The sequence below is a fragment of the Colossoma macropomum genome, unplaced genomic scaffold, assembly GCF_904425465.1.
Source record: "Colossoma macropomum unplaced genomic scaffold, Colossoma_macropomum, whole genome shotgun sequence".
In the NCBI taxonomy this organism is placed as follows: Eukaryota; Metazoa; Chordata; class Actinopteri; order Characiformes; family Serrasalmidae; genus Colossoma; species Colossoma macropomum.
In genome coordinates, this window is record NW_023494785.1 from 22,000,978 (window position 1) to 22,073,066 (window position 72,089).

General features: G+C 38.2%; 3 protein-coding genes across 25 annotated transcripts in view; all 3 read right to left on the minus strand.

Annotated features, from left to right (window-relative positions):
* Positions 1-540: 540 nt before the first annotated feature.
* oprd1b (opioid receptor, delta 1b) lies at positions 541-5,322 on the minus strand. Its single transcript, XM_036579242.1, has 3 exons — positions 5,090-5,322; positions 1,823-2,178; positions 541-1,096 (listed from the first exon to the last, which is right to left on the minus strand). The coding sequence occupies exons 1-3, from the start codon at positions 5,320-5,322 to the stop codon at positions 567-569; spliced, it is 1,119 nt and encodes a 372-aa protein (XP_036435135.1). The 3' UTR covers positions 541-566.
* A 15,578-nt stretch (positions 5,323-20,900) lies between these two features.
* Positions 20,901-34,616, minus strand: tcea3 (transcription elongation factor A (SII), 3). 23 transcript variants are annotated; one of them, XM_036587168.1, is made up of 24 exons: positions 34,385-34,610; positions 33,993-34,273; positions 32,942-33,004; positions 32,706-32,811; positions 32,492-32,600; positions 31,723-31,866; positions 31,540-31,635; positions 30,745-30,834; positions 30,279-30,386; positions 30,021-30,125; positions 29,657-29,758; positions 27,563-27,676; positions 27,364-27,426; positions 27,032-27,091; positions 26,777-26,842; positions 26,127-26,189; positions 25,821-25,883; positions 25,573-25,650; positions 24,198-24,358; positions 24,040-24,096; positions 23,039-23,193; positions 22,048-22,194; positions 21,810-21,881; positions 20,901-21,400 (listed from the first exon to the last, which is right to left on the minus strand). In XM_036587168.1, the coding sequence occupies exons 2-24, from the start codon at positions 34,059-34,061 to the stop codon at positions 21,392-21,394; spliced, it is 2,100 nt and encodes a 699-aa protein (XP_036443061.1). In that variant the 5' UTR covers positions 34,062-34,273; positions 34,385-34,610; the 3' UTR covers positions 20,901-21,391. The 23 variants fall into 23 exon arrangements, 21 of the variants coding, with proteins under 21 accessions (XP_036443061.1, XP_036443069.1, XP_036443054.1 ...); XM_036587176.1 differs by having other exon boundaries at positions 27,032-27,088; positions 30,021-30,128; XM_036587161.1 differs by having other exon boundaries at positions 23,039-23,188; positions 24,035-24,096; positions 30,021-30,128.
* A 30,833-nt stretch (positions 34,617-65,449) lies between these two features.
* tent5ba (terminal nucleotidyltransferase 5ba) overlaps positions 65,450-72,089 on the minus strand; it is a 7,168-nt gene continuing 528 nt past the window's right edge. Inside the window, exon 2 of the mRNA XM_036587331.1 lies at positions 65,450-67,147. Within this exon, the coding sequence (XP_036443224.1) occupies positions 66,122-67,147 (1,026 nt within the window). The 3' untranslated portion in view covers positions 65,450-66,121. The remainder of the gene's footprint in view (positions 67,148-72,089) is intronic.

Below are 72,089 nucleotides of genomic sequence, written 5' to 3' on the forward strand. Positions count from 1 at the left end.
ATTACATATTTTATAACAGCAAGTCATACTTACAAACTGTTTTATACCAGATGTTGTTTTTTAATGTATGGATGTGTGAATTATATTGGTGTGTAGGAGTGAACAGGAGAAAATGCTTTACACTGTCTTAGATCTCCAGAAAATATAAAAGTTAAAGCCTAATGTAATTTTGGGAATGGATTGTTTTAAATATACCTAATACAACTGCAGTTTTGACACACTGTTTGTGACTGTTTTATGCAGATTGTTAAGGTCATGATGAATCTGCTGTATTTTTTGTGTAGGTCCATTTCATTTCAGCAGATCATCTCTTTAAAAACTTTTATTAGTATGTTTTTTCAGTACATCCATAAATCAAAGGTTTTGTTTGAAAGAAACTCGATTCCCACTGATAAATACATGGTGAGAGACTGAAAGAATTCTCAACCAGTGATAACTGGTTGTTAAGAAATTGAAGTTCTACATAAAGAGATTCAGAACTCAGTGGTTGAGATCTGAGTGCCCTCTGACTGTAGGTCCTGTTGCGTCCTGCTTGGTCCTCCAGGCAGCACCTGATCCAGCTCTAGTCATCTTGGCTTCTTCACTGAATGTGATGCGCCGCACACTGAGATGGGTTCTTGGGTGGCATTGCAGGCTCTGGAAAAGTTATTCCGCTCTGTGCAAAAACGAAAGGGCAAGCAAAATTCTCTGAAGCATCTCTTGAAGTTTTCATCAAGGAAAGCATACAACACTGGGTTTAGGCTGCTGTTCATGTAGCCCAGGGCTATACAAAAGTGCCAGCTGATGATCACAAGGGGGTTCTTCTGGTCAATCTCCACCAAGGTTTTTATTATTATAAAGATATGGATGGGTGTCCAGCAGATGATGAAGGCTGCCACTACCACCAGTACCATGCGGGTGATACGTCGTAGGTTCTTGTCCTTCTCTTTGGACCCAGACAGCAGACGCACACTTTTCAGACGCAGGATCATCAGTCCATAGCAGACTGTGATGACCAAAACAGGCACCACAAAGGCAAAGATGAATACGCAAATTTTTGTCACAGTGTCATAATACCAGTCCGGATCTGGAAATTTCAGCATGCAGACAGTTTTACCTAAGGAGAAAGATGGAAAGGTCTTTATATTATCCAGTAATGGGCAATATTAAGGATATCAAAGTCATTAGATCAGCAAATAATAAAGGCAATGTTTATAACTAGCTTACTTCCAAGGAAAAGCCTAGCCAGGAAATCACAAAACAAACCACAGCATTCTATTAGATAGGCCAGCTGTTGTGGTCAGGAAGCTGAAACTTACTTCCTCCTAACAGATTCACCACTACCAGTTTTTAAATGTAAACAAAGAATTCCCTGAACATATGAAAATAAAATTTGGAGTCCCACAAGGCTCTGTTTAAGGACTACTTCTGTTTTCCTTATACACACTGCCACTTATTTATAGGCATGGCATGGAATTACCTTCCACTGCAATGCTGATGACACACAACTGTTCATATCAACCAAGCAAAATGATGAACCCTAACTTAGTAAGACCAGGGACTAAGGAAAGAAAATCACAGACTGGGTGACAAGTAACTAAATAAAAAGAAAAGTAAAAAAACTACATTACTACTACTTGGTCCAAAGGTCTCTAGAAATAAGTTGACTGAATACATGCACATCTCAATGACTTGGCAGTTGTGTTATATGTAGATGGAAAACGTTGGTAGTGCTACTTATTCTGATTTCTCATTCAATGCACATATAGGTTACATAACATTACTAGTCCAATCATTGAAGATCAATTCTGGAAGTACATAGAAAAGTTCTGAAAGCACTTACCCTTGTCGGTCACTCTGGTCACTGCCATGACCATGATTGGAATACCAATGGCAGATGACAGAATCCATATGCAGACATTGATGATCTTTGCTTTGACAGGTGTCCGGAACTCAAGAGCTCTCACTGGGTGGCACACAGCAACGTAACGGTCTACACTCATCATCGTCAGAGTGAAGATGCTAGTGAACATGTTGTAGTAGTCAATGGCAATGACCACTTTGCACAATAGCTCCCCAAAAGGCCAGGTGCTCATCAGATACTTGGCACTCTGGAATGGCAAAGTGCTGGTGGCCAAAGCATCTGCCAGTGCCAAATTAAAGATGTAAATGTTGGTTGCAGTCTTCATCTTTGTGTACCTGTTGAAATACATTGAAATGTTGTACTACAGTGCTACAATACAGGACTGCAGTTTTTCAAATAATAATTTGTTAGCAACTATAATTTGCAGATATTAATTACTTTGGCTGTGGGAATAAAAACAAAATAGAATATTAATGGACAAATGACTTTGACTAATTACATCTGACCATTTTAAATAACAAAGGGCAGTTCAGTTGGTGACTATTTATTATCATGCTTCTTCATAGAAAACAAGAAGTTAAAACTGTGCTATTTACTTTATTTTGACTAAGAACTTAAATTATTTCAGCTGGTTTTTAAAATGGGACATTTATTCATCCTCTCATCCAGCAAGTCATGTCCATCTGGGATGTGTTTTAGAGTAAAAGGAATTCTTTCTATTCATGGATTTAACAGCTTTTTCAATTCTCATCTAATTAAGAGCTCAGAAACAGAAGAAAGTGACATTTTTGCTACAAGAAATGAAAATATAAACTATGTCTTACAAAAGGAATGAGATTTAAGCATATTTTATGATCTTCAAGAAATCTGAGGGGTTGTCAGTTTTAAATCAGCTGTTCATTGAGAGCAGCTGATAGTATCAGGCTTGTTGTGAACAGTAAACCAGTGTTTAGTTTGTAATGCAGTCCTACATAATGACAAGCTTTCATTGAATTAATTAGGCACTCTTCTCCTCTGTGAGTCATTGTGTAATGATCACTTCTTAATTATCTGGGAGAAATCCCTGAGCCTCAACCTGGCAACGACTGACAGTCAACAAGACTGAAAAATAGTTGTGTTTTAATGAACTGCAATGGGAAAAAAATATGTTTTTTTAAAGCACTGATATTTCTATGGGAAGGACATTTTAACCTGAAATATTTCATGAGCATCGTCTATTTCAGTTAATCTTAAATATATTTACAAAGCAGTACATAATTGTCTCTTCTGGTGGCAGGACCAGTGTCATATCCATTAGCATTTCATCCACTAGTCCTGGACTGTCTTTGATCTCAATGAAGCCGTACATAATAAGATATATCTTTATACTTGTTCATTAAAGGCGTTTGATCATTTTATTGCTTATTCTTGTAGTTTTCTGCATTATATTTATTGCTTTGTTTTTCACATTTTAAGGAATAACAGTGTTTTCACTCTTCTACAATATATCTGTCTCTTTATTAGTGACGTACAAGTGGACTTTTTACTTTCTTGGATCAGACCAATTGGGTGAGTTGGGATAAACTATACTAGTTCAGGCTAGTTTACTGCTGCTTCTTTATTATTTTTTGTCACTGTACAAAGAAAAACGTTTCTCCAAAATAGTAACTTAACAGGAGAAGGTAAAAATGTTCTTTACTTTTAATGTAAGTTATTGTAAAGAAGTTTTATTTCTATTGGTCCAGTCATCATGAAATTTTCACACAATGTAAAGGGCAGGTGCCAGGTTCAAATGATGTAGAAAAACAACAATCAACAAAAATGGAGATACATGTTTTTTTAGACAGCAACATTTTATTTCAGCTAAATTTCACTTAAACCTGAAGTAATGCACTCACTAAAGCACCGTATATTTCACATAAACTAACAAAGCTTCATAACTTATGTACAGTATGCCTTTGGTCTTTATTTTAGGAGTCAGTGGATGAAAAAAGCTCATAGTGATGTGGTGCAATAACATATGATGATAATTGCAATGTGAACAGATTTAATGCAATAAGTGGGTCAAAGAGTGCTGTAATATCTCTGCACTGAACTCCACAGAAACTATTATTCATTTTCATGAGCAGTTAATTTACAAAGCACGATCTGTCAAATCAGTGAATCAGACAGACCCCTTCATTTTTCTCTTTTGCAAAACTCTGTTTTTCCCTTGTCATATTTCATTATGTGCCAGGATTAAATTTGAGTTTGAAAGCCGCATCTCACAGTTTGAGATAATTGTGTCGGGCCTCGAGTGCCCTTGTGGATGCAAATGGGAACGTGCTCATCATGTTAGCAGAAAAAAGTGGGCTGGGGTGACGGTGTAGCACTGCACACAAAACAACTCCTGTAGTGCAAGTGCTTTGGTCACATGGCCTCCATCAGTGTTACATTTGCACTGCACAAGCACCTAGTGCACTTTACGTTTGACACGAAATGCCACTTTAAGTAGAATTTGCCATCACAATGTGAATGTTATTATTATTTAGTAGGTGTGGGATATTACGCAATGACAAGAAGGGCTCTAGAGTTGAAAAATGTTTTTGTTTCTTACAGGAGAGGATTCTTGACATTCAGTATTGTATTGATTGTCCATGTTCTGTTAGTATGTCTATTATGGGATGCTTTTAAAATGTGCTGATATGTGGAGAAAAGAGAGTGTTTGGACTGACTCCTACTGTGCCTGCTGAGTGGCAAGCTGTCACCACTCCCTTGAGGAAATCACAATCTCTCTCTCTTTCTCTCTCTCTCTCTCTCTCTCTCTCTCTCTCTTTGTATATATACAAACATATATGTATGTATATGTATGTATATGTGTACATGTGTATAGCTCCTTCTCTCTTCCTTTATCATCCTGCCACTCTTCTTCCCATCATTACTCCACTGAAATGTCACTGCACACATTGTTTGTCCACAGTGAAGCTCATCAGTGAGTTGTGGTTCAGAAAACCATTAGATTGCTCTTTGTAATGAAATCTCTCATTATCAGCAGCATGCAAATAACTTGGCTGTCACATCTAAACGCAGCAGTGGACATTAAAACAGTATAAAAGCTGCAGCACCTGACAATGACAGTCTTCTATTTAAACGCCAACTCCAGTGTGTTTTACTGGGTTAAATGCCAGATGATTCGTTGATAGAAATCGGCAGTGTCATTTACTTCAGAGGTACCCGCACCGGTCCTACACACTGAGTAAAACATGTAATGTGTGTGTCACTCCTTACCTGACCACGCCGTACATAACGAGCAGGTTTCCGAGGAGCCCCAGCACGCAGATGGCTGAGTACAACGCCGTTATGGAGATGGCCATCAGCAGGGCTGTGGATCCGCTCATAGCGCTCTGCTCTTCGCTCCTGTTGGTCAGAAGTCCGGCTGATTCTTCCGAAAAGTTGGAGTTGTAGGGCATCGCTGAATAGAAATCTTCAGCACCGCTTACAGTCACCGCTGGAAACTCCATTGCGCACCAAAGAATTTGAACGTTTTATTGAATGACTTCAGCAGACTCAGGACTCACGCTCCTGTGGTGGAGATGTGTGAGTGTGTGCTGTCTCTGCTGAGACTGTAGAAGAAATGACGAGTTTTCCGCTTTCCTCCAGTCCTCCCCTACATGTTTGGCTCTGCAGGCTGTTGTGGGTGTGCTGAGCACTAACGCGCAATTTAGAACCTCCCAGGAGACTCAGCTGGGTCTCTTTCTGATACTGTTTCGCTCAGCTGAAGCCAGTTTCACATTCACTTAAGAGTAGCTACTACACAGCAAGAGCTCAGCTCCCTATACTGAGGAATAAAGCTAAAAATCACAGCATGTTCCTGGTAAAAGCTAATATATAAATTGTGTTATTCTCCATATATATTCACAATTTTTTACCCATGGTAAAGACGAGTAAAAAGGGCTATAATAAATTCACCTTTTGGTGGATTAGCTTAATCTCACATTGAAAAATGAGAAAAATCCAAATTTAATTAAAGTAAATGCATTCTAGTTTAACAAAACCACAATTATTGGCACCCCTGCATTTAATACTTTGTAAAACACCACTTAGACTTCTCCTATAACATCTCATAAGGTTGAAGAATGCAGAGCAGGGAGTTTGAGATCCTTCCTCCACAGAATCTCTCCAGATCGTCCAGAGTCCTAGGTCCTCTCTTGTGCACTCTCCTCTTTAGCTCGCCCTACAAGTTTTCTATTGGGTTTAGATCAGGGGACAGACATGGCCATGGCAGAAGTTTGAGTTTGCGTTCAGTAAACCATTTTTGTTTTTATCTAGATGTATGTTTTGGATCACTGTCCCGCTGGAAGATCCAGTAGCAACCCATTTTTAGTTTCTTGGCAGAGGCAGACAGATTTTGATTTAAAATGTTCTGGTCTTTCATGGACTCCATGATACCATGTATCCTAACGAGGCCACAAGGGCCTTTGGAGGAAAAACAGCCCCACAACATCACTGACCCTGCTGGGGGACTTTATATCCCTCCAACCTACACTTGACATTGGGCATGGTAACCATGGGCTCATGTGTGGCTGCTTCAGAGTGTCCCATTCTATTGGCTCCACTTAGAAGGGATGTCTACAGACATTTGAACATATAGCGTATTTTGGTACTCCACCTGTTCTAGCAGTAAAAGCTAGTATCAGTGCTTCTTTATGTAACTTCATGCTGTTATTCATATTGGCCTATTATGACTTCTCTTTCTAGCATCATACTCCTGTCCTTGATGCTGAATAAGAGTGAGATCTTAGAGCCTGGGGCTGAGTGGACGGAAGGCAGTATTAGAGAAAGATAACCTTGTCCAAGGTGCTGAATTTTCCTCTTATGATCAAAACTCCATTAATAGAGTCCTATATGAGGACTTTAGCATGCATAGAGAGCTGGTGCTGTTGAGGCATGTGATTGGGCTCTAGAAAATCAGAACAAACTCAATGACTGATGAAAAATATGAGTGATGAAATATGATTAAATTCCTCATGCTGTTGCAAAATATGAAGGGCATCAAGTTATTGGTTCTGCTGTAGCATCTTAGTGAGAGTGAATTGACCTAAAGTTAGAAAAGCCTTTAAAGAGTTTTTATACTTTAACATTAGTCATCTAATCATGCTACTCTGCATCCATCTTATGGGAAATCTAACATCAACACCATCATAGCAAACACTGCTTGAAGCACAAATAGCAATTTTAAAATTTTAAGGCTGCGTTCATAAATGTATGTGCATGTTTGTGCTGACTGTGGGTCCCTAATGCATTTCCAGCTACAGAGTTAACCAGGTTCTAACATTAGACCTGGAAAACAATAAAGCCATGAAATTTGTCATCTTATAATATAAGACTATAATATGTCTGAAATCACCTCCCACTGGTACTGTGGTAATGTGATTCTGTGGAAAAGCCTGCGGAAACTGAGCTTTAACAAATTATTAAATGAGAAAATGACTGCATAATGGATAAACATGAGATCTGATTCATGAATGATAGACATTTTCCCTGTTCAGCACTTGCCCTTTATATACCCAACACACTTCATAGCACTTTGTCATCTACTTTCTAACATGTCGTAAAGGGGGATATCAATTTTCTGCCATGACTGAAGTAACTAAAAAGTAATTGTCATTCACTCACAGCATATTCCACTAATGTACAGTAGCAGTCAAAAGTTTGAATGCAGCTGACTGACTGTTTGTTTAGTCATTGTGATCTAAAGGACTAGGTGTAAATGCTTGAAAGTTACATGAAGCTGCTTGAATGCCCAAAGTGCTGCACCAAGACAAACAGTAATGTTATGAGGAATAGGAAACATAAAGTTATGATGTTTTTGTTCTTTGGTATTTTGTAGTTTTGATGTCTTTGTTACTATTCTAAAATGTGGAAATAGTAAAAGTGGCAGGGTCTGTAAAACTATGCCATGCCATGTTCCACCTGTCTGTAAAGCCCTTTAAGCTGCCACCAATGAAAAGTGCTCTTTAAATATTTATTATTATTATTATTATTATTATTATTATTATTATTATCCAACATAAAATACAATTTGGTCGCCAAGAAATATATATGAAATAATATTAATATATTAATGAAATAATTATTGTGTCTAGGACAATAAACAGTGTGTGTGTGTGTGTGTGTGTGTGTGTGTGTGTGTGTGTGTGTGTGCGTGTGTATTAAAATTTCTCATCTTCACCTTTCTTATCATATCTATTAGCTCAACAGCTCCTGAAGCTCCTGACTACTGAGAAGGAGTGCATTATCATTTTTATTTGTTTGTTTGTTTGTTTGTTTTGTTCTCTACCATCAACAAGTTAGGTGTTTCTCTTCTAAAGTGTCCTTCTGTACTACACAGGGAAAAGGAATGGCATCTATCAGGCAGTAAATGTGGTCTGATAGATTGCTGCTGTGTGAAACTGCACGCTGCCATATCTGGATGACAGTGAATGATGGATCTCCATTACACATCATTTAGAGTTACACAACATGCTTAGTCACTGTGGGAACTGTTGATGTCAAGCTGGCTTTCAGTTTCCTGCCAAACTGTAAAATAGATCCTCTTTTCTGTGCAGTGTTGTTGCTTTCTACCCCTATTTATCAGTTCAAACAAATGATGTATTTGTCTTTTTGTCTAACATTTCATCTTTATGTCAGTAACTATGTACAATATGGGAATTCAACACCAAATGATAGATATTAAAGATTTTAGGGAGTGGGAGATAATCCTTTTGGTCTTTATGCAAATATTCTCCAACAGGGAATAAATGTCTAATTACTTTTTAAGGCTCTTGATTACTTTAAGCTTTTATAAGACTTTCATGAGACTGCTGACCTTTTCTGTGGATTAGCATTTGCCTGGTGTTTACTAAGCTCTTTATTTTCACAAATCTCAAGAGAATAAATTACACATGGATATTTTTAGTAGAATTTAATAAATGATGAAAGAAAAGAAAAAGAAAAATTTTCATCCATCATAACATTCAGCAAATATTTCAAGATACTTATGCAAACATCATAAAAGTCACACAGTCTGATATAATACTACAAAAATTATCATTTCATTTCAAACAAGCAGGAGCACACCAGGTTCTATTTGTTTAATCAGTTGATCTCAGTCTTTGAACAGCTGATCATGTGTGCTTTTGCTTTGTTGGACTAAAAAACCTACAGCCACACTACAGCTTTGCAGATAAGACTGGACACCCAATCATAAGATGAGTTGTCATGGGAATCTATTAGTCAACACTTATGTGATACATGTTTTACTCTAACTCATAGCTTTTTTGGAGGGCACAGGATCACCTAATTTTTGATTCCATGCTATATCAGTAGCTGTCAGTAGCTCCCAAGATGCAAATGCAAACAACAGGTTCTAACCAGTTATTAATGTCACCCAACTAATAAGTGACTCAACACATATAAAGAGAAAGTAGCAGATCTCAAGAAACATTGGAGCCTGCTGCCTTAAAGCTGCACAAAAATAGCCTATCCAGACCATCCCACTTCCCGCATCCAATCAGGTTTCTAGCCATCTTTTCTCCATATTACTATAGGAAAACTACACTTGACCTTAAACGTGCAATCAGCAATTATGAAAGGAAAACCCTGACCTTTTCAATACTGCCCTGCAGAATCTGAAAAATAGCAAAGTAATACAGAGCTTATGAAACATCTGGGACCCAAAGCTCTGAAATGGCTGACCCGATTCTACACCAAAGTTATAATCACAAATGCAATTATGTAGATTTGATAAAGAGTTAAAATCATTGCTTTTTCCAAAGACTGAAAAGGATCTTTTCAGCTGGCATAAAGCTTTCCTGCTAAAGTAGTCTAACCTCAGGCAACAGACTTTATTGGAAATCTGCTCATCTGCTCACCATTTGCAGGTTAAGATAATCTAGAAGTAATTGGAAAAGACATATAAGTACTCTCCCACAAGGTTCTGCACTTTCCCCAGGTGATGATATCTGATAATCAGGTATACTGATGATATCCAGGAATATATTGTACAACATGGCACCTTAATCCAAGTTTGTTTTGTTTTGTTTTGTTGTGTTTTTTTTGTTTCATAATTTCATAATCAGTGGAACAGTACTGTGCCTAGCACCTATTTGGCTCAGACACATGCTTTACATGGACACTATTCTAAATAGAAACATAACTGTAATCATGAACTCTGATTCCCTGTACTGGCGAATATGAACCCTTTATCCATAAGGAGCAGAACATAAGTCACCAGCTCCTATACTGATTTGTGTACCATTCAGACAGCTAATCAGGAAGAAACTTCTGAGCACTTAAATTTCACAACCTCTTGGAAAAAAAGAACTCACATCATGCCATACCCCACCCAATAAGCCTCCCAAGTTTCCCCTGATTCAGCCTCCTAAGACGAAAATACTCAGTACTGATTTTGCACTGGCCGTGGCCTCATCTTAGCTCATGTTTACTGATGAGGTAGCAGCCTAAGTCCAAAGAGCACAGCATCCTTGGCCCTAACAGTAATTTGCAGAGAATTGCTAATAATTGAAAGTTCAAAGTCTTTCCTCTCCACAAATTAGGAGAAGGATTAGGAACACTGCACACCTGCACTCTGCTGATAAAAATGAGAAGATGGTGCTATTTAGTCCACATGCTACCTACTACATTGTTTGACTTATAAAAATAAAACAATACAGGGTCGTGTTTATTGCTGTGGATTATGGTGATGATATAATATGCACTAATGTTAAATACCTTCATGAATACATTCATGTCTTTGTGGTATTCTCAGAGCAGCCACAAAGTTTTTTTTAGCTTTTATTTCTTTCATCACATTCCCAGTGGCTCAGAAGTTTACATACACATGGTTAGTATTTGGTAGCATTGCCTTTAAATTGTTTGACTTGAGTCAAAAGTTTCGGGTAGCCTTCCACAAGCATCTCACAGTAAGTTGCTGAAATTTTGGGCCGTTCCTCCTGACAGAACTGGCATAACTGAGTCAGGTTTGTAGGTCTCCGTTCTCACACGTTTTTTCAGTTCTGCCCATAAATGTTCTATCTGTGATTGAGGTCAGGGCTTTGTGATGGCCACTCCACTACCTTCACTTTGTTGTCCTTAAACCATTTTGCTACAACTTTGAAAGTATGCTTGGGGTCAAATTGGAAGACCCATTTGTGCCAATGTCTTGGGATGTTGCTTCAATATGTCCACCTAATTTTCCTTCCTCTTAATGCTCTCTATTTTGTCACCTGCACCAGTCCCTCCTGCAGCAAAACACCCCCACAACATGATGCCGCCCCCATGCTTCATGAGTGGGATGATGTTCTGTGGCTTACAAGCCTCCTCCTTTTTCCCTCATGCATAATGATGGTCATTATGGACAAACAGTTCTTTTTTTGGTTTCATCAAAGCAAAGGACATTTCCCCAAAAAGTAAGATTTTTGTCCCCATATGGATTTGCAGACTGTAACCTGGCTTTTTTATGGCAGTTGTGGCTTCTTTCTTGCAGAGCAGCCTTTCAGGTCATGGTGATAAACAGATTTTACTGTTGATATAAATAATTTTATACCTGTTACTTCCAGCATCTTCACAACGTCATTTGCTGTTGTTCTTTTCGCAACAAAGCGTGTTCATCTCTAGGAGAAAGAACGTGTCTCCTTCCTGAATGTTATGACAGCTGCATGGTCACACAGTGTTTAAACTTGCATATTAATTACAAACCTTCTAGGCACTTTAGGTTCTGTACTGGTCATATGTAACTTCCACACATCACATCTGCAGTACATTGAAAGTTAAAGGTGCTGTGATGAAAATGCCCTTATTTGAGGGCTATACATGGTGAAACAGTGGCCAGGATTAATTGTCACTAATGTGAGGGACAGAACAAATCACGAATACTATTAGCATCTAATCAGTTTTCCCTGCTCTTGCCACAAACAGAGATAATGAATTCAGTCCTGGGGGAGCTCTATAGAAGAGAGGCCCTCAAGATCTCTCTGTTCAAATTGAAAGTCTTTGGAATCACTGCACTATATTTTGCGGTGATGAAACAAGTACATATACTGCAATGCAGTGTCAGCAGTATTGAGGTAGGCTGTTTGATATTTCTGTGTATTAGTGAGCCATAGAGGATCATGTTATAGCATTCATCGTCTACATGCTGCACATCCTATAAATAGATTTTTTCATCCACCAAACATAATGATTACCATGGTATTTAGTTTGTGCCACCATAAACGCTAAAAACTACAGAACCTAAAGTTTGACTACTAAGAAAGAAATAGTTCAGAGGTCTCAAGGACTGAGTTTATCTTAGTTATACAAGGTTTTTTTTTTGTTAAGCTACATTTCTATTTCATTCATATGTATTATTCTCAGATACACATCTAATTCTTCCAATGAGAATTTATGTTTTTAATTTATCCTAAATGCTTTTTTCTGTTCCCATTATTTCAATTCCCCTGGGGAAAGCGATTCTTTCTGTACATGATGCAGTAATGTATCTCTCTGTGACATCCTCAGAGCTTGGCTCTGATGGTGGTGTTAGCCTGAAGGGAACAGAGCAATAGATGTGCAGATGAATGAGACATGTCTGTGAGGACTGATTAGATCTCTGTGTTCTCCTATTAAAATGGTGCTATCAGCAACTCAGAGCACAAGAGGCACTCTGCTGTCTTCCTGACAAGAACATGTCCATGCTGACACTTTTCTCTCATTGGCTGTGTGGATGGGCTGTGGCTGCACAAATAGACTCAATCTGTCTTTATATCTTCAGCTTTTGTCCAATTTACTAAATGCAGACAGGGTTGTAAGAGATCTATTTTCCTCCACTCTTAAAACTAGAAGCCAAAAGGCTCTAAAGGTTCTTTGGTGCAAAGAAGAACCATGTTTGGTTTCCTAAAGAACATTTCAGCACATGATTGTTTGAAGGAACACTCCAGCGTTTTTCAGCTGAATCTCTATGTACCTCATTTGTAGAGTAAGGTCACTTATCACAGACAAAAATGCAGGCAATTTTCCCTGAACTGAAAGAACTGAACCCGCTGACTCCAAGCACTTTTATATTAGAAGCCAATGGGTAGTGTACTTCAAGTCAATGGATTTAAGCTCAGAGAAAAGCATCTAAATTGTTGTGTGTGTCAAGCGACCATATGCTACAAGTGCAGCGGAAAGATTAGGCTGAAAAACACTGGAGTGTTCCTTTCATGAACAAAATGCTCTTTACCTCTCTGCACCATTATTGGTAAGAGTGTAGTTCTCTTATACATCTGAATTTTGGGCTCCTGTATGTCCTCTGGGGGCAGCATGGTGGCACAGTGGGTAGCGCTGTCGCCTCACAGCAAGAATGGACTGGGTTCGATTCCCGGCCGGGTGACCAGGGTCATTTCTGTGTGGAGTTTGCCTGTTCTCCCCGTGTCTGCGTGGGTTTCCTCCCACAGTCCAAAAACATGCAGTCAGGCCAATTGTACATGCTGAATTGCCCCTAGGTGTGAGTGAATGGGTATGTCTGTCTGTCTGCTGCCCTGTGATGGACTGGCGACCTGTCCAGGGTGTATCCTGCCTTCCGCCCAATGACAGCTGGGATAGGCTCCAGCACGACCCAGAAGGATAAGCGGTTTTTATGTATGTCCTCTGTTTTCTCTTTGTTACAAGCTTTTCTCTTCTATTGATTGGTGTTTTCATTTCTACGGTGCTGTTATATTGTTGCAATTTTTTGCGCTTTCTGCCAGCAACCAATAAAATAAATGTCACTTCACAGTCATGGAGAAAACAGCATGCTCAGTTAAGGATAGGGGCCTATTTGAACTTCTAAAAATAAGTTTTATTTTCAGTACTTTTGTCACTTATGAAACAATAACAGTTTAAAATAAAAGTCCACAACCACATAAGGAAATAGTTGTGTCCTCTGGGGCTATAAGCACTGCCAAAAATCTCGAGGGAGTGAATAAAAAGCACAAGAAATGCAATTTTGCATAGATTTCTGCTCAGTCAAGCAAGAGTCTGTTCTGCTGTCCCACAGGGTCACTCCAGTCTGCTCTAATAATAAACATATAAAGCCAAGTAGAAGAACAGGATGTACTGACGCGTGTATACAATTCTTTTTCTTTTTTCCATTTTAAAGTCTCTATATAATGTATTTACAGTTCCTCAATCACTCACGCATCATACAAAATGCATGGCTTGTTAATATTCACCATGCTTTCCTTTTCACTCTCTCTCTCTCTCTAGTACTGTGCTTTTACTTTATAATTGCTCTAGGCATTCGTCCACTGTGCGAATGGTAATCGCCTCATCAGAGCGTCCTCACTGAGGTCAGTGCTGTGCCGCTGCAAATGCATGTCCACATTGCTGTAATGGATTTAGTGTCAGCGAGGTTTAGAGATGAGATGAATTTCTCAGAGCGAGCCAAATATGAACTTATCTGCCTGGCAACATATCTTCACACTGAGAGACATTACCCAGAACACAATTAAGCAACCTCACACAGGAGAGTTCACAAAAGATGGGATCACAGGTTCAGATTGCTTTAGATGCTTTAGTTTCCGCGATGCTTTGATAATTTCACCTACAGACACCTACATGGGATTTTTTTTGTCTGTGCTTTGTCTCAGTTTAAACCTTCTTCAAGGACACTTGGACACGGTTCAGTTTGACAGTATGGTTGAGTGAAAGTGAGTTTGACTGGGTTTGTTCACCAGAAATTGTTCTAGTAATTCACACAGTGAAACAGTTCTGTAGTTATTTAGTTTGCTAGAAAAAAAGCTCATGCTGAAGTAATTAAACACTGAAGTAATATACAGTCAGTACAATCTTACTATACAGAGAGTCTTTCCTGAACTTTGTATCAGTTAGTAGCAGGAAAAATAATTTTTATAAGGTGTTATTAAGGTGACTTCCCCTCACTGTTACCACCTGTCTGTGGAGGGAGTAATAGGAATATATATATATGTATACAGTTGCATGCAAAAGTTTTAACACCCTGATTAAATTACATGTTGATTTTATAAGTGAAAATAAGTTAACACATCTACAGGGAACAAACTTAAATATGGCATTTTTCTGTTAGCGCACAATTTCTAACATATACATAGGTACACACACACACACACATGTATAAATATACATAAGCTCACAATCCCGCTCTGAGTTAGCTTGTACAGGGAGATTCACTTGAAAGAGGCCCCAAATATTCGGTTGTAACTCCAGTTAGGATGAAGCAATCTGAAGCAAAAAAATATGCTACATGCCTGACGTATGTGTAATCGATTGCATTACATGCGATGCTGGAAGTGGTCACCGTTTTCTGCCAGACACTTGAAGGGGTACGGGGGTTTGCACCCGGAAGTTGCAAACAGAGGTTAAACGTTGCAACGGCTGTCCGGCGCCTACCTCATCCCTCCGACTCAGGGGCATCCCGGCTTGCTCGAAGCTCCATATACTGAGAAGCACATAGCATGTTGTTTCGTTCAGATTGCTTCATCCTAGAGAGAGTTATTACAGAATATTCGGGGCCTCTTTTGAGTGAATATTCCTATATATATATATCTATATATATATATATATATATATATATATATATATATATATAGATATATAGATAGATAGATAGATAGATAGATAGATATGGACGCAAGCTAACAACAACTTATTGATAATAAATTTGATAAAATGTTCCAAGAGCCTCTTCTGCTCTGCATTACCATGCCTTCTGTGCTCCCACATCAGCAGAATGAGTCAATAGCAGGATACAACATAGTCTCCCTTTCAAAGGTTAGCCATCCCTGTGACCCGTACAAGCTTTTATTCAGACAGAAAAGATATATGTCCCCTGATATGGTCTCAGCCTACATATGTTTATAGCTGGACACTGTATTCATGCAAAATAGTTTTCCACATGGGCCTAGTAACAGTATATACTGCATGCACACTGCCTATTTTATCCTGAGTCTGACCCAAAGACTATGTGAGACCCAGTGTGGACATACATTACATACAGGGGTGGACATATAACAAGAACATACTAATGCATTAATATCAAGTACTCAATAAGGAGTGAAGCCATCCTTTGCCTTCATAACAGCTCCACTCCTAAATTGTGTGTAGGGTTATTGGACCATTCCTCAAGAACTAAATCCTCTAATCCCTTAAGGGATGATGATGGAAAAGGATGATGGCACACACACTGCCTCAGAATGTCCTATAAAGGTCCAGTTCAGTGCCTGATGTGTAGATCTAGCGATTTAGTAGGCCATTGAAGGCATTTTACTTCACCACGGTGTTTATGGAGCCACTCTTGGATTTGTTTAGCTGTGTGTATGGAGGCATTACCATTTTAGAATATGTGAACATGAAGAGGGAACAGTGTTTGCACTGTAGGGTGCACATGGTCCTATAAAATTGCTTCATAAATTGCCTGTGGAAACACTTAAGTCTTTTTTAATGACATGGTTTAGAGGTTTCATCCTTCTATATACATACTGACTGTATCAGAAAATGGTGCTTCTTATGTCTATTTTCTCAGAAATATGCTAGCGAATGACACTCTGCTTTTAAACATTGTATATTCATGAATATTATAATGTGTATTACAGATACACATCATAATATTTTATATTTAAGACGATAATGTCAAGCAGAATGCATTATAGCAGTTCTGAGTACACATTATCTAGCAACCAAGTAAAATATTGCTTACCAAGATGGCACAACATGCACATGAGTATGGACACTTCATTTCCTGCTTCTGCTTCTTTGCCCATAAGCTATCAGCTTTCAAACTGCAACATGCCAATCCTCAACAGTATGTCTGTATACAAGCCTTAAGACTTTACCTTCCGCAAAAAAGAGACAAAAAGTGCACAAAACCATCTACTCATTGATTGCGTCAAGGGATTTGCTCACAAAGTCCAAGTTAACAAAGGTGAAACTCACATGCCAGAAACGTGGTGGTCTGTGTATCTGAGGAAAAGTGTCACACGAACTTTAGCACTTTTTTTTTTCAATGACAATTTGTTAACATATCCTCACAGGATCAAAACATAAATGTGCCATTTTTCTGCAAATTTTAGATGTCATAATTATGGAAATCATTGATCTCTTCATTAGTAACTCAAGAGATTTTAGAAAATGTGTTAATATTGTTAAAAAAAATTAAAATTGGAACAACATAGAACATTTTATTTGGTTAAATCAGGCCATTTTGATCTTCTCTTTATGCTTGCTTTCTCAGAAAAAGATGGTCCCTCTGAATTTACTCCTATTTCCCCAAGTTTCCTATTTAGCTAGACATAATACCTTCATCATGCACAGGTGTGTCCACTTTAGCGTCCACTTTAGCATCCATTTTGCCCTGCATATACCTTATATAACTTGTCCCTCTTCTCCACATCAGTTCTTCTCAAGATGCAGAACACGCTGCACCAGTTGGAAAGGAATGTACTGAGGAGCATAAACTGCTTAGGAAGAGAACTGATGGTGAGACCAGCGATATAAGACTAAAGAGTAAGTTTCAGAAAAGAAATCTGTGTTGGACTGAATGGCACTTTCTGAGTCTCTGAGTTGGAGTTAATGTATTATAGATTTGTTTCTGCTAACATTTTTTACATAACAAGTAGAGAGTAGTGGCCCTTCAATGTTGGTCAATCTTGCCTTGTTTAATCGAAAAAATCTCCATGTCACACACCGCAAAAGAGAACTAACATCAGCTAATAGCAGCTTTGTCTGTCGAAAACACTGTCATGGAGAATCTAAGAAAAAAGTTTTTCATTTGTTCTATACTACTCTTTTTGTACCAAATAAGGAAGCAAGGGCAGGGCATTTAATGCATCAGTAAATACAATTCATTAATCTAATTCTTGTGGTATTCATGTGGTATTTCTTTTATTATCATACCCCTTGTATATCCCCACTGCATGGCTAATTATTTGACTGGAAATATAGGCCTATAGTACAGAGCCAAAACATTTTTTATTAGTTTGGCTCTGTATTCAAGCACAAATTAAATACTGGGTTTGAAATGAAATTGGTAATGCATTTAAAATGCACATCTGCCTTAATTCAAGCATGTTTACATCTATGTAGGCTAAATTATATAGGAAGCACAGCTGGATGCTCCATGTTTCTTGGTTAGTTGTGTGTTGCTATATTAGTTAACAAAGTTTAACAAATCATCTACAGGTGATTCTTAAAAGACAATTTCATTGGTTTTGCAAAGTTTATAATTTAGTGGTTGAGATATAAACAAAGTCATTAGAGTTGTTTGATATGAAACAGTTCTTTGGGTTCTTTACAGTAATGGTGATAGGAACCTCGGGTCACAATGTCTCCAATGCATATGTAGCCATTTTATTTGCTATCCAAAACCATCAATGAACCTACAGATCTACAGATCAGAGTTTTTATATACATATATGTGTTGGTAATAGTAAAACAGATAAATGTGAAACTATATGACTTCTTTGGGGACTTTTCTCAAAACAATCACGTTTCAGGCACCAGACAGCATATTCATGACCATTTCATGTCATAACTTTATCTAATGCAGCTTTTAACTTCAGACATCTGGTTCATATCACCGTCACTGTGAACAATTCTGACTCTATTTAAGTTTCTTTAGAATGTAGCACTTCACATCAAACCACTCTGAGTGACTTTGTATCTTACTGATTTCAACTTGAATTCTCCTTCAATGTAGAATATGCATCTGGAATCTGTTGCTGTTAACTCTCAACACATGGAGGAAAAAGGTGTGTGAATACAGCAGGTCATCATAAGATTTACTCAGTCAGAGACAGGCAGAACATTAGATGCATCAAAACTTTAACAAGCAAGAACACACTGTTAAGTTTAGAATTAGCAAACAACCTGCCAGACAAAGGAGGACCACAATCAAGAATAACAGAAAGATGCTTCAAACTCAAACAAATCAAGAGCATTATATGTATGCATAGTGTCAAAGAATACACCCAGGAAGAATATATCATCTCGGAGTGTTTACTGCAAAAGGAAAACCACTGATAAGCCTCAAGAACAGAAAGGTTACAGTCTGTTAGGAAGTGTGTAAAAAAGCCTGGAGAATTCTGGTATTCTAGTCTTTTGTACAGAGGAAGCAAAGATTACAAGAGTACCAGAGTGGCAGAATAGGTGCAATCTTCTTGACTCCCCAAGTCAATCATCTGGCATAAATCCCACTGAGCGTGCATTTCATGAAAAGAAGAAAAGATAAGCATGAACTGACAATGCCTACATTACAGACGTGGCAGAGCATCACCAGGATAGATATGCATCATCTAGTGATGTCTATGGGTCATCAACTGCAAAAGATTTGCAATTAAGTCTTAACAATTATAATTTTATCTAGCGTATGTTAATTTGTCTAAAATATGTTGGGGCGACTATGAATTAATGACTTTCTTCTGTACTTTAATCTCATACTCATTGTTTCACTTCAAATCTAGTGTGCAGACTACACTGTACATTGTCCTCACATTCATACATTTAGTATTACAATATGGCTCTAGTATCTAGTTTAGGTCTGCTATGATGTTAGTCCGGTAAGAGAAAATTACATTCTTCTTCAGCAATATTTATCATTCCAGTTCAGGAACATTGGCTTATGATGAGATGACTAGCATTTCCCATTGTAAAAGCTGTGTATAGGGAGCACTTTAATTTAAGAGGTCACAGTTCATGGCGTGGAAGCGTATTTGTGAGCAAGGTACAGCTCTGTGGGGAAATATGGGAAAATATGGGAAAGAAATCCTGGAGCCTCATCTTTATAAAATGCAGTTGTCATGGGAACAGTTGACTTTCAATCTGAATTGTCCCTCAGTATGTGAGTGGAACCAGTTGCATTTGGCTATGGTGATTTTCTGAGTTTTATGGGTTCATTTTAAAAAAGGCTATTAACGCAGAACTATTTTGTTTTTCACTGTGAAACATGACTACAATTTCCCCAACAGGCATACACATGCTATGAGTTGTGGTTACAATCATATATACTTTAAGGTTTAGCCCAGTGAACTCTCACAAATAGCACAATAAGCATAGACATATTGCAAGGTATCTTACGTATCCAGATGATCCTAATCAGTGACTACTCCTCTGGCCTAATTAACTAATCCCAGAGCGAGTGCACACTGCAGGACTGATGCTGGATCTGAAGCTTTGAGAGTGCAGTGAAAAAAATGCAAGTATGTTAAATATAATATTTATGAGCTGTTACTTTACCCACTAAACCTACAAAAAAATTGAGCTGTAATAGTGAGGATCTCCCAGCATGTGACTAAATCTAGGATGACATAGTCATCTGGCTATTTTACTAAGAACTACAATAGTCCCTTCTTTAAAAACAGGAAATGTCGTGGGAGGAAGGCCATCTTTGAGCAGTTTTCTATTTCATTTCACTATGAAGTGGGCACTGTGGGCAGTGGTAAGATAAATAATAAATCTTGAGGATTCAGTGCTAAAAGGGGATAATTGCATACTGAGTCAATCATTTTGGTTGGAGCATAGCAAGAGGGCAGTGAATAGAGGATGAGCCAAAGAGCGTGGTACTTATTAAGGCTCAAATATAGAGACAGGGGCATCATTAGCCCTGGCTTGCGTCATTAGGAAACCATGAGCGCAAAAGGGTGGACCTATCCCACGTGATACTGACCTCAGTGACAAAAAGAACAGAGAGGAAGTGTCTTTCTTATGTACTGTGTTTACTATAGATGTATTAATAATAACTATATGAAGTAAATTAAGTAATAAATTTAATACAGCAGATTTATTCTGAAAGATTCATAGATAACATTATCACACACATGTAACACAACAAAACATGTAAACATGGACCCAAACAAACAGATCTATCTATCTATCTATCTATTTATCTATCTATCTATCTATCTATCTATCTATCTTTTTATATAGATAGAGAGAGGGAGAGAGAGAGAGAGAGAGAGAAAGAGAGAGAGATAGAGAGAGAGAGAGAGAGAGAGAGATAGCGAGAGAGAGAGAGAGAGAGAGAGAGAGAGAGAGAGAGGGAGAGATAGAAACAGGATTAAATATTCTTAGACAAAAACACACACCACAATATATTTTCTATTTTTATTTATGACCTTTGGTGGACTTCTGTTTAATTAGTGTTCGTGAAGCTACAGCAATGTACATGTTTGTTGTGATTAACATTCTGCTAAAAGCACAGTATGAAATTCTATTCTACATGTGGATTTCAAACAAGAAAATTTTATTTCATTGTTCACTTTAGATCATGCATTTGACTATTGGTAGAAAAACAGTGAAACAAATTACAGGACTCCATGAAGACAAAATTAAAAATTAAATTATTTCTTTAAATGATACAAAATTGCACATTTTTAACATATTCTTGCATAATTTGTCACTGTTTTCAACTCTTATATTGAATGAATAATTAATCAAATAAACTTATTTTTAAAAAATCAATAACTTCACATCAAGGGTCTTTTGGCTTTGCAAATCACACACTACTGTAAATTCCATCATCCAGGTTAAAAAAGTGGGCACCCCCAAGTGTCCAGTGTAAGGGGAGTTCTGAACTGGATGCTAGCAAAACTGGAAAAAAAATGTGTAAGTAACTGGTAAAGAATACAAGTGGGTGATCAGTGGTAAAATACACAGGCTATATGAAATGCTGTGTGTTTATCTGCCTAGATCAGATAAGAGGGAAACTATGAAAATCGGATAACTGCTAGTTGCTTCAAGAAATGTAGTAAAATAATGACAAAGTTTGAAAACACTAACAGAAACTGTTACATGTAAAATAATCAAAAATCAGAAAATTCTATCTAATAACTAGCATTTATGGGAATTAAGTGGAAGGCAGTAATCAGAATTCAACCTGAATAAGGTATAATATTGTGTTATTACTCTAACTGAAGATTATATACAATATGGTAAACTAGTGACTAGTGAAAGATAGTAAGTGATAGCATAGGGTTTTTTTGAGATTACTGATTCTTACCTTCCAGCGGTTTCCACACTCATTGCACAGCACAAATGTGGTCATAGGCTCATCAGCACTGCGAGTTTGCACCTGTGCAATAACACAACATGTAATGAGATATTTCTTATTTGCAATGGAACAATTTTAGACACATTCAGGGAGAATGTGTGTATTAAAATATATAAAAATACATAGTAATGATATACATCGAATTATTATTATGTATGCTTGTAAAATGAACTAGAAAAAGTGGTACCTGGTTGTAGGTACAATTCTTTTTCTTGCACTTGCCGCACTGCAGCAGGTCAGTAGTGGTACCACCAGTCTTTGCCATCTGGTGCTCACGGATAGCCTCCTGAGTCAGAACACTCCTCAGCTGCTTCAGCTCATCACTGGCCATCTCCTACATTACAGAGAATATCACAGCGGTCAGTCTAAAAGAACCCCAAACCTGCACTTCTTTTGGATATACTACATTTGTATGGCAATACACCATAAGTAATAATATGTGCTATATATATAGCACATACTTGACCTGGATATATCAGGGATTCCCGAGTCAGTCTTTCTCCTAATTTTTTTCTGCCCTGGTCTAGTCTGTTACCTGTGCTATTAGCTTGTGTTTTTTCTTTTGCCATGTGCCTTTGTTTGTTTTGGTTTTTGTCTCCTCGCAGTTCTCAAAGATGTTGAGGTCTGGGCCCTGGAGTGGTCAGTTTATTATTCTGAGAAGACAAACAGCTTTTTGTTTGATCAGTCTGTCTTGATCTTCTCAGCAGTGTGACTGAGATTATTATCTTGCCATAGAATGAACTTCTTTCCAATGAAATGTTTTCCACAGGGTATGGCATGACATTTAAATTTGTTCGCACTTATGAGCATTCATGGTGTCTTTAATCAACACCAAATCACCAATGCCAGATGTTTTAAACCTGCTTAAACTTACATTCATCTTCCATTATGCCTGACTGATGGCTGCAGGAATGGCTCTTTCATTGCTTCAGCAACGAACATGTTGCCATTCTGTTCCTTCCAAACATCTAAATTACACTTAAACTTTCAAAGAAACTTGTAAGGTAGCTATGGTGGACCTGTGGAAGTCTAGGAAGTGAATAACCTGGATGTAAATTCAGCTACATATGTTTTTCATGCTTGAACTACCCTGTCTTTAAATACATAAACATTTAATAGGTTTATATCCAAATGTGAATGAACTACAGAAATGTCCACTGTTACTGAAGTCTCTCTACCTCAGCAGTCATGGTGGCTATGCGGCTCAGCTCAATAGCTCCACCCAGGACATTCTTGCGCAAGTTGGGATTCTTGGGATCTTTCAGGTTGCTGATGCGGCTACGCACTCTGTTTTTATATTTCATATCTGTGGCTTTAATCTCCTGGTAGATATTTAAGGAGAAGAGGGCAGTTAAGGTTGCAAATCTATATGTTGCAGTCATCTCACTAAAGAGATTTACTTACCTAGGTTTATTACACACACACACACATCATCTAAACCACTTATCCTTCTGGGTCGCGGTGGGGTGCTGGAGTCTATCCCAGCTGTCATCGGGTGGAAGGCAAGATACACCCTGGACAGGTCGCCAGTCTATCGCAGGGCAGACAGACAGACAGACATACACATTCACACACTCACACCTAGGGGCAATTTATCATGTCCAATTAGCCTGGCTGCATGTCTTTGGACTGTGGGAGGAAACGGGAGTACCCGGAGGAAACCCACGCAGACACAGGGAGAACATGCAAACTCCTACCCAGGCCATTCTTGCTGTGAGGCGACAGCGCTACCCACTGCGCCACCGTGCCGCTAGGTTTATTACAGTATTTATTTTGCATATAGCATGCTGATAATGACCACTTCTGTGGTTGTCTGTCTCACTGCTGTGTCATTTTTCACTCACACTTACAAATATGTTTTCGCTGTGCTTATCACACTATATACTACACTCTGTGCATGACATTCTCCTTATCAACCATCAATAGATTTTCTACCTCTGCATACCCACTATAAGTAATAAATAACTATGCTACATTTTATGCTATACATAATATATCCGCTAGCAGCAGGGACCAGTAGTACAACCACCAGAATAATTTCTGATGAACTATAAGCAATGTACTGCACTGTACCACATATACAGCAAAGCACTGGTAAATTAACTGTTGCTAAAAGAATTTAATAAACCATTAACATGATGAAATCAATTAAAATCACAAGATAAAACAGAAAGGATATGATCCTCAATTTCAGCTGCCATGCCATCACAGTTTGCCCCATAATCCTTGTAGTCATCTAGAGAAAAAGTAGAGAATTGTACGTTATTGTAAAGGTTCAGTGGAAATCTTATTCCCAAAATGAGTTCACTCAGTCTGTATAGATCTCCTGTTTCTTACCATCTGTACGTAGTGCGGCAGACAGCATTTCGATGCACTTGTCCCTAATAGAGTCCCCAGTGAGCAAGCGAGGGGAGAGAGGCCCAGCACCTGAGCTGAAGGAGGGGGATAGAGGGCTGGTGGGTGTGGTGGGCGTCTTTGGAGTCTCAGGTTTACTTTTGCTATTCAGCAGACATAAAAAGCAACATGGTTTACCATTAGCCACATTTCAATTAATCATGCTGTGCACCTAATGCAATATCACATGATTGGTGAGAAGAATAAAGGTTTGGTTCCAAATTTCTCCTCAGTGCTCCTGGACAATGCATGGATTTGTTCAATTCCATACCCAGTGCTCCTTTAATAATTTAATGCCAGGATTGATTAGCCAAACTAGGTAATAGATAACTACAAATAATACTGGGCTGCCACAAGGAGATGTTGGAAATGGTTAAACAAACATTTTTAGTGACTTGCATAAAATCACTATTTACTGTATCAATGTTTATTTTTTAAATCCTGCTTTTTTAACGAACAAATAAATGCTTACTGCCCAATCAAATACCTTTTTAAATTATAATTGTTCATTACAAGGAAATAGTACACTCCCCTTAGATAAAACCTCTTCAGGCAATGCTATCACCTGAAATCTAGCTTGGTTTGCACTACCTAAAACAGTCTTTGAAAGGCTATCAAACTTTATTTCTGAAGGGCTACAGAAGTACAATTTAGTGTCTTCCCCGGTCTACTTGCTCCACTAGCTGTCAAGCTGAACTAAGGGAAAGCAAAGGTATCTTTCTATTTTGTCATAAAGGTCTCTTATGATAATTAGCTGAAAAGACTTTGATACATGAGTATAGTCCAAACCAATCAGATATGAATGGGACATAAAGGGAAAATCAGACATCACTTCTTGTCTATGTATTGCCTTAAATCTGTATGCAATAATTGGTAATTGGAAAGCACACAGCATGGAGCAGAAAACAGTATACTTAGATATGAACAGTCATTCCAAAGTCTGTCCTGACGACCCCATGATCTGCAATTATCCTCTTTTCTCTAATCTAACATATTTGAGTCAAGTTATCGGCCAAGTACCAAGCACACCATGAGCTGAGTTCAGCGAGTACAAATGGAAAAACAGAAACGTGCAGAGTGTGGGGTCTCACTGAGGTTGGGAATTACCCATGAGCACTCTCACAATTATTGATCGCACCTCACACCTGCTTTAAAAAGATTTTTGAAAAATGCATGAGATGAACTGGCTTTGAGCTGCAGCCATCTACTAGCACCACTTACAGCACAAAATACCACAGGGCAACTGTGAGAATTTGTGGGGGACCAATGGCCTGAAAGAAAAGAAGTCCAGAATAAAGTAAATAGATAAAAACAGTACCGTCCATCATTGCTGTCAGTGGACATCTTTCTCTGTAACAGTCCTGGCTGAGCTGACTTAGAGCCATGAGAATCTCTCCTGAAAAACAGACAAGCATACAGCAGCCCATGTGGATTCAGTAGGCTATATTCATTTTACACTGCCTATCAGTCAATTTAAGTGAGTACATTGAATACTGAATGTGTGAGGTTAGGGTTCTCTGTACCTAAAGACCTCAATAAAGCATAAAGGTGTGTAATTGTCCTTGCCTTTCTCCTGAGAGCTTCTTAGCTGGTGGTGAGCTGGAAGACTTTGAGTTAGTTGAGTCCCTTCTGGAAGAAAAAGGTATGTTTTGTATTAACCCCTTAAAATCCCAAGCTTATTACATACTAAGTCTTATTATTCAGTAACTACAGGGACTTCAATACAAACTGGTTGAGCTCTTCTTGCATTATAGAAGTGTGTAATAAAACATGGCCATGTAAGGGGTTAAGAAATGATTTTTCCTCTAAAGAGTATGAAAGAGTATAAGTAAACCAAGTATCGCCCAGAGCAGCTGGAGGTTAACACAGTACCTCTGAGGTTTTGATTCACTTGATTGTTGCCCCTGGCCAGACTTAGAATCAGTGGAGTCTTTCCTGCATTAAAAAAATTTCAAAGTCATAAATATGTGAACAAGTTTGTATGTTTAGTCACTTATTATGTAAGATGAATTAATTTAAAAGGCCCATATCTTACATTTTTCTTGCATTACATTTTCATTTACAGGTTCACTTATGACATCTGTGTGGTTTTATGTAGCAAAAACAGCCTTTATTCATTTTTATGAGACCATTTACAACCTCTCTTTATCCCTTAAAATAAATAAGATGTTTTTGTTACTGTGCCTTTAAGACTAATATATGTAAATGACCTCTATTCTGATTGGATGCCCAACATTGTATTTCTTTCAAAAAGCAGTACAGGCTGAAACACTTCTCATAACGTTAAAGTGAACGGGCAGAGATGTTGTAGGCTCAATAGCTGGACATATAAAAACAAGTTGGACTCAAAAAGGGCTTTTGTGCATCTTAGTTTCCATGCATATAGACTGAGCAGTGAACAGTACAATTTGAAAAATGCACCTCTGCTTACATACTACATGAAACAATCTTGTTTCAAAACAGAAGGAAAAAATCAGTTTTGCAAGATATGGGCTCTTTAAGCTCAATGTTTTTAAGCAGACCTTTCTCTCTTGCCATCCTGGATGGGCTTTTTAGCAGGCTGCTGTTTGAAATCTGTGGAGTCTTTTCTGGAAAAAGAAAATGAAAAACAAACAGTCTGCATAATGGAAATCCCATCCGAGCATGCTTAAAGGGTATAAGCAGAGCAAATTTTACCACAAGCAGCACCATCTTCAAACTACCTAAACAGCTAAACTAATCCATGCACTGATGCTGCCCTCTGCCTTTCATCCACAGTGACACACATCTATTCCAACCTCTCTTTCTTCATTTCCACAGATGGCCTTTTGTGTGGTTTACTGTCCCCCATGTCTCTGCTGACAAATAAGCATTATTTCAGCACTTTGAGGAAGAACCAACCTTCGTCCTTATCAAGACATGCAGGTAATAACATTCCCTTTCTGGAATAATTATAAAAATACACAAGCAGTTCATCTTAGCAGGTAGTACAGTAATAGCTATTAACTTCAACACTGAGTGAGACACAATGCACTGTCTCTAAGCTCCAACTACTTTGGACCACTACGACTGGCCAATAGTGGTCCCATCAGTCCAGAAAAGACACTGTACTAAATTACATGCTGCAGACCTGTCCTTCTTGTGTTCAGATGTCCGCTGTTGTGCAGTTTGTTTTGGAGTTGATGTGTCCTTTCTACAGTTATTATGGGAAGAAATAAATCTGTTATGCAAATATGAAATACATGAAAATGAAATCTAAAAAGTTAGCAAGGTTGTTTTTGACCTAAGAATACAAAAACACAAAACAAAAAATCTTATCACGCCCTGACCTTTCTTTTTCTTTGTCTTTCTTCATGTCTAACAAGGGGCGTTTTGTGGGAGTGGGGGGATGAAGGTGCAGAGGAAGTGGAGGAACAGGGGCATCGGGATCCACAGCCTCTTTTCTGAACAACAGACAAATAATGAACTATTTATAAAAATGCATAATGTAACACTGCATGTATTCATCTGTCAAATATGTAGACATTAGTCTAGATGAAGAGTAATATAACTTAATCTGCACTGCTATACTGCTACACCACAACAAAAATGCTACAATCTAAGCAAGCCACACACAATTTAGCACTGCAACCAAATCTTGAATAGCAATACTGTAAAACAACTAAACAACTTCAATGTGCCATATGTACAGTACTGTGTAAAAGTCAGAGATTACCTACCCTTCATTTATTTAATTTATTCTCAAAAATCCATTACGTTCTTCACTTTTTAGCATCAGGAAAAAATCAGAAAACACACACACACACATATATATATATATATATATATATATAAAAATAACATTTTTCAGTATTTTGTGTGTCCACTTTTTGCCTTTATTACAGCTTTCATTCTTTTTGGGAGACTTGCTTTCAGTTTTTCAAAGAAATCTGCAGGGATATTTTTCCACACATTCAAAGTTCAGTCTTAGAAGTTGTTTGAATTTCCTACTTCTCACAATCCAAATAATCATAAACACATTAAATGATGCTAAGATTTGGACTCTGGGGTGCCCAGTCCATTGTTCTGAAAACACCAGTAGCTTTATTGTTTGATCTGCAAATGTTCATTTTTGTGTATTTCTTTTACTCAGTAATAACTTTTTGACAGCTACACATTCTTTCACATACAGTTTCTTTCAGGTCTGAAGCAAGAATGGAGCTTGATTTTCTCCTCTGTCTCAAAGACGAAGTTTTAAGTACGGTTTATCTGAGGGTGACAGTTTTAGTGGTGTACCAGGTCTTACATGATTGTTAGGATTCCCATTTTCTCTACATCTTTTAATATCTCATGGACTCCAGTTTTGGAATCTCCACTTATTTTTCTTTGACTTTCCTCTTCCTTTTGCACATTATGTAATATCTAATGTACAAATATCCTCTGAAAAAAGAATAACTTGTTCTTAATGGCTATTTTGACTGGAAATTAAGTAAATGAATCGTGTTCTCTGACTTTTGCTCAGTAGTGCATGTTTACCTTGCTGTCAGCAGTGAGCCTGGCTATGTTCCAACTGGCCTTTTATTTCATTAAAAAAATCACACCAATGGTGTTTTTGTCTGTTTCATAAATAAAGAAAACACTTTTGGCTACATTTAACTGTAATTAATAATTAATGTTCTTATTAATGTCATTATTATGAACAGTATGGAAACCCCAAGGTCAACATCCCACTCTGCGTTACCACCACTGCTCAAGGTCAGAAAAGCAAAAACAGAACGTTATCAGCTTTTACTAAATCCTTAACTTCTTGGTGCATAGCCAAGTAGTCTGACCAGTGCACTGTATTATTTGCAAAGTAGTGTTATATACACTATAGTATTTGAGACTAAACTGTAAAATGAGATTTACTACACTGTTATAACAGTTATGAAAGGTGTTGGGGATAGTGGCTTCTCTTTATGGCAAGTCATTTACTGCAATGTTCTGTGTGGAAGTAAGTCCAATTTGTCTGTTGATACTGACTTGTCCCAAAAATGGTAGTTCTTCCATTGAGTGATGGCTCTTGAAACTCTCGTGCATTCATGCACCAACACAGAGTCAGTATGTCAGAATGAAAATCAGTCAGGGACGTTGAGCATTCTTTGTCTTCAGATTTTTTCCAGACTTTTCAGATGTTAAACAGCTTACTAAATATAGTGAAATATGGTGGTGGCAGCATTACTCTATAGGGGTTTTCTCATTAACAGGGATCCAGTGCTGTAATTGAGCAAGCTTCCCAATTGACCTAATTAGAAATGCATAAGTTAGCATAATAAGAAAACTAAACCTTGGGAATGAGTTATAAAGAAAAGAAATGTTGACCTTGCAGCAAATCCCTTTGCATTATTTCACAGTATCAGAAAACTAGTTCACGCAAAAAAATTGTATTCCAAACAAAACATGACCTCTCTTTCTTCATCTCTAAACCAGATGGTTTCTGAGGAGGAGGGGGGTGCAGATGAAGAGGCAAAGGAGGAAGTGGGGCATTTGGATCTGGAGCCTTTTTCCTAAGTGGGAAAAATGAAGACGTTGGTTCTGCTGTTCTATGAATGAAACGATTTATTATGTGTTGTACAGGATACGATGGATGGCAATGAGAGTGGACAGTAATTCCTAGCATCACTTTCTAAAGCTGAATATGAAAGCTTGAGATGTCTTTCAACAACATCTTGTTTGACGGTAATGATCTAACACACAGTAATAACGTTAACAGTGCCCTTCGTTTTCTCCAAACAAAGAAAGCAAGTGCATGCAGAACCAGAAGCTGACCTCTCTTTAGGAGCCTCTAGAGAAGGCCTCTTTGGAGGAGGAGGAGAGGAAGGATGAGAGTGAGAATGCTGAGAGGGTGTAGGGGGCAACATTTCTGGTGCATCTCTTCTGAAAGTACATACAAATCTTTCACATTAATGCCCCAGATTACCCTTGTGTTGTTTCAGAATTGCTTTATTTTCCATATTCTTCTCATTTTCTTTCACCAAAGCCATTAATCAGACATGCACTTTATCACATCACACCAAAGAGGCTGACCTGTCTTTCTTCACTTCCGGCTGACGTTTAGGAATACGAATATGAGGAGGAAGAGGATTGTGAAGATTGAGAGGGTAAGGAGAACTCTGAGGATCAGAGGCCTCTTTCCTGTGTAATTAATTTTGAGTTGAGAACCTCAAAAATACACACAGCAGCAAAAATCAGTAAACAGCTGAGCCAATAACTAAAAGAAGGAACATCAGCTCTCAAGCCTGCACTTCTCAGTGTAAATACTGTCACAGTTTGCTGGATTAGAGAATCTGACCACTCGTTTTTTTTGACAGAATTGTATAGAAGAGGCAACATAGCATCTGTAGTAATTCTGCTAAACCATAAACCATAAACACTACTACCTTACTTCTGTGCCTTTAATAACACTGTACATCATTATAATTTATATGCTTTTGCTATCTTGCATGCAAATTTAAAAAAAAGATTTTGCATGCAGATTTCATAAAGATCTGACCTCTCTTTCTTTACTTCTGTGGATGGACATCTTGGATGAGCTGTACGGAGGGGAGGTGGAGGTGGGAAAAAATCAACCGGAGCATCTCTCCTAAATGAAAGTGTGACCATTCATTTAGATCCCACTTACACAGTTATAGGAGAGCAACACCATGCTGTATGCTGAGCAGCCAGAGGCCCATGGGTTTATTAACACCGCATTACACTCAGTTAGTGAGTGAGTGAAAGTAAAGCCATGCACAATGAAAGAATGCGTTACATAAAATTAACTATGACAAAGAGTGTCACTAAGTGGACATAACACAGGAGTGTAAACCTCTGACCTTTCATGACACATCATGAAACATCAAGTTTGACTCGATTTACTTTGATTTTGGTATAATTCATTATTGTTTAAAAAATTAATAAACACGTGACTATGGAAAAATGTAAACAATAAGAATACACCAAGCTTCTGGGACATTTCTACATCTGAATATAACCTAACATTCAGAGATCAATGCAGTTGAATCACCACCTTCATATCGATGCACTGATGTATTTTAACACCCCTAACAGGGCACCTTTATGATTATCTGTTTCTGTAAGTAAATGTTCATTCATAGCAAACAAGTCAAACAGCAAACAAAGCACCACCATCATTATGCAGTATGTGATGCAATTTTCTCACCAACTGTCAGATTGTTATCTGAATCTAAATTTCATTCAGCAAATGTTGTGTTAAAGCATTAGAAGTGGAGAGGAACTAAGCAGTCATGTCATGCTACATGTTTTGAGCACATTCTCTAGCCCTAACCTCTCCCTCTTGACTTCCACAGAAGAACACTTGGGAGAAGAAGTAGGATGTGGCGGTGAAGAACGGCAAAAAATGCTGGAGTGGAAAACATCCTTCCTAAAGAACATAAGAACTCTTAACACTTCTCACTCTGTTTCCCTGTTCAAAGAACCAAGAGCCATACAAATGCAGGAGACTTCTCACCTCTCCCTCTCCTTTGCATGATTACTGGAGTTTTTCTCCTTTTTGTGGTCACTTTCTTGTCTTTCTTTCTTTAACTCTGCCTCTTTTTTCTCTTTTCTGTGTTTGTCAGTAAGCTTCTTGTGAGAGTCTAAAATGGATTTTGGGCTGACAGAACAAACAGATTAGACTTGGCAGTGTACATTTTCATATAAACTCACTGGACAAAAAATCAGCTGCATGGATTATTTCTTTTCTAACTCTTGGTTAGACAGTGGACAGTGTCAATCCTGTGAGGTGAAGATTACACCAGTCTCTTCAGATAGTTCCCGTCCATTTTAGCACACACTGAGTGCACACTTCAGCCAGAGTTTGTGTGTCTATTTCAGCATTTCACCTGCTGGTCCAAATTGAGAACTGGGATTGAGGTCTGGTGATTTCACTGGTCAGTCAAAGTGTGCCAATGTTCTGTCATGTCTGCTGAACCACGGACACCCTGCAGTTGTTATCCTGGAATGTGGGAGTGTCAATGTTGTGTTCTCCTTGGACATGAACCACAAACTTAGTAGATCGGCAGAGTAAAATGGAGAGAAACTCAAGAATCTCAAGAGACCAGTGTAATCCTTACCTCACTTGTGCTGTCATTAACAATTTTTTTGTCCAAGGAGCTCATCTTCCCTATTAATGTTCTGCGATTATGAAATACATATCAAAGCGTTTTCCTAGAGAGTGATACAGTTTACACTTTCATGTTTGTAACACCCACATGCTTCGTGCTCTACTCTGGGCTTACCTAGACTCTCTATTAGGAGAAGGTCCACTGGGTGATTCTGTTTGCTTACTGCCATCACTGCCATTCTTCAACTCATTTGGTCTTTCATCCTTCTGAGAATGAGCAGATTCTAACAGAGAAGTGAAAGACTCCTTTTACAAGATATATAATGTAAAATAAATATTAATATGTCCTTACTTCATGCAAAAGACGTCTACAAACACAGCGTACCTACCCAACAGTCTCTTCCAGTTTTTGATAAGAATCTTTGCAAGGGAGACAACATCCTCATCTGTGCAATGCTTTCTTATTGCATTGACGGACATGCCAATTCTTGTGTCCTGGGATAAAATGAAGAACATCCAAAAGATGCAGTGAAACATTAGATCTAAACAGGATCATAAAACAACATGCCCAGCTGGTTACAATTAATGTTTCTACTAGAAATAGCTACAGCTTGACTAACCTTACCTGAAGTAACTTAAGGGTCATGTTGAAGTTTTTCAGCTCTCTCAACAAATCAAGAGCTCCTTCCTGTGCAGATAAAAAAAGATGAACCAGTATCTACAGTGATAACCTTAGGCTAAACAATGAATTACCCAACATGGCATAATGTAACTGCAAAATCCTTAGCATTCATTAAACATTTAGCTGAAACTGAAAGTTTGAAAGTTTGAAAATATGAAAGCTTTTTTGGTCCATATGTTTTCAAATCAATCAAACCATACAGCCAAAAAGTGAGCCTTTCTTATCAAATGTTCTTAATAAATCTAGTCTTTTGGCCACACTGCAACACCAAATAAAAAAAAAAAATAGACAATCTAACTTTAACTGTGAATAAAAGTAAGAAAAGTGCAGGTAATTAAAAAATAACAAATTGGCACTGTTATATGTTTAATCTATGTATATCTATCCCTTGTTTGTCTCAAGTTATATAACTTTAGACCAAGCAGAACAAATTCTGAGTAATTCTTCCATTATCACATTACATTTAGTTGTTGGACATGACTGGGTTAATGTTCATCCATTCTTTTTTATTTATTTATTTTTCCGTCTTTTCCTTTTTTTAGGTCTCAGTATCGTCAACTCGTGTGTGACCGCGCCTCCACGACCTTGTGTGCCATTTAGCTGCTGTCAGAAAACACACTCAAACTTTTCACCCCCTAAAAACACAGTGGAGCTACACACACCGTCCACTGTATCTACTTGTACAGCTGCACGTTTGTTTACGGCGACCCAGACGCTGCATTAGCCAAATGTGGACGATCCTCTGCTGACTGACACCTGTTCAGCATTTGCGTCCCTCGCAGCTGCGCGTCGACTCGTGGTCACTGACAGTCAGTCCGCCGCTGCCAGGCCCTTTCATTTAGCAACAAAAAACGAAGAGAAAACGCGCGCGCACATTCACACCGACCAAAGTGCAGCAGAAAGTCCTGAACTGAAGAAACATGTGAAAGACATGGAAACCTGGAGAGAAAAGTAAACAAACAAGGCGAGGCGGGAGTCAAAATCCATTTCTCACCATGTTATTTCTAGACACCATCTTGTCTAGCTTTTTCGCGGTCCGTATCAGCTCCTCCTCTCGGGTCATCGTGTGCGCATGAGTCACGCTCTCAGCACGAGGTCGAATGAAGTCGAGGGGCTTCGCGGCATGTAAAGAAAAGGTGCAAATTCACGAAATGTAAGAAGTTTTGTTCCCAGCTTGAACTCGCTCTTGCACTGTCCGTCAGGCCGAGGGGGCGGGGCTTCGCAGCGCGAGCCAGAGAGCCAGTGAGTGAGAACGTCCTGGACTCCGTCCAGAGGCTAAGAATAGAGACGGTATCAGAGTGAGCGAGCTCAGAATACACTGTGTGGAGTATCGAGCAAATCTTAACTTTACAAACTGTAAACCGTCATGGAAACAGTGCAGCCCACCTGTGAAGTGTGTTTCTCCTGGCCTGGAGGAGCTTCAGCACAAACTACAGTGAGCTGCGAGTTACTTTATGACCTCCCCTCGGCGAGTGAAGCCCATTATGTTGTATTTACCGCCTTGGAGGAACGACTAGCTAGAAGAGAGTGTCCTGTCAGGCACATGACATTGACATGGTCAGTTCAGAGGTGAGCGGGAGAGTCGCAGGCTGTGCTCTAAAATACAGGACTGTAGCGCTACTGAACAGGTGCTGCATAAACTGCCCAGCAGAGGCAGCCTGGTGTCAGATATCAGCTCACTTCTCTAGTTCAGACTCACTACAAGATTTCAGGCCTAACAGACTGATTACTTACATATTTTCAGAAGTGAGTATTGTAGCCTACCTTATACTCAAGGAAAAGCGACTTTTCAAAAAAAAAAAAAATAATCAAAAAATCACTCAAAACTGCTTAAAGGGGAAGTCCACCACTTTTCAACATCTCTGCATGATTAAATCACTGAGATATAAACTAAAGTTATTGAGTGGTTTGATGTAAATTGCACAATTCTAGAGGAATCTACCAAGTCTGAATTGTTCACAGTGGTGGTGATAGGAACCAGACGTCTGAAGAGTTTAATACCTTTGAAAGCTCCTTACACTGAAAGTTATACATGAAATGGTTATGAATACACTGCCAGATCATTGAGGCATTGTTTTACAATAGTTCTGATAATGTTTTGGCCCCCTCACAGCGGTGAGGATCATTGGATGTAGTCTACCAACGCTTCAGAAAATCTACAACAGCAGGGACCCCTCTCATTCTTCAATTCAGTAAATATTGCAGTCGTTCATGCTAACAATAGCAACTGTTGAACCGGAGATTTGTCAGCATTGTTGAAGCAAAAGACCGCAAGACCTCACCACTGTGAGACGCAGCTGACCGACAGAGGCACACCGCAGGCGGGGGAAGTGGACACACAGGCCCAACTAGCGGGCCGCTACGTTAAAGGCTAAACCAAGGCTAAAGGCTATTATTACCTCAAGAGACCAGCAGTTCCCGCCTCTCTTAACTTTCATTCTGTCAATAACAACCTGAACTCAAATTCACACTGACTGTATTTGACTACACAGCCACTGATGAGTGACCGCTGAAAGAATTGGCTTAGCCATTAAGGTAAGGGGCTCTCATTAACATGTTTTACACTATGTCGTGTATTTGTGACATATTGGCGAAACAAATAGCCTAGTAAGAATCCCAACCGGGACACCACCCACTTCTATAGTCTTTCCACGAAATACTGGTGTTGCCATGAGCATTCTACCAATGTGTTGTTAAGTTCCATCTACTGGTGCACATGTACGCCACAGCATGCATGTGTGTCAAAAATTACTTTGTGGTGTCGTTCATAGGTATCGGTATCCCCAATTTGATACCGATACTGTGTTTAGGTGCCACAATCGGTGCCGACTGCCGATACCGATGTGGTATGTGCAACACTATTTGTATGGATATTCCTTTCTGCATATGTACTGATATTAATTTTTTAGGTCCTCTCCAGGGCTCGTTATTATTCTTTATTCTATTTAATGTATTTTTTATTTTAATTTTACCTAAAGTTAAATACTTACCTTAAGTATTTTACCTTAAGTTAAATACTTGTTAATGGTCTGTTCGCTTGTCTGATCTGTTCAGTAAGTGTCATATATGTGTGCACTCACCAAGACAAATTCCTTGTGTAACATACTTGGTGAAATAAAGTGATTCTAATACTGATTCAGACACAGTCTTGGTCTAAGATAAAATAATAAACCTCAAACGTCAGACCAGGGGCCAATTGCAAAGCAGACAGATGCTGTCACAAATATACCATGATAAAATTGAACACTCACAAAAATTAGCTGGTAACTAAATTTTAATGATTAAAATGTAACTGAGTAAAAAGTACATTGCCTTCCTTAGAAATATACTCAAGTAGAAGTATTATAATATGAAAGTCCATCAAATTGTTATGTAACTGAGTAGATTAATTCTTCCTATAACAGAGTGTTGTTGTGGCAGTAATGATCAGGAACAGGACAGATGTACCACAGCTGAAACAGCAGGAGGCAGCGTGGTGTCAAATATCAGTGCGATCTTGAAATATTGTAGAACTCCACTCCAGTACTTCAGTACTATTTTTAAGTGGGAGATTTTGAAGTTTTTGCTCTCCTAACATCACATTGTTATTTTGTCCAGAGTGTTGTTTATAGTTAACATGTGAGAGAACTGCAAATGATTAACATTTACTTTTAGACATTACACTTTCACCAGAGTAACATTACAATATTCTAGTTTCTTATGCTCTTTCTTATTACTCAAGTAAAGGATGTGTGTAAGCTATGTCTTCTTGACTGCATGAACTGGAGGCATGATAAAATCTGAGTTCAGTGTGTAATTAAAGAGTTTTGTTCCAAAACACATTATGATCTCCTTTTAATATTTTTTTTCCATGATATGTGTTATTGAGAGTCTTGTATATTTACACATACAAGAAATATCAGTGCTATGTTTTGATTAACAGGGCCCACTGGCAGGCCCAAAGTTAATACCACCTTTATTAGAGAACTAAAAATGTGTTCCCCCTTATACATCAGCTGTTATTCTTTTCAAAACTTTATAACCAAAATTGCCACAAATGGATGTACAGCATTTTGGAATAAATCTACAATAACAGAGTTGTTACAGTTTGCTGCTCAACATTGCCTTTTATTTAAATGTGCAATTTGATGGTTACACACTCGTCTTTAAGGTTAGGCTCATAGATCTGTTCCTGAGGCTGGAAGATGAAGATGCTGGAAAGAGCTCTCATCTCCATGTGTGTTTTTAATTTCAAAGGTAATGTTGAGTTTCTAGCTTAAAATGCACTAAGTAATGCAACTTAAAATACTTTGCGATTTAAAAATGCTTTGTCCTGTGGACGGGAGATACTTATTTACTGTGTCTAAACCATCCATTACACAAGGGTGGTGCTATTGATCTGTTTTATAGGCTGAACATACAGTGGGGTTTGTTTTGGGGTTTTTTCTGTGTAAGGCTACTTCTAGGCATTATTAGTTGTCTGGAAAAGAATAAAATGTTGCTTTTGTTTGTGTAGGTTTAAGTTGGAAGAACAATTAAAGTCACTGAAAGCTGCAAACCACAAATGAAAGCAAATTCTCAGGGCATCTGTCATGACTCAATGTCATGAAGTGATCAAAAAAGAAAAAAAAACTCAACATACCAAACACATACATTTGTCATGGGACATTTAGCACAAACAAGCAAGCTTACCTTGCTGAGGAATTAGAATAGGCGGTTACTTTTTTTACTGTAGCCTGTGATAAAATACCATGTGGCACCTTTTAAATTTTTGTACTAATGTGTTTGACTACAATTCTTTTTAACGCGCTTTTTAAAGTGCTTTTTAAAAACATCTTTAAGAAAAGGTTAGCATTTTACACATAAGGCATGTAACCTCACGGGTGCTGCATCACTAAACCTGCTAAACTAGTTTGCTTAAGTAAAACTGTACTGGAAGAAAATAAAAACACTCAAGTTTTTTTCCTCCTTCTAAGATGACTGAAATATGAAATATGGCCCTAGTTTGATTTCCTGGAAAGTGGGAGGGAAAATGAATGGAAAATAACTGCAGAATTTGCAGGGGGAGTGTTAATGCTTTACATTTAAAATGACACATCTGTGGAAAAAAATGTGACCATTAAAGCCTCTGTAAGCTGACACTTTTAAAAAAGATGGTTCTACAAGAGTTCTTTATTAAAGACGGTGGTTCTATATAGAACCATGAACACTCACCATTTGCATGCTTAAATGGTTCTTTGCATGGTGAAATTGTTCTTCAGACTGTAGAGAATGTGTTGTATATGGTTCTATATAGCACAAAAAAGGGTTCTGCTCTTGTTTCAAGCTTGACGTCATAACAATAGAAGAACTCTTTTTGGTGCTATATAGAACTATTTTCAAAAAAGCTCTTTTAAAAACCGTATATAACACTTTCTCCATCAATCTGAAGAACTATTTCACCATGCAAAGAACCATGTAAGCAAGCAAATGGTTCTTTGAGTGCTCATAGTTCTTTATAGAACCTTTGTCTTTACTAAAGAACCCTTGAAGAACCATCTTTTTAAAGAGTGTATGTCTTACAGTGGTGTTACAGTACTCTCTGAAGCAAGATTTTCCGGTTTTAATACTTGGCTTAATAATACCTTCTGATGACGTATGTAGAACCCATAATGTAGTCATTTCCCAAGAGTTTTCTCAACAGCTAGAATGTAGCAAAATATTACACTTGTTCAAAAACGTAATAAAACCCAAGAATGTAATAACTTGCCCAATAATATAATACAGTGTCTTAACTGATGATGTAATAGTATTTTTTACTGGAAATGTAAAACCGTATTACATTGTTGAGAAGAACAGGAGGTACCACTGTTAGCCCTCTGGTTGTGTTCTGGTCTGATTTGACTGATTTACTGTTTTTCTCTATCATAAATATAACTTCTTTCATCTGATTTCCACAGGACTGTATTTCTTTGTCCGGATTAGGCAAGTTACAGTTGTAACCTGAATCAGTCTTAAAAGAAGTCTTAAAAGTGGAGGATCTTTCTGAAAGAAGAATTAACTTTTGTCAGACTTGTAATCAGTGTCTTATAGATGCTCCTTGATTGAGGCAAGGTTGATGTCTGATACAACGGAAAAGCATTGTGGGAGACCTCAGGTAACTGCTCCCAAGTACTACATCATCTATTTTGAAAAATCAATTTGCAAATATAATACATTTCCTATAATGTAATTTGATATTACATTATCAGTAAACACACTATTACATCATTGGGTTTCATTACGTTTTTGACCAAGTTAAGGGCAAATTTTTGGGGTTATTACCTTATTGGGAAAGTATTACAATATTGGGTTCTACAGGATTACAACTGCTTTGTGTTGCATACTTGGCGACGGGCTGTTCAGGTTGGCTCGCTACCTACGTAATTCCGTTGGTCTAATGCAGATGGAAGGCAGACATTTAATGCTACGAAACAAGCTGTTGTGTTACGCACTAGGAGTTCCACCCAAAAGATCACTTGTCACGTTTTTTCAGAATATGAAAGAGTGGAGGATCAACTCAGAGGATCTGGTCTGCATAACCAGAGATGATTAAGGCTTTTGAAGAGTTCTAAGAGTTTCTGTGGCTTGACTTGATCTGTCTTTGTCTGTCACCCTGTAATCTAAACCTGACCATCTCAAACAGCCAAAGATAGTGGTGTGTGTCTCTCGTCCAGTGCAGAGCTGAAGACACGGACAGAATTGAGAGGATATCAACCAGCCAAAAAGTGTTCCACAAAAGGCGCTGACCCATGATGTGGTGACCCAGTGGCTGGAGTAAGAGGAACATGGCATCTGATGCTTAAGAGTGCCAACATAAGTGCTATAGAGCATCGGTGCCAAGTGACGGATACACTGGCTTCAAACAAACAAGTGACACAGTAGCCATCATGCCTGTCCTGGTACACATCACTCATGATATTCTGAGAGAAAATTATAAAGAGACACCTCTGGTGAAGGGAAATGATATGGCTTCTTTTGTTAACTTGTGCTTCAGTAGTTTCTTTTGAGATAGCACTGAATCAACATTTGACAACAGTGTCCAGAAGGCCTTGTCACTGGCACAATTTGAGGGATAGCCACAAAGCACCTCCAACCCCACATACAGATTCATCCGAGGAGAAAGGCCTGGTTGGGCATTTGAGAAAGATTACCTCTAGAAGGCAGTAGAGAGTTAAAGAGGATCCGACCACCCGTGAAGAATGAAGAGTCAAGGTCTGTTTGTGCTTGCCTCCCATTCAAACAGAAGAGGAGCCACTGATGTGGTGAAGGGGTCATGCATCAGAGCTGCCTCACCTTGCCAAGGTTACTGGGAGGCTTTCATGCATCCTGACAAACAGCCTACCATCAGGCAGATTATTCAGTACAAGAGGACACTTTGTCTCCATTCGTAGACCACAATGTAAAAATATTAACATCTTACAAATTAACTAAGATGCATACATACATCCTGATACTAGGCCTAGTATCCTGCATACATACAGGATACTAGGCCAGCAATAGCTTATTTCCTAATGAGTGAGAGACATACAATCAATGCTGCTCGTTTGATTTGTTTACAGACTTTATATTGTTCATTTAATGTTATCATGTCACCATTGTCAAAGAAAAAGAAGTATCTCCAACATGGTAATTGCAGGAGAGGACAAAAACGTTCTTTAGTTTTAAGGTAAGTTAATGTAAAGTCTTTATTCCAAGCCAATTTTGAGCACTTATATCGGTCCATTCTTTTTTTATCATAAATTTTTTTACAAAATGTTAAGGACAGTGTTTGTGCTCAAATAATGCAGAAAATTAACAATAAAAAAATCTTGGAGATACTTGTTTTTGTGTTTGTTTGTTTTGTTTTTTTTTGGACAGTGGGTTACTGAAAATAAACTTATCATGAAGTTATACTGTTCATGTAGACAAATACAAAAACAAATTCAGGGAAAGGTCATTGTTTAGCTGCTTCACCTACAGGTACAGAAACTTGTTCATGCATTTATATTATTCATAGACTTCCTAAGAAAACAATCCATTCTCTACAACTTGAACAAAAGGCATCAGCACGCATCCTTACAAAAACAAAAAGAGAGATCATATCATTCCCGCTGTGAAAGAACTGCACTGGCTACCTGTATCTCTCAGGAAAGATTTTAAAGGTTTTAAAATGACCGTAAAGCACCAGCTTACATCTGTCTGTCTGTCGATGTTCCAGCACGTGATCTGAGATCTGCAGATACTGGCCTTCTGTGCGTGCCTTCTGTTAAATACAGAAAACATGGAGAGGCCTCGTTCAGTTATTATGCTTCTAAACTGTGAAACTTAAATCCACCTTTAATTAGACAGTCAAGCTCAGTGCTCATTTTTAAGAAGCATCTAAAAACATATCTCTCTAACTTTCTAAACTCTTTGTCTCGTCATATTTACCTTTTACTTTGATCTGTGTCATTTTTCTTATATGATTCTAAATTAGTACTTACAATTTCTTGCATTACTGTTGAGCTTTGTCACCTGTCTGTAAAGCACTTTGAGCTGACACTCACATGAAAAGCGCTATATAAATAAAAACAATTATTATTACGGTGAGATTCTGTTTTGGTATTCTTAACTAATTAGACATGCGGTACTGATCTGCCTCAAGGTGGCGCTGTAGCAGACTGCTTCAACCAGTTGGTTCTTCATAGCCTAATAACTGTAACTATGCCTGGGATAACTCTGAAAAACTTTACAATATTTGTAAATCTGAAAATTTGCTCAATTTAACAAGAGATTGGTAGAAAGAGTGAATTGTTGCTAATTTCTCAAACTGAGGACAAACAAGGAGATGTGTAAGATCTCAGTAAATGTGTGGAAAACCACATTACCAAACTATAAAAGAGCATTTCCAAAGTAATAACTGTTAAACATTTTATTTCCATGGAAAACATTTTGTCTGCCACACACTCACTACAAATAATGTTCAGTTTTTTTATTTGCTTATTTATGGTGTTAAATGGGAACCTGCTAACAGTTTACTGTTATCTAAGTAATTCTCCAAAAGAGTATCTATACTTAAAACTAAAAACTAAAAATGCAATCTCTTCATATCAAACTCTCTATAATCAACTTCAGATGGTCTTTCACAAGCAAGTAGGCAATAAGTCCTCACATGCCACTCTTAGCAGACTGAACACTGTCTTACACACCAAATCACTTTCTCTACAGTATATCTCTGTGAGCCCTGCTTCCGATTACTCCTCCCTCTTCACCAGTGCTGCCTTCACCCTAAATACCCTCTCTCTGCTTGTATAACTGCAGCTATATAAATGCATTACCATACATTTAAAAAGTGCTGAATTACAGCAGGTTTGGAGTTTTGGGAAACAGATCTATCATTACCCACTGGGAGCACCCCACATCAGTCAGCAGCTCCAACCAGCTCTTTGAGAGCAGGAGACAGACAACGAGCAAAGTTTGCCTGGAAGGTCTAGTTTTCTAAGCCACAGAAAGCCGCAGCTTTGTTCTCTTCTTGATGACCTCCCACTACAATTTTTATGGTAAGATAATGCATCTACCAGTTGCAGGCCCTAAGCTGCAGCATTTTGTCAGGAGCCTGTGGTGTTTCCACCAATTACAGACTAAAGACACCATGCTCAGGCAGTTATGGAGGCTTTGAGATGACATCAGACAAGAAAATGAATGATTTCACTGTACTGACGTTTTTTTAGGCACTCTGTGTCTCTCTAATAAAACCCTACAAAATGGCTAGGCTGGATTGCCACAGCATTCCCATCCATCACTGGTTTATGGAGTATTTACAGCACTGGAGTAAAGAATGTTTTTTGGTTGGTTTGTCACCACATAGATTTAGACATGTAGAATCTGCAGGAAGTGATATTTGGTCAGGATATGGGCCACCCAAGCACCATGACAGAGCTCTGCTGCCACCTGCTCTGGCAGTATGCTTTTAGAACCCTCAGTTAAAACCACTGTGGTGTGTACTGACTCCTAATTATAGGTGTATCTGTACACATCTAGGAATGAAGCACACACGTTTTGATACTTGATTCTTAGAATAGGCTTCCAGTAGACAGGAAGGAAATAAATGATAACTGAATGAAAATTCTGACTTTGCAAAGCTAGGAAGCTCTTTTTTAAGTACAGCTGTATGCAAAAGTTTGTGCATCCCTGGCCAAATTACATATTTTGTTGATTTTTGAAGTGAAAAGAAATAAACACAACATTAAGCAGCAAACCATTAAAAAAACATTTTCTGCTAATATTGATGCACATTTACTATATATTTGATTAACTTAAAAAAATAGAAATTAATTTGAGAGGACAGGTTAGGCAGGGCAAGAATTGTCATTAGGAATTGTCACCTTACAATCCTGATATGCAATAAATACTCTTCAAACTTTGTGCTCCTCTAAGAAGCTGGCTGGGTATAAGAAAATAAAGCTAATTGATGCCTATAAAGCAGAGCAAGGCTATAAAAAAATCAAAGTGCTTCCAGCTTTACCCTGTCTGAAATGTAATTAAGAAATAGTAGCTAAGGGTAACTAATTCTCACATAGGACTGCACATATGCTGCCAGAAAGGCAAAGCGAAACCCCCACGACAGTGACACTTTAATGGCGGTGCACCATTGTACTGTGCAGTGTTGCTTGCACAAAAATGATCTGCATGGAAAAGTCATCAGAAGGAAACCTTACCTGTGCCTATATCATGAAAGTTGATGTCTGTATGCAGAACAACATCTAGGTAAGTCAGAGGCATTTTGGAAACAAGCACTGTCGACTAATGAAGTAAAAATTGAACTTTTTGGCTGTAATTACCAAAATTATGTTTGGGCAAATAAGAGTAGCAATTGCATGAATTACAGACCAGAATTTTTCTTTTAATGAAAAGAACATGAAGGGGTCAATCTATAATGCTTTTGGGTTGTGTGGCAGCCAATGGCACTGAAACACTGCAGAGGAGGAATTGATTACACTAAATATCTTGAAGCAAATGTGACATAGTCAGTCAAGAAACTGAAGCTGGCAATGATTCAACGCATCTACTTCAAGAAATACAAGCTGAAGCTTTTGGAATTGCCCTCACAGTCCCCAGTCCCCTGAACATCAGTAAAAATATTAAATATGGTGTGCACTGAAGATGGCCCAATAATTTTGCAGAACTTGAAACGTTTTACAAAGTGAGAGTGGATGAAAATTCCTGAACAAGAAGAAAACAAATAGTGTTTGCAAGGTGTAATATCTGCCAAAAGGTATGTTACCAAGTACTGACTTAGTGTGGTATGTAAAGATTTGTGCATGATGTAATTACTGTAAAGTTAATTAATTATAAAGTAACTGAGCACTTACATTTGCAAAAAAATTTTTTGTTTTTTTTTAATGGGAGTTTTATTTATGACCTTTCTCTTCAAAGATCAACAAAATGTAAAATTTGGCTGAGGTGCCCAAACTTTTGCATACAACTGTACATCATACTGCAGCATGTTGTATTCAATAATACTCTATTATTAGGCCTCATGTAAAGACTGGACTTTCACAAATGCAAACTTCTAGTTCATGTAGTTTCACTTACTTTTATGCTAGTTCAGGGGGTATATTTCTTGACAAGATGCCTAAAGACAGAAGTGTGTTAGTGTGCAAATCTCTGCTTGCTCTCATTTCCCTGCCTACCTGCCACTAATCCTGTGTGAGAACATCCCAATCCCATTACACGGACTACACTCTTCTAGGTGCCTCCTTCAAAGTGTTTACTTACCTACATGTCCAGTTTCACTCATTGCTCAATTAATCTGTTTGTGAGAAACAAAATGAGATAACAGCATTTAGACCAGCTTTGAAAGGCACTACTTCAGATCTCCACGCAACGTAATATGTTTAGGATGCTGTCTGGGCTAATTACTTTATGGGTACTTTCTGAGTCGTAGAAACAAACAAATATATTTGAAGTCTAAATTGTTTCCTTCCTTATTATCCATTTAGTCCTCATTTGCCTAATCTTTTACACACTAAAATTGATTTGTCATTTGTAAAGATATGTGAAAAAGTGTGGAACAATGTTTGATCCCTTTGAAGCAATTGAAGTAAAAGACAAGAAGGTGGAGGACCTATAAAATATGACATGATGGGGTGAACTACAGTGCTCAGACGTAGTCTTGGGACACCTCTACCAACATTTTTTCAAATTATTTAATATGTTAATGTGTTATGAAAAATGTTCTTGACCATATTCAAAAGTACATTTTCCATAACACATTAACATTTTAATTATTTTTTAAAAATGATGATATATTATATACTATACTATATTAAAACTTAGCAGTCAATATTTTGGGTCCAACTGCACAATGGAAACCTAGAAAACTTTCTCCCACTTTTACTTCAAAAAATGTTGGGACACCAGTCCAAGTGTTTAAAGTAGACACTTTTGATACTGCTCCAGGAAAGCCACCAAGCCACCATGTAACACACCTCACTTGAATTCATGAACAAATAATTATTAGTTTTATTAAGATTAGTGTGTGTGTGTGTGTGTGTGTGTGTGTGTGTGTGCACTTCAGGCTGTCATCCAAAAGAAGGTGATTTGCAGCAAAACACTATCCTATTAAATGCTTATCTACATAAATACTTATGTTTCTTTAAGGGGATTGTTTTGAGTTTGAGTTAGCAAAACCAGTCATGATTGCTGGTTGTAATAACTTAGAGTAACCTTACCTCCTCTATTTCCAGGATATGTCCTCCTTTTGGGATCTAAAAAGTAGATCAGAATGTGATTTCTTATTTGCCTATAAGGTCCAGGATTTGGATTTGCTTTCATGTTGACATTTGCCTTCCGCTGTGAGTCCTGTACTGCCCTCCTGCCCCAACTGTCCTCTTTTTTGAAAACCAACATATAGTAACCTTATATACCAGTTCTGAAGGATATAAATGAGTAAGTGCTAACTCATAATAAATGATAATTGCTTGGAAAGTTATAAATAAACAGGACATATAATTCAGACAGTATCCCAAGATTATGAGCAGTGTATATGAGCAGGACTGTAGACACACTTTATCATCATAAATCTGCCCCTCCACTCACCCATGGAAAAGTCAAGTGAAGGCCCCTCCATTTTCATCACACTGTAGGACATATTTTTTTCAAAATCACACCATATGACACACAACTTCCTGAGTTCCTAACATCACAGTTTTTCTCTCATGAGAGAGTGTCTTCAATTAATCATCCGATCCTGAATTGATTGTCTACAGATAGACTTGTCTCTGTTATAATCAGATTAGCTCAACTCAACTGTCCCTCTGTCCAATGTTTATATCAGTATAAACAAACTTCTGTATCACCAGGAGACATGTTCACACATTTGGCCATTTTAGCATTTTCAAGACAATTCCTTTCCCAGTGACATCATTCAGTATACAAAGGCTTATTTACGAGTTAGGTGGATAACCATGGTGATTGGCAAAATCACTAACTTTGAGCTAACTTAAGCAGGTTTAGAAGCTTACACAACTATATGGAAATGTTTATGATCCAAAATGAAGAGCCAACTTTCATCAAGTTGCAATACAATTGTATTCTATAGACTTAATTATAATGGCTAAAATGATATCAATGTTCTAATCTTTACTGCATAGTTCAATGGTATACAGATATATTTACATTTCCTTCCTTAGTCTTACACACTGACTTGGCTCTGGCTTGTGCGAGACAGTGAGAAAGTGAAAACAGCACAAGCTGAAAATGCAGTGGTACCCATAAAAAGTAGAAGCATTAGGGGCTTCCAAATGTTTTTAAGCTGCTCTTTCAACTTCTCAGAAGATTTATAGATGCCACATGGGGTTCCAGCAGTCTGGAGGAAACTGGGAAACCTTATACAAACTCTCCAATGGAAAAACCCCTCCAGAGGGCTCCAAGGTCACTGCCAGGTCAGAAGGAAATGGCCAGTAAAGTGAGGGTGTAGAGGTGATGTCATCAGAGAGAGGCCCTCAGAAGGTGATGTCATGAGAGGCAGTGGGCCTGCTGGCACGGTCGCTTACTAAACACAAATGTGCTCAGCCCACAAGAGCAGAAGCGGTCTCACAGTGGCTCAAGAGTAATCCTGGGGTTTCCACCATTCATGAAAGATCTTTTTGTCCACCCCGCAGCCTCTTTCAGAAGCTGAGGGGGGTCAAGGTTCGAGACAGAGGAGGGCGTGTGACTGACTTTCATGGTCATTTTGTTGAGACTGTTTTCCAAATCAACCTAAAAGCCCCTAGATAAAGCAACTAAGAACAGGAGCTATCAGTCATTGCTGTGGAAAGCCTTCATAATACTGTATTTATCATCTGCTAATATAATGGCTATTATTTCTTTCTTTATTATTATTATTATTATTATTATTATTCCTTAGGGTAGTATTAACACAGTGTGGCAGTGGAACTTTTCTTAACATCTTGTTTACAGTATGCATGGGAATGTACTCCTCTTCTCACCACTCTGATTTCTGACTCTCCTTTACAGTATATTCTGGTAAGACCAGGGGAGCTCTTATCATCTCTCTGTATCTGCTACCTCATGATCTTCCTTAATAAGAAAGGTACATGAAAGGTACTCCCTTTCGTGCTCTCATTATTTACCTTTACAGAGTCATTTCTGATCTCCAATCCAGGCTCAGAAAGAAACTGTAGGAATTATAACAAGCAAGAAAAACTAGGTGTTACAAAAGGTACATCTTCTAAACCCTCTTGGCCATAACCAATACTGTTGTCCCAGTTGGCCATTGATAATTCATAGAAATCTGAAATTGTGAGATTCTGTTAAGTCCTTAGTAAACAGTGATATGTTTCTACTATCCGAGGGTTGTTGGTGAATATAGTGGCATCTGTTCCAGGGCTTATCTTCACAGTTCTGGCCATTTTCTACCCTCAGTTGCAGTTGTTTTCTGCCAGCAAATGGCATTACTGTATGACACACTAGTGCACAGGAGTGTTTATTTATACTGCACTAATTACTAGAACTCAAATAAAGCTTCTTCAACGTATTCTTCCAAACTATTTGAATGTCTTGACAGTGTTTCACTTTCTTATTACCCCCTTATTCCCCAAAAGGACAAACAGCCATGTACATACATTGTTACTACACATATTAGTGTGCAACACTTGTGTGGCATGAAGCTTTTGCAAAGAAGGACTGTCACTGTATATTTTTCAGCTTTTAGGAACAACAAATCTACAGAGTATTCATTCTGCTATTCCCATTCGGTTCAGCTACATCCAGAAACTTTAGCTCAGAGCTCTGGAAAATCCAACCAAATGCCAGAAAAAATATTCCAGTGGACTGCCACAAATCTCCTTCCCAGTGCGAACGTAAGCCAGCAACAAGGGAGGAAAAAAGGGCTCACATCTAAAGAGAAAAAGAATTACATCTATCCAGGGAAATGTAAGGTTTATTATAAATTCGAATTAAGACTTGATTGGGTCAGAGACGGGGCTTTCTTGGCAATAATACAGTACATCTGTTTTGAATGATGTGACTTTTAAGAGGACACTGCTGTTGTGGCTGAAAAAAATGTCATGATAAAACAGAAGCCCAGAAAATGACTGAGCCAAACAATGATATTCTCCCTCTCTCTCTCTCTCTCTCTCTCTCTCTCTCTCTCTCTCTTTGACAGAAAAAAACTAATGTATACACATCACTTTCTTCCATGTATATCTCAATCACGTTTAAGTCTTTGGAATGATTCAGCTACATATCATCTGCTCTCAATATTTAATGTAAATGACAGAAATGCAGAATAATACATTCCACGCAGGCATGCTTGCAAAAAATCTTTTTTTTTCAGTTAATTTAACAGGTGATACAACATTGAGCTAAATTAAAACAAACAACACATTATTTCCTCGGTCAAACTGTGGACCACCCCAGAGGGTACTGGCTCACAAAGGGCCTTTTGTTCCAGCATTACATTTCCATCACAGGGTAAAGTGATACTTTCAGCAGATCTGTTTCTCTCATCAAGGACAGGGCAGGCTTGAACTGATCATCCTCGACTTTGGCTTTAAGGCAGGGGACCAAAATTACTCATTTTTATTTCCATTTGCCTTGCTGAACTTATAGTACTTAGAATATGCTACAACCTATCCATAACAATAATGCATTAAGTGCTTTCAGCAGTCTTCACATTAACCAAAGTGGTGTAACAATACAGGATCTTTTTATGATAACTGGAACTCAAACATGAAGAAGTTGAGTGTTTATGCTACAGAATCAATTAGTCCCATGAGTTCCATTCTGTCTATGATATTCACATCTGTATAGCTCTTGAGTTCAGTATTAAATATTTCAGTTGGAAGAGGGTGTCTAGCAATACAAATGACTGATTTTAATTTACTTCTTCCTGTTATGTGACCTCCTTAGGTTTTGACGGGTGGAGGAATTTGGACAGTTGGAAATCGAATGTTTATTCAGTCATCTCCAGAACTCAAGGAACTTCCATTCATAGCAAAGTCAGTGAGGCAGAGTGAGGGAGTATTAGACTCCTATAGATTTTTAACAGCATTGCACACATAATGCCTGGAGTTTCTTCATTATCATTATTAGTATTCATTATGGAGAACCCCATTGCGGTGTTTCATCTGGTGTTGGTGTCACAACTTTTGCTGTTGCTTCGAATCACCAAAACGTTCTGTCCCATGCTAAAATATAACTTTATGGAAAGTTCTTACATAATAAAGTTCTGTGTCTCCTTATCCAAGAGACGAATCTAGTGAATGGCAACACTATTAGTGTCTGTTTGTATATTTTCTTGATACCCATCAGGGACTAATGTCCCTACAAATCAGCAGTCTTCTTTCTTTCAACCTCTAGGACTCCAGGAAAATGATTTTCACAGTGCACCCACTGCTGAACTGTCTTTCCCTTCAAATCTAGTGAACATTATACCTGCATGCTAAATTTGTATTTTGTTCATGTTTTTTCACCACACAGTGATAAATAACTGAGACAAACTCTTCCACAAAGGACCAAATCCCCATAAACTGTCATCATTAAAACAGGTAAAAGAAATAACTGTACTCATTTTTTTTATTATTTATTTATTTTTATTTTTATTTTTTATTTTTTTGCATGAAATGACTATTGGCAAGCTACTGAAGTAACTGAACAAAGAAAATACAAAGAAATAATAAATAATGGAAAACATTGACAGAATGGGAGAAAAACAAATGGGGAGAAAAACAAAGAGGAGGAGAGGTAGAAGCGTGATGACGGCAAAGGCTGAAAACCAATGAGGGAAAAAGCAAACATGTCAATTGAGAAAAACAGTAAATAATATGGGAGCAATCAAATAAAAGAAACAAGGAACAACACGTGAGAAGATAAAAGGAGGAATGCATGTTTGCATATGGATAAATGTAACCCACATGTTTGATTTGAGCCTCTTCATGTCAGACTGAACGTTCCCATAAAAATGTTTAATTACAAAACGGGGCGGATGTTGTTGAATCATTGTGTGCTTTGAAACAATTTTATGTGGCTTACAGGGTGGTTATTTATAGAAGCTGAGCTTTGTGAGTGTGTTCCTGAGGTTGTGTTTATTTTGTTTCTCAGAGAGGCAAAAACTTTCGCCTCCGCAGGACCTATAAAGTCTTTGGCCTTGGAGACAGTGAGGAGTAAAGTCCAGACAATGGCACAGTGTTCGAGCAGACAGTGGGATGCTCTGTGAGCTGGACCATGATGTCCGCTCCCTTCTCTGGGAAAAGCCCATGTCTGAGATCACAGCAATGCAGATAACAGTGCAAACTCCTTGTAGGCCTCTGCTCTCAACCCGAGCAACAAGCTGCGATAACATCATGAGCTAATTCACCCTGCAGACTTCACACAAGAAGCACATGTGTGAGGCAAGAGACGACATCCAGCAGAGCACCTCTGTGGCCAAAAGCCCCACCTGAACATCTGGCCTAGGGCAGAACAGCCCACGGCTTTCATCTGGCCTTGGGCAGGATGGGGGGGATGAGGGATGGGTGGATCCTCAGATACTGTAAATACAGACAGACTGAGAGAGTTCTCCGTTTTCCCTCCACCTCATCAGCATAAACTTATGCCACGTCTGCAGAAAAACAGCAGTTCTTCACCACCACCACCAATGTTTTATAATTATATTCTACGCTCCTGTACTTCTGTGTATTCTACACTTAGAGCAGACAGACAGTGACATTTTACACCACAGCTGGAAGTTACTATTTTCTTTCAACCCAGATTCAGAACTAGCTTCCCTGTCCAAATCATAACCTAAATAATCATTAAAATGACAAACTTAATCTCAAAAGACAACACTTGATGTCTTTTGCAGCTATCTTTCCTCAGACTGACTGTCCAAACATAATAGTGTAAATATTTCATGTGAGAGGGAAAAAGTATCTATAACTCAAGGTCCAGTTAAAAAGAAGTACATTTGTTCATCAAATATTTCAAAAACATAATCAGTCATATTAATTAAGTAAGATTACCATAGTTTTGGTGTCTTAAAGGGGAATTCTGCCAGTGTTTCTGTTTCGCCATTATTCAAGTATTAAGATATAAACAAAGTCAGTCAGAGCATTTTGATGTGAAATGCTCCGTTCTAGAGAAACCAAGTCAAAATTGTTCACAATGGTGGTGATAGTAACCAGATGTCTGAAGCACTTAATGTCTCTAAAAGCTACCTCACACAAAGCTATTACTTGAAATGCTGCCTGATGACTGAGAAGTTATTTTACAATAGTTTTGAGAAGATTTTGGCCTGACTGTGTCTTCAAGGAACAAGCTGTAAATATCCTGAAGTGTGCAGACAACACCACTGTGGTAGGCCTCATAGCCAACGGTGATGACTCTCTGTCTACTGGTTTCCACTGTGGAGTCACTCAAGTTTCTTGGCAACACCACATCCAGTGAACTAAAGCGGGAGAGGAACACGGTTTCCATAGCCAAGAAAGCACAGCAGAGAATGCTCTTCCTGAAACAGCTAAAGAAATTCAGCCTGTCACAGAGCCTGATGATCTAGTTCTACACAGCAATCATCAAGTCCATTCCCATCATCCATAACATTATAGTTTGGTTCCTCCACCTCACAAGAACAAGCGAAACCTCAGCGTATAATCAGAACAGCGGAGAGGATCACTGGATGTAGGCTACAAACACTTCAGAACATCTACAACAGCAGGGTAATGAAGAATACCCCTCTCATCCTGGACATCACCTCTTCTAGCCACTCCCCTCTGGTAGAAGATTCAGGACCACCAAAACCAGCACGGCCAGACATGCCAAGAGCTTTTTTCCCCAGAGCTGTAGCGCTCAGTAACTACAGTGGACATCTCAACTGAAATCAACAAACATGTCCTGCTGTATTACAGCACAACTCCTCTGTAACATAATGCTTTTTTTAGAAAGCTGAACATTTTTTTTTTCACAAATTTTTCACAAAGTCTCCACAAGCCAGGATTTTTATTGACATATTCATCTGCATTTTTAGATATTCAAACATCTCTTTAAGCTTCTTTCACATTGGCTCTTCATTATTCTTTCTTATTCTTTATCTATTTTTTGTATTCTCATGCTATTTGTCCTTTTTTAAAATACTTGATAATATTAGTCTGTATCCTTGTCTGATCTGTTTAGTATGTTACATAACATTGACACATAACTTCGAGAAAAGGTGATTCTGATGTGTGTGTTGTGAGGCAAAATAGTACCTAAAGAAAACTTTTTTGAGATTTACTTTTCTTTGAATTTCTCCATTAACAGCACTACATTAAAAACTCTAAATACACATGCAGGTTCACTGGTCGTTTTGGATAAAATGGAAATAAAATGAAATAAGTACAAATACAATGTAGACATTATGACTCATGGTTTCAACCTCCAACACTGTGAAGAAAGTAAGTCAGTAAGTTTCCCTACAATGAACCACTTCACATTAAACCGCTCTGAATGACTTGAATTATCAAAAACATTATGAAAAACAGTGGAATTCTCCTTTTATAAAGTCTTGAAAATAAAATGTTTCTAAATGGTTCTTGGTTGGATGTATTCTTAAAGTACCTTTAAATGTTAAAGAACTTTTGTATTAAATATTGTTTTAAGTTATTCACACTTTACTGATTTACAAAAGTGTTTTTAAACAACCATCTATTTAAAGGTTCTTTAGGGAACCAAAAAATGTTCTTCCTTAGTATCTCTCCAAAGAGTTCTTTTTTGCCAGCTTTATTATTAAGAGTGTAGTTCTTACTAGAACTTACAGTGTGATTAATACTTGCTTTTGTCCGTTGCCACTTTATCCCTGCTCCTCACTCACTCTGCTTCACTGGATTTTTGCCCTTGGCCCCTGACGGCCCATCTGCAGCCAGAGTGCTCTCTGTGTAGCTCAGGCCTACTAGGCCACCTAACACAGATATTCGTTTCGTTTGGGAGTGCGGAAGCTCAATGGGGCATTGGGGCTTGGGCCGGCAGTGAGTGGCTCTGCCCCCCTCACTGGGTAAACTCCAGCCTGCAGTCCAGACACTGCCCCCATTCAGCTGGTCCACGTGCTGGGGATAAAGTTGGGATTGTTTGTCAGCGGGCTGTAATGCGTGGAATGCAACGCTTCGGTTCCCCTCTGGGAAAGGAGCATGGGAGGGGGAGATACTGTGCCCATCTTTCCATCTCTCACACTCACTCTCTCATTGTGTCCCTGCCTCCACCAGCTCTCATTTTTATTTTATACCTCTTCCTTTCTCTCTATCATATGGTCTGCTCTTCAGGATGATTTATATACCAGGTCAAGCAGTAGCTATAATCAGAAGATATGACTGAAGCCTTCAAATGTCTAGCTCATTACTCTCATTCTTCTATACATTAAAGTCATATTGCATAATTTATGTAATTACATATTTATTAACATGTAATTGCATAATTCAATAACTAGTTATTATGTTATGAATTACATTTACATTCTGCATTGATAGGTTCATATCTGCACTTCCAACCTTTTGTTGATTAGTTTCAATGTCAAAAAATGAATAAAAAATGGGGAAAATGTTTTTTCTCAGTGAAAACTTTTCATCAAATGCAAACCATAATAAAATGTCTCATCTTCTACTTACAAACATAAATGTGGTGTTGAGTGAAAGTTAGGAATTTACACTTTTGAGTCATTTCAAGGTGTATATGCCAAGTAATTTTTTTTGTGAATTTACATTTTATTTCTGTAAAAAAAACAACTACACATACTGCATTCAACTCAAGTGTTGAATACAGTATATGTGTGGTTTATTTACAAGCATTTAACCTTTTCTTCAAAAAACAGGTATTGACCCAGGTTTCTTTGGTGCAGTGTCATAGATGAACCATTAGTGGTTCCCTAAAGAACGTTTCAACAGATGGTTGTATAACTACTTACATAAATGAGATGTTTGAGCATAAAACACCCTAAAGTTTAAATAATCTTCCAGATAATGTAAAGGTTCTATTGCAATTAAAGTTTTTTTCCTAGAACCGAATGTCCAAGACACATGTAATCTGTGATCAGTCACCCATTACAGAACTGACTCTCTGTGTGTTTTTCCTTTCTTTCTTTTCTTTACCGAGTTGAACAGCTGCCCATCCTGTGCGTCTGATGCTGCTGCCTCTTCTGCCTTGATCGGGTGCCACTGCTGCCGGCCGTCTGGACCGGCTTGACCACCATAGAGCTTCATGCTGTACAACACTGTGCAACCTCACCCTCACAACCTGACCCCACTGATGCTGCTGCTGCTGCTGCATGAACTAAACTAATCAAATTAATCATTTGCTCCACCTGTTTTCCCTATTTTTTGTACTATAATACTTTATACTAACAATGTTTACTATCCGGTGTCGACCAGAGGAGGATGGGTTCCCCTTCTGAGTCTTGGTTCCTCTCAAGCTTTCTTCCTGTTTCTCTTAGGGAGTTTTTCCTTGCCACTGTCGCCACTGGCTTGCTCATGGGGGCTTGGACCCGGATTTCTTTCTGTAATGCTGATTTCTTTGTAAAGCTGCTTTGTGAAAACACCTGTTGTAAAAAGCGCTATATAAATAAACTTTGCTTGCTTGCATGGTTAAATAACAGATCAGATCATTTACTGAGGGGCTACTCTAGGATCACAGCAGCACCAGCTCAAAAGGCACACCACCACATAGCCTTCCACACTGACATTTCCTAATGCACTCCATCACTCGCTATGACATAATCCTCCACACACATACACACACACACCACACACACATGACACGTGCTCACACACAACTCACACACACATACCACATCTTTCTATGTGTAGATTCTAAAGCTTACAGCAGCAGAAAGCAGCACAACCCAGCCCTCCAGCGTGATAGACGGAATATGCATGGCGACACATGGCGAAATCTCTAATGAATATGTTGCTGAACTACTTACCTAATGAAATCCCACCGCTGACAAAATGAAAGAGTCCCTCTGGTTCTTCTGACCCCACAAACATACCCTGTAATGAGCTGGGAATGCACAATGGAGAAGAACCACACACGTTTTCACCCGTGTTTAGAGACCTCTCAACCCACAAAGATGGATTATGTACTCTATGTATTCTGTAGTCGGCCCACCAGGTCAGTCCCATAATTCAGTGCAGCAGAGGCATGTGTTTCCTCTTAACTCTTACAGAATGATGTCACCTTGTAAAAATCATATGATCACCAAAACAAACTTTAATTAAAAACACCTACTGTGGTCAGGCTCCATCTGTTTCTCCAAACTGCAGCTCTGTCTCACATGGGCCTGCAAAACCAGTGTGACACTTTCTGAGCTCCAGCATGAGGCGGTACCCAAAACTGTTAAAGCACATGCCTGCCAAAGCTAGAATATTATAGTCAGACGCAGCAAGAGCTGGGTTCTACCTCAGTACATCTGGTAGATCTACTACACCATTTTCACTGTACTTTGCTCTAAGAAATGAAGTTTTCTAAATTGTCTGTGGCTTGTATGTACAGTTTTGGTAAAAATCTTTTGGTATACACCTTTTGGTGCTGGCATACAACCTTTACATCAGGACTTTAAAAGCGGGTCTTATGGGCCAAAATTGGCCAATTAGGAAATTTGATGTGGCCCACTGCCTAACCCCCAGCCAATGATGTGGCCCATTGCCTAACCCCTCAGCCAATTTTTTTTTAACTTCTTATTTTCAAGCTTCTTATTTTTCTATTAAAATAAATGTTTTTAGTACTTTCAGTAACAAAAACTAGAGAAATGTCTCAAAATAAAATGTAAAAAAAAAAAATCTATGACCCTTGACACCCACAAATATGACAGCACTTATGAAGCTAGAAGTTATAGTGGGCTACTTGAGTGTAACAGCCAATGGCACACAGATAAGGTGTGAAGAATGTCTTTTTGCTAAATTTAAAGGTAAGGCAGGGTGGCTGGTCCTTAAGGAACCACTGAAATTTTTAAAGAATACAGTTTCTTAAGGTACATTGGAAAAGTGTAGAAACGTAAAGCTAACGAGTTGCTAGCTAGCTATTTTGTCTTGTTGGCCCTCACCCCTCTGAAAATGTTACACTCATTATTCAGTTATACATGGAAAATAATGCAAACCTGCCCAACCTGAATTATTCTTAACCCTTTGAGATGGGTTGATGGAAAGAATAAAAGAATATTGTTTTCTTGTGTGTAATACACATAAACTTGGACCATAAACTAAAAGTGCTATGCACGGTGTCCAACTTTTTAATGTGATTACCTATTGACAACAAAAAAGAGTTAACCAAGGAGAACAAACTTTCACCAACTGATCACTGATTCAATGGTTATATTTGAAAATATTATTTTTAAGAACTCTTGAAATTTTAAAAACATTAAACTTGTGTTAAAGCAGTGCATTTTGAATAGTAACTCCAGTCCTTTACTTATTTTTTATCCTTATCTGTAACTGTACACTGTAAATCATTTAGTTACACAAACTGTTCTCTAACTTCTCTAGAACTCTTTACATCTTCATCCTCATCATCACTAGCCAAGCTTTCAATTTCTGAGATGTTTTCACTGCTAATTAACTTAAGCACTTCAAGTGCTGTATACTTTGTAAAATAAGTATTTTTCATCTTACTGTGCACTGTATATTATGCAGCATTTGTCTGTATAAACTATCATTTTATATTTAAAATTATATGTAAGATTTTAGCAGCAGCACTAAAAAACTAGTATGAACAATATACATCAAGACCCACTGTCCACTCTAATGGACAATAAGATTTAGAAAAATTCTTTGTAGAAAGTTGTTAATGTTATTATTGTTACTGAATATATTATATCACAATTCATCATTTAACAATATAACAATCACATACAATGATGAGAGGGTTAAATTATAGGAGTGAGGAACTGAAGCCTGGGCTGAACAGGTCCTGGCCATTTAAGGGGTTAAAGAACCATCTATTGAAAGGTTTTTTAGTAACCAAAAGTGTAATCTCTATGGCATCACATCAAAAAATAATGTCAGTAATATGAATACTGATAGTTATTTTTGCACTAGCATCTCCTCTTGTTAAACTATGCATACATTTGCTGTATATACATCAAGCAAGACACCAAACCAACCCTCCAGATTAATGCAATAACTAAAATTCACAAGAAAAACATTGCAGTTGCATGCATTTGGGCACTCCTGGCCAATCTGCATATTTTGTTGATTTTTAAAGTGGAAAGAAGTAAACAAAACCTCTCAAGCTAACTAAAAAAATATTTTAAATCTGAAAACATTATTGCTCAGTCACCTATATTGTAATAATAAAAAACACATTAATAATTTTTTTTAATCTTTCTGTTCTTGTTTTAGGACTTTCATGACATCTTGCATGCACAGTATGTTTAAGATCTACCCACAGATTTTTAAATGATATTCTAGCTAGGGGACTGTGAGAGCCATTCCAAAAGCTTCAGCTTTTCTAGCCATGTAATATTTCCTGTGCCACAGGCTGCCACACAACACCAAACCATAATAGACAAACTTAACTTGCTTAATCTCCATGCTTAACAGTTGGCAATGTGCTCTTTTCATCAAATGCTATTTTGTTTCTCCAAGCATACCTTTGGTAATTGTGGCAATTTTTTTACTTCATCAGTCCACAGCACGTGTTTCAAATGCTTACGGCTTATCTAGATGTTACAAAGGTCAACGTTGACTTTTGTGACGGCTGCGTGTAAGGTTTCCTTCTGATGACTCTTCTATGCATATCATGTTTGTGGAAGCTGTACAGCGCAGCACCATTTCTGTGTCAACTAAACCTTCCTTGGTCCTTTACTGTCATATGATGTTTTTGCTTTGCCTTTCTGGCCAGCATACGTACAATTGTGTATGAGATTTTTTTTAATTTTCTAGATCTTGCTTTGACTTCCACAGTTCCCCTTAACTGCCATTTCTTGATGACATTTCAGAATGTCAGTTATAGAATTTTAATTTAAGTGAATGCAAAATAATTGTACATTAATATTTTATACATTTTTGTTTTATATATTTAGCTTTTTTAAGTGTTTACTGCAGAGGTTTACTGCTTTTCACTTTAAAAAATCAACAGAATGTAATTTGGCCAAGGGTGTCCACATTTTTGCATACAACTACCTATAACTGCTACCTTCTTATTAATATCCACATAAATATGCTGGCTTAGACCTGTTAATAATGAATCAGCTGATTTTTGCCCAAACAGACAGCTCTCAAGTTATCAGTCCAACCTGCAGTCATTATCAGCTCTAAAGGTACGTAGGTTTGACTGATATAAAGATTGTAAAGAGGCTATGGTTTTTCTTTTGGTTTCTCTTTGGTAACCATGGTGTACAATATCTAGATTTCCTGCTGTGTGGCTTTTTTGGATGCAGTCCAGATGGCAGCAAACACAGAAATGGCGTAGTGTGAAGTAATGGATGATGTGTACAGCACACCTCTGAGAAAAGAGATACATATTCAGTTTCCCTATGTTAAAGGATACTCTCTGCTCTGTTTTTAATTACTTGAAGGTTAATATCATGTCAGCTGTATCCACTCCCACAAGACTGGAAATATCAGATGAACAGGTTGCTGTTCCTGTGAAAAGAATGCACCTACACCTGTTTTATTAAGGTCAAACATGGCTTAATCTGTGCCAGCCAGATTGTAAATAAGCTTTTTTGATTGATTATAGATATACACTTAGCAGGTATAGATAGTCATTTGCAAGTTTAAACACACTCAGTGGAATTACCTGTTGTTGATTTTCAGTTATCAGATCCTCTACAGAAGCTTAGGAATTTTGTGTGGTATAATTTTTGAAATTCTAGTGCACAACACTATTTATTTGCTGAGTTTAACATCCATCCATCCATCCATCCATCATCTAAACCGCTTATTCTTCTGGGTCGCGGTGGGGTGCTGGAGCCTATCCCAGCTGTCATTGGGCGGAAGGCATGAGTTTAACATATCAAAATTAATAAATACAGTGCCCTCCAGCAGGCCAAATTCCCTTAGTTATTTATCGTTATGAGAAAGATCATAGAATACAGCAATGATGTATGATAAAAGGTTTTTAGCTGCACAAATTAGGAAACGGCTTAAAGAAAATAGTTAAACAGTTTTAAATGTCAATTTCAATTTTCAGGACAATAATTAAGAAGTTTAAAGCAACTGGAGATGTTATGAATCTGCGGGAAAGAGGACATATGTGTACATTGACCCCATGTACAGCGAGTAGGATGGTTCAAAAGTGGCAAAAGAATCTCCAAGGATCACAGCTGGGGAATTGTAGACTTTAGTCAGGTCTTCGGGTCAGAACATCTCCCAAACTATAATAAGATGGCACCCACAAGAGTACAAGTTCTTTTGCCAGAAGAAAGCCTCTGCTGTCAAGAACCAATTAACTCAAGCCCCTACGGTTAACCAAATGCTTCTGAAACTTTCACTGGGACTGTGTTCTGTGGTCAAATGAGACCAAAATAGAGCTTTTTGGCAACAAACACCAGAGGTGAGTTTGGTATAGACACAACGATAGCCATGCAGAAAAGTGCCTCATCTCCACTGTGAAGTATGGTGGTGGATCTGTGATGCTGTGGGGCTGTTTTTCTTTCAAAGACCCTAGACACCTTGGTCAGGTACATGGTATCATGGACTCCATCAAGTCCCAGCTGACATTAAATCAAAACCTGACTGCCTCGGCCAGGAAGCTGAAACTGGGCCATGGGTTGATCTTCCAGCAGGACAATGATCCAAAGCACACCTCATAATCAACACAAAAATAGTTAAGTGACCACAGAATTGAGGTTTTGCCATGGTCATCCCAATTGAGGCTGCACAAAGTATTAAATGAATATATATACACACACACACATCTTCAGTGCTTCCATAATCACCCAAGCAGGAGTTAAGAGCTCTGTAATGATGAGATAAATAACCAGCTCATCACATTGATTTATCAGTCTACTCAGGCTTTAGCAGAGCTCAGTAACACTGAGATTAATAACTGATCATCACAGTGATTTATCAGTCTACTCAGAAACTTGTGTTTGTAAAGAAGCCATTAATTGAGGCCCTTTTTAGAGTTTGTCTAATGAGCATCTTTGCTACATTTATTGATTTTAAAATAGTTAATAAACAAGCATTGATGGTGTTTTTTTAGAAGACTGTATTTTTAATGAGTAAGTATTCTAAAAGTATATATACTAAAAGTATATATATATAGTATATATAGTAAAACTGTTATAGCCTTTACAATATGTAACTTAGACTGAATACAGATACTTAGCTTCTGTATTCTGAATACGTATTTCGAATACTTGTATTCCGTTACATTCCAACCCTGTATATAAACACAGCCCCATGAGGAAGTGGTTAAGCTTACAAACATATGGTCCAAAATCAGCCTTTCAGAGTTTTTAGCTAAACACACAATCTGCTCCAAGAGCACAAAACTATGGTTATGCTCCAAAATAAGAAGATGACCCATCACTGACTAGTTGTGGGGTAGTTCCTCAAAAAATATTCTATTACAAATCACTTCCCTAAAACTGTAACAGGATCACTTTACTTATTACTTCCAGGGAAGAAAAATCTCTCAATTCTCATTGCTTCACACCTACGTTATATTCTCAGCCCCGAACAAATCTGTACCAATCTTAAATAGCCAATCTCACATAATTTAAAAGACATCTCACCATCTCATAAATGAAATACAGTGTGAGAAAGTGAAATAAAACACCCTTAGCTGGCCACTGGGTGGGAAAAAAGCCGCTTATAAAATGGGCAGTCCCAGTCCTAAGATCTGATTGGCTGAGCTGCGCTCGAAGCCGTTGTAAAATCTATGATACACGCACAACTATGACAGCCTCGCAGCAACTAAACTCTGTTATTATTGCACCACATCACAAAAAACCCTTGTGCTGTTAATGGAATAATCTAACTCTAATGCTGCTCGCATGGACCACCAAGTGTACTGATGAAGTAACCAGTTTCTGTTTAAACTGAGGGGCTGGCAACTTATTTTCTTAGCTATTACTAGGCTGGTCAGCTAGTTAACAGGCTAAAAGATAGTTAACAGGCTAAGCAACTTCATCTTTAAAATCACAGGCTTGAAAAAACTACTTATGATACGATTCACTGTAAAACTGCAATATAAAATTCTAAAGAATGTCGCTTAAATGGGTTACATGCCTCAAATGTCCATATTAGTCAGAAGTAGCCTCAAATTCAGGCTGAATCACAGCTGTGGTGTTTATCTTACCTGACGCTACCTCTCCAGTCTGCAGCTGCCCGTGCTACACTGCTTGCAAGCTAACGCTAGCTAGCTAGCGAACTGAGACGGCTCCTCGCAAATGCACGTTTTAACAAAGTTCATCCTTCAGTCAGTTAGTGAAGCGAAAATGCCTCTTCTAGACAATAAAATAAATGTAATTAAGGTATAGAGTCACTTGGACAAAATTATTTTAGTCTAATATTAAAAGTCTGAAAGTTGACTCTGAACCTGTTTGATACAATCATCTATAATGATACACACATATATATATATATATATATATATATATATATACGTGTGTCTGTGTTTGTGTATGTGTATGTATATACATATCTACACTTTCTTCCATTTGCTTACTGTTTGCACTCCTCTCTCAGTGGTTCAATGAGCACTAAAGATGAGGACAAGAACACCTTTGTTCGAGAGGAAACAGCACAGACTTGCATGACCCAAAGAGCAGGACATGGAGAGAAATGAACTGTCGAGCTCTGCCAAAAATGTGTCTGCTTGTCAAATTCTTGCTTAATATATTTTGTGTGTATTTTTATTTTCTAATAAACCCTCTTATACCTCGCATATGTACACCTATTTTTAAGATTACTGAGTAAGAGATTACAAAGTAGAATTAAGCATATACTCTAAATAAAATAGTGTGACACTTGATTGGAATACGCCCCATTCATGTCTAAATATGTCTTAATGTGTGCCAATACCATAAACCACTGAAAGAACTGGATGAAGAAAATATCCAGTGACATTAATAGCGCAAATGACAGAAACATCAGACGTAGCAGCAGTATTTTTTTCAAGCACTCTGTGACCCTAGTCAGCCTCCTAACTGCGTGAGTATATTTAGAGCTTATCTAATAATGTAAGGCCTGACACCAGGGAATAAGCGGCCAAGTGCACTCCAGACTTTCTACCACAGCAGCTGCTGCCCTCTCGCCCCTCAAATAGGCTGCCATAACCTACAGGCTGAAAATAAAGCGCAGTTACTTTATGGATATGACATTCAGTCTTTTCCAGTAGATTCATTATGACTTGTTACCACTCTTTCCCTTTGTCTATCACCTAAATGAAAGTGCCGTGAGACATTCAAGTGTTTCACAAGACCCACAAACTATTCTTAGCGATAAGGAAAAGTCCAAAGTCATCATCTCATCAACAAAGCTTTTAATTGCTATCGCTGTTTGATAAAAATTTACTGCTTTAAAATAAGGGCACCCTATCAAAACCTTAGAAAAAAAATATTTTGTTCAAACCCCTCCAATTATCATAATCCCCTGACATGATAGCAGTATGTCAGACTACTATTTGGTGCGAGTGCTTTAGATACATATTTTTGTCATTTTTGATTTTTTTGTTTGTTTTTTTGTTTTGTTGAATGTGTTTTATTTTTAAATAATGAAAAATAAAAATGGGCTTAGAGCTTTGACACCAATGTCACTTCCCAGTATTGCAATGTCCTTTATCATCCATCAGATGTCATTTGACTACACAACTCCAGGAACGTATGTGTGGCATGCTGTACATGTTTGCTCTACACAGGACACCACAGGCCCTAGAAACCAGTCAGCTGAGTTCTAAATAAAGCATAATAATTTTCATGTAGTCAAAGGAACTTGTTCAAAGAGGACACATGTACTAGGAAAGTATTTAAAGGAAAAACCTTTTTTAAACTTCATCCTGATCTCTAAATCTACTTATATGAAGTAGACAGTAATTTAACAAACCCAAAATGTGATTTTAAATTGCCCCTGTTCAAGGACAGCATACTTTTACTTACTTTTTTTGCAGCTCATTGCACTGACAAACACTCTCATAATAGTTCAGTTGGTACACAGGACCCATCATTATGGGGCATTTCACTGAACTCAGAATGAAACCTTATGTTTGACATTTTGCTGCTGCGTGTTCCAATTTGCTTTCTATTGTCTGAGTCTATATTAATCCTGTAGCCAGCATTCATTTCACTACAGTACAAATTACCAGGGTCTGTAGAGCGTTATTCAAGCCTGGATGTCTGGAGAGGCTCCACTTCTATTCCCACTGTTCAGATAAACAAACAGTACATAGTCTCCTTTTATCTACAGTTTACTGTTTTGTTCAAAGTAATTCAAGTATTTCATGGTCATTTAAGTATGCCATGGTTATTCACAGCTACAAAAGCATGGTAATTCATGTTGCTGCTTTCAAACAGAATTCTGAAACATTTTAACACTCGCATGTTAACAAATTGAATAATAGTGGAGATCATTGAGAATTGTAACATTGATTAAGTGGTAACACCCTCAGCTTCAGTTCTATGCACACCCACCCCCTTCCAGAGTTGACAGAATAAGTTTAAAGACTATGTGGAACAGTGACGCTTATGTAACAATATCGGATTCTGATTTTGAGGCTTGAAAGTAAAATGTCTGGATTAAAGCCTGGTTAGCACTCATATTAATGGAGGTTCAATGTAAATAACAGTTTCTCTAGTTTAATTGGATGCATACTAAAAAATCTTGCTAACCAGGACCCATAATGTATTGTACAGAGACTGACCAAAGACCACCAGGCCCACTCACTTATGAAAGTAAACTTTAAGTGATAAAGAAAATTTGACTTTGTCCCACATCAACTGCAGCTTCCTTCTTTCTTAAACTAAAATGTTTTGGTATGGAATAATAGGTTCAGTATTAGTGTTTTTCCTGTTTGTTTTCTGCTCTGAATTTCAGAAAAATAAAGGGGAAAATGTCCTTTACAATATGTACCTCAGTAAATTCTTTTATACTCCACCTGCTGTTACAACCTATTCTTGTAGTGGGGCAGGTTGTAACAGCAGAACTCTGGATTTGGATTTGACACAAGCTGTGAGTAAGCAGTAGATTTCTATACTGTTCTATACTGTTTTCCTCTCTATGAAAACCAGGGCAAATGACAAAGTGGAGTGTTTCGTTTTCCAATGAGATGTCAGCAACCAGAGTATTAGCTTTGGTCTTAACAGAAAACAGCAAAATCCTAGAATGTAGAGGTGTGTCACATGTCAAACATACTTTCTCACTCAAATGAGACTTGGACATTAAAGTAGTGCCCTGCTTCCTTGTAGACAGCTGGGCAGCACACAATAACTATGACAAACAGTAAAATAACATTTTCTATAAAAAAAAAACAATCATAAAATTATTCAGCATTGACTGCATAAGGAAGCATATAGCACAGGTATGTACATCTGTAACATGTTTCCCCACTACTTGTTTGACCTGAGACCTGAAACTATTCGAACAGGAAGAACTTCAGGCTTGCTTGCCTCAAAAATATCTTTTAGCATTGCTACCAATGTAGACACTTTGCTTAACAGGCCCTTAACACATTGTCAAACTCAGTCAAGTAAGTGTTGCTCTTGAATCAGCCACCTTGCCAAGTTCTTACATGATTTTACGCGAGTATGGCATTAATCCGAATGAAATAAGATTCTGATTCCAGCGCTAACATGGGTGGGTGAACAAAAAGGCTTTTGTTGGTGGCTTTAGTGTCACAGCAAAAAGAGAAGCCATTGTGCGTTAGAAAGGATCCTTATGGGTCAGGTCCTCGTCCTGTAATGGATCCATTGCCTCAGCTGAAAAGTGTAAACATTCAGATCATAACTGTGCCACAGCTTACCAAGTGTATTTGTTGTTGGTGAAAAGCTTCCCCATCTGTACCATAATGAATCATTTACTTTAAAGAAAGAAACATTACACTTCAGGATGAGTTTAGTTTTTTTTTTTATTACGTGAAAATACATGCCTCCATCCCTGAAAAATAAAGACTTACTTTTGATGTAGGAGACAGAAAATCTTGAGAGCACAAAGTTCTCACTTTTTTTTTTTGTACATCGGTTTTGTTTTAGGCACTTGGAATTACAATAAACATTCCCTTCTTCACAAAAATAAAATGTCTTTGGTCCTTTAAACAACAGAGAGAGGAAAATAGAGGTTGATTGAAACCACAGTCAGGCAAAAGGAAAAAATGTATAACTAACTTGTTGCCTCAAAAATGCAGCCTTTTTTGTTAAAAAAAAGTCCCATAGTCTTTTTAGGTTTAAAGCATTGTATACATGGTATATGGACAGAAAAAATGCTGCAAATCCAAGCCATAATAACTGCTACATTTGAAGACCAAATGTCCCACATCCAGTCAGCAAAACACATCTGAGACTGCAAGAGAATATGCATTAGAATTGGCTCATATCAGACATACAGCAGTAAATGATTAGTCCACCTCAGAGTCACTTGTTTTCCATTTAGTTTTTAATTGAACTTGTTTTTCATAGTGGAGACTGAAACCACTGGGCTTTTCACTCTGCTTGCGTATCACCTCTCAGGAAGGTGGGTGGGATGGACACAAAAGGTTACCTCTTTTGGGTGCAAATTCTGTGGGTTAGTTACAGGGCAGCCAAGTCTGGTAGGAGTTACTGCAGGTGTGGATCAGTGGCTGCACATGCGCTATGTAGTAGTTATTGAAATTAATATCCCGTACGTAAGGGGCAGGCTGGTAGTAGCATGTAACGTTGGTAACAGTGGGGATGGCGTTCTGCTCAGCCAGCACCCGCAGAGCTAGCATGGAGATGAGATTTAACGTCTGACGCCTCTCATGTCCCATCAGGCACACCGTACTCTCGTTGACCACATGGTACAGTGTTACTAGACAGTCATAGCGCTTGTGTTCCATGCCTGCAAAGTGGTTCTGGAGGTAGGCCTCCAGCTTCCTCTGCTGCTCACTGATGTCAGGAAAGTCAATGAAAAACCGTGAGCACATGTAGCGCTGGAGCGATTTCATCTCAGTCTCTGACCTGGGCTGGAAACCTCGAACTAGAAGGTGACAGTACTTTAAAAGGCCGCCTCCCCGGATCTCCTCAGGGCTGCGTGTGGCGATGATTTTTTCACGAAGATGGCTGAGAGCCTCCTCAAAGTCCCCATAAACACTCTCCCCCAACACAGTGGGGTGGAAGCTCTCAGACATTGGCGTCTCTGAACAGCGGTCAAAGAGCAGCAGCGAGTCCAAGCCTATCTGAAAAGAGTCCACGCTGAACTCAAACTGCCGCCTCAGAGAGTCCACAAACTTAAGTTCCACATTCTTGCCGGTGTTGTTGGAGAGGGAGATGAGGCTCCAGCGGTCGGTGTCATTGCAAACCTTCACCAATTTCTGCACGTATGCCTCTTTCAGAGTAAGTGCTGTGATTCGTTCTTTACTGACCCCGTCAGGGAGGAAGTCAAGAAGACAGTCCAAAACTACGTCCTTAACCAAATGAAAGGCCTGGTCATCAGACAGCGAAACTCCAAAGATCAGGTCCAAGTCCTTGTAGCCGAGTCCTGTGTCCTGGTGCAGAACATGACTGGCAGCTGAGCCGTTCAACCTCACGTCTCGTACAGTGACTCCTCGCTCCTCTAGCCGTGCTTGTACAACCTAGAACGACAACATAGTAATGTTCAACAATAAAATTAAGTAATCAATAAATACTCACATATACAAAATAAGACAGGACATACTCCAAATAGCTTGCTAACAAGCCTGTGGAAAGCCTCTAAAAGCCTCTGTTCTTTTGAAAATGTGTAAAGCTGGCCTTACTGACTTTACTAAGCTAATCAAATGCGACTAGAGATCGCCAGATCTCCAGATACCGATACTAATATTGAAACCTTGATTATCAGTGAATGCCAATCAGATATTTTTCCTTAAAAACTGCAAAGCTTTAAAATAAGCTATTTTAATTGAAGTGCTTCACTTATGTTTAGAATCTAAGAGCCTGTTTACACCTTGCATTAGTGTCCAGATCATATCTGGCTGGATTCTGTTTATAACTTTTCACTAGACAGCACCCACAGTGTGACCAGATGGGCTCTGATTGTACTTTTGTTTTGTGTTTTGTTGCCATTTTACTTTTGTTTACTTTTTCCCTGTTACGATAAGGGTTGAAAAGTTTGACTGGGACTTTTCCTTGGCCCAGACTACAAGAAGGTTTTTTGTTTGGAGAACTCCACCATCTTTTGTTAAAACCCTCACCTGCTAGTCAGCCCTTGTAGACACTTTTCCGCAAATTTAACTGTATACAGATATTAAAAACACATTTACACTTGGGTTAAATGTGGTCAAGATCTGTCTCTGACAACCTCCAAATGTGGTTTGAGTGATCCAATCGTAATCCAATCACAACACATCCTGGGTGGGTTTACACCTGACTTTTTATTCATTCAAATGAAATCAAAATATGATTGCTGAAAACGCATGCATGCAAGGTGTAATCAGGCCCTAAAACTAGGTTATGGTGTTTAAACTACGCAAACGCTCTACAAGAGTGCTCAACAAGAAATACACAGCTAATAACAGCAATTTTGAAAATAGATTTCTTTCAGGTTTGGATCTAATGCATTCTTTTTTCCCTCCGATATCCAATCCAACATTGTCTGCTTATGTCTGCCAGATACCAATCGATACCGATATGCCATCTGACACATTTTGCGACAGTGACAAGTTAACTACTCCATCAAATTACCATGATGTGAATGTCCGCATCAACATACTAGATCTATCTTTATGAGAACTCCTGCGCTCATTCACATGGATACTCTAACTGAGCTAATTTCTCCATGTTCCCAGATCAGCCTACACATGTAAAAGAGGTAAATTAAAGGTAAATCTTTCCCTGGATCAACAAGTTCACTTACAAACACTCCCACACACCAAGACTGGTTACAACAGCATTTCCCAGATTACCTTTAGCAAGTAAGCAAACATGACCTAGAATACCTTTAGCGAGTAGCCTGAGGTTATCAAAAAGAACAGCCACTGTTTGTTCCCATCAATATCACATGATCAGTTTAAGTGAAGAGCTCAACACAAAAAGAGCACACTGAACAGAATCTTTGATCAGAGAAGGATGAAGTGCTATGAGATACTGAGTTAGAGGGTCAAGGGTTAATATGAGCTAAACCTGTCTATGATCAAGAGGAATTAAGATCATCACAGGCAGCCTGAATTCCCTTCCTCATACTGAGAGGCACTCTGAGCCAGCAGGAAGAAAATTAGAGGGCAGCAGCACATTGCTGTGGTCCTACTGCCCTGACTGATGCTGGGCGGTTTGTGCTCCCTCCCAAATGCAGTGTTGGCTGTTTGACAGGCTGACTAAGTACGGGAAGATTAAAGACATGGCAGAAAAATAGAGCAGGCAGGAAAAAAGGTCAGAGAGAAAGAAATCCTAATAAAATAAAATATAAATTCAGAGTGCATAAACCAGGCTTGCTTAATGTCCTGTTTGTAGCATCACATGGATTTGATCTACAAAAGCGCTGCTTGAGTATATCTTACTCAGCATACCTTATATTGTTATTACCAATGATACCAGACTATTTGTGCCTTGAAAGCTTCTTCAATGAAACTCGTTAATGATGTATAAGCCTACGTAACATGTCTCATCCACGGCCCTGTCACATTAGCATCAGCCAGATGAAAAACAAACACTAACTTCACTCAGTCAGATCATTGGTCTGCTATTTTTACATGTTAGGCCAGGCTGTGACCGTGGAAAAAATGCAAAGGGTGAACCCACAATAAATGACTTGTCTTAGCCTGAAGTGATATAACCATATTTCAAACTCTGACTTTCAAACTCACTCACATTAGATCAGAGCAGATACAGTAGGTTTTCTTTCTTGTCAGCAAATGGTGCTGTTTGAAGCTGCACAAACCATTAGACCTTTTTTTAAAAACACGCCTGCAGGTAATTCATTACCTGACAATTTAAACACCTGAGAGATGTTAGTATGAACCTATTTTACTTTCATTTCAGTCTGCAGTGTTGCTCTTCGGTGAAACTAGTGTACATGATTTTGTACTATGATAAGCACAGGGTGTGTTAGAGCAGGGAAATGCTGTTTGCTGTATTGTTAACAAAATAAAACCTAATTCAATATATCAGCCTAGTAATGCATGGCTGTAACAAATTAAGAATATCCTAAATAAATAAGTACCCACATTCACACTAAAATTTATTTTCCCAAATAGATCTTGGATTGGACATTCCATTTTAAGGAAAACTAAGTTTTTTTTTTGTTTGTTTTTTTTTATGTTCTTTACACTTGCACATCTCGTTTGCATAAACTGTCTATTTAAAGAATCATCTACTAAAAGCTAATTTTGAGGCCCACAGTTATCATCAGTGCTTTTATGACACTGATGATAACTGTGCGCTGGGGTTTGGAGATTCCCTGCTCCCTTGCGCCAGGTGAGTTTGAGCAGGAAAACACCAAACTGTATGAACTAAAGCCCTCCAGGGCCAGAGGTCCTCATCCCTGTCCTATGGCATCACTCCAAGGAGTCTTTTTTGGCACTTCCTTTTTTTTTAGAAGTGCAGTACATTACAGAATGTATATGGTCACTGCCAGAACAACCCTTGTATCTCCATTTTTGTTGCTTTCTATTCTTTACAAAATTTTAAAAAGGCCAGGTGCTACTAACACTGTGTCAGACTTTCATGATGAACCGACCAGTAGAAATGTTCCAAAATGACTTAGAATAAAGTTTTATTGTGTTAACCTGAAACCTAAGAATGTCTTTCCTTCTTCTGTAAAATTACTATTTTGGAGATTTTATTTCGACAGTGACGATAATCTGTGCAAGTGTATATTCTGAAGCATGTTTTAAGCACATTCTTAAGTTTACTGAAGTATATTTTAATCACAGTTAAGTTTACTCAGGCATACTTTGTGAAACTACAGCTCTGAAAAAGTACTGTATTATCACTTCTTTTGCAACTGTTTCTTTAAAGCTAAAACTATATATATGTGTGTATATATATATATATATATATATATATATGTATATATATATATATATATATGCTATGTATCCTGTGAGTATCTGCATTCATTCTAACCCTAAAGGCTAAAAAAGCACTTGAATTACCAGCATTGTTTCTACTAAATTTTGTGTTATCTTCTCACTCACTGTCTGTTTACACCTCCTTTAGGTACATGGGGTCAAAGGCCAGATATTTACATTAACTTAGGAAACTGTTAAAGCTCAAATGGGCATATTCACATGCTGAGTAATCCAATGTCACAGAGTTCCACAGTCACTGAAAATGTAATAATTCAACACTGATGAAGGAGGAGAGCATATATAAGTCTAATCTGATTATCTATTAACCATACTGTTAGTTAATGGAATAATGATATTTTGACTGCTTGGAAGCAACAGTTCATCAGCTTTCATTTTATCAGGTGTGTAATTAAGGTTGTATTTGTTCTAGATGATTTTAAAGATGAGTAACTTCTCTCTGTTCAAACACAGATCACTGTCTGAAACTCAGTCTGTGCTGGCAGATGGGGTGTTCTGAAACAGACTGACAGAAAATGAAATGCAAGGCTGTTTATTCCAGGGTCTGATTTACTCAGCACAATCAAAGCATACAAAAGTGTTTCCCTTTTTGACTTCACCTCTCAGAGTTAGTTATAGATGACTGCCACTGTTGTAGATCTCTAAAAGATCACATGAGGGCACTAATCTTGGGGGCAAAGGCTTCTGATTAGCAAGAAGACCACATAGAATCACCACTTAGTATCAATATTGGCAAGATTTGAACCATGCCATCCTTTGCTCCATGTGAAAGCATTATTAAATGTACTCGGATGGGGTAAAAGAGGGAAATGACAAACTGGGGAACTGAAATGCAGTGTTAATCTTTTAAAGATGAAACCAATATAGACTGTGCAGAGAGAGAAGAAAAAAAAACATCTTTGAGTTTCGTGTTTCATTTTCTAGGCTGAGGAGGAGCTAAAAGCTACATGATACTTCTAAAAAAAAAACACTTGTATCAAGTTTGGAGCACACAGATGATTTGCATATAGAAATTATATGGGGGTCTACACTGGATGCAGGGGAACTCGCCCGCTCGCCATGATAAAGTTACCAGGGAACTTCAGGGAATCATGCCAGAGCTAATGGCCAAGAGACCAGTGTAGCAGTAGCAAGAATGTCCGAGTCATTAGCAGAGCACTTAAAACTAGCTAAGCATGGCACATTCCCTGTCCGCTGACTCAAGAGGCAAAGGCGGCAAAGGCTAAAAATGGTTTGCTTATCCTAGAAGCACGAACAGTTTTTTTCTTCTATTTTTTGTGTACACTGGCTGTATCCTAACTTAGGTGGACTTTGGTGATGATCTCTTTTTACTGGGGGCGACTCAGAAGAGAGTTATGACTGAGTTTGCAGCTGAGGGGAATTACATTAGAAATGAAACAGCAGCTTTAGGCACACCATATCAACAGAGTTTCGAAAGACTAGTTTTGAGAAACATCCGTATCTAACGCAGTTTAAAAATAGTGACTATAAGGCAAAAGGCGAGAAACTGCCA

Coding starts and splice junctions, on each gene's coding strand:
- oprd1b (XM_036579242.1), bottom strand. CDS start 5,322: ATGGAGTTTCCAGCGGTGACTGTAAGCGGTGCTGAAGATTTCTATTCA. Junction 2,179..5,089: donor GTTATGTACGGCGTGGTCAG/GTAAGGAGTGAC, acceptor GTATTTCAACAG/GTACACAAAGATGAAGACTG. Junction 1,097..1,822: donor GACCAGAGTGACCGACAAGG/GTAAGTGCTTTC, acceptor CTTTCTCCTTAG/GTAAAACTGTCTGCATGCTG.
- tcea3 (XM_036587161.1), bottom strand. CDS start 34,061: ATGACCCGAGAGGAGGAGCTGATACGGACCGCGAAAAAGCTAGACAAG. Junction 27,677..29,656: donor TTAGAGATGAAGAAAGAGAG/GTCATGTTTTGT, acceptor TCTGTTGTTCAG/AAAAGAGGCTGTGGATCCCG. Junction 26,843..27,031: donor GTGGAAATGAAGAAAGAGAG/GTTGGAATAGAT, acceptor TTCTTTTTCCAG/AAAAGACTCCACAGATTTCA.